The following is a 71,752-nucleotide window of genomic DNA, read 5'->3' on the forward strand; positions in this document are numbered from 1 at the left end:
CCCATCCCTCCACACTGCCCAGGGGGCCCATATGCTTCCCCCATCTCTCATTTTGAAGACTCTTCTAAAACAAGAGAGTGGGCAGGTGGGCTCTCTGGAAAGCCGGCCAGGCCCAAATGCCCTGCTTTGAGGGGCCCTTCCTCAAAATGGGACTGTCTGGGTAGGGTGGCGATGAAGGCTGCCTTTGCTGCCACAGCATGGACAAGCTCCAGGGCCACCTTACCCAGAACACCTTGCTTTACGGAAGGCCCCTCAAAGCATGGCGTAGAGGGGGAGGCCGGTGGCAGGAAGAGTAAAGAAGAGGAGGAGGGGGTGGCTGGAGAAAAAGAGGTCGGGTCAAGGCTGGTGGGTGGCGGGGGAGGCCGAGGTCTGGAGGTTGGGAGAAGAGGGCCATGGCCTGGAGGTTGGGGAGAAGAGTGGGGGGCAGCAGTGGTGACAGGTCCACCGGGCCACCAAATTCCTACCTTGCCTATGGTGCAAAAATACCTTGAGGCAGACCTGTCCCCACCTGAGAAATGTCTCCCTCTGTTTCTCTTTCCTGTTTGAGACAGCCATCCCATTCCCATGCATTCCCCTTGGTAAAAACCCACTCTGTTCAAGGGCCAGGGGAGGACAGTTTTCACGTTGTAGGAACAGTGTTTTCCCCAAAGAAAGAGGGCTCAAACCTGCCGCACTTGGACTTGTATTTAATCCATAAAATGTGCCGAGAAATTGAGATTAGGCAAACCATGTGAAGCCCAGAAATGGACTGAGATCTTTTACAAAAACTTTTCAGGCCTTTAATAGTGTATCCATCGAAGTAGTGAATGTGAAAAAAGATGGGAGATGCTTACAGAGAAGGGTTACAGGAGAGGTTACGAGAGAGGACAGATTTCGACAGAATCCTCTTGCTGGATTCCTTCCACCTTCCTCTTCGCCAGTGTCATATATCCATTCCCAGTGAAATTCCAGAAGTCCCTGTCTGGTCTTGATCAGGTTTTCTTCCTTGACTTGACTAACAAGCTCCATGAAAGGCAAAGCAATTAAGGCTCCAGTCAGACTGGGTGTAGCTCCTTCTATCATCCTTCCTAATTAATTAACTAATTAGGATTTTACAGCTGTGCCAATCTGTTCCTCCAGGCACATTAGGAAAAAACCTAAACCTAAACCTCAAAAACGTTAGTGATGATTGACCTCTCCTACTGACCTCTCCTAAAAGGACACCTTTCGCACTGCTGCCCACAGACTAACCCAATTAGTCTCCAGTGAGGTTGTTCACATGATCTCTGCCATGAGTCATGGGGCTCCCCGCTGCACCCCACAGATGCACACTCTTGTTATCCACACATTTAGATGGCATGGACAAGGCCTCCCCATAAGTGCCGGTGAACACGGGTAGGGTGCCTCTCCCTCTCGCTGGGGAGAAACGCTCTACCCTGATGCATGGAGAGCCCTTTCCCACGGGGTGCAAGGGCTTGTGTGAATGGCAGGGAAGAGTTTCTCCACAGGTGTGGGACTAGCCCACAGGGGCCAGCATGCCCGTCGTGTGTTCTTTCAACACCTGGTTGAGGGGCGGTTTTGTGACAAACACTAATCACAGAAGGTGAAGCTACCTGGCTCTCTATTAGCAACATCTTTCCCCCATTCCCCCACTTTTTATGAAGAAATAATTCTGCGAACGTAAAACCCAGTTGGTCCTGTTGTGATACTGGTCTTGTCTGGGCTTTTCTTAAGGGAGCCAGTTTATCGCCCTGGCTAGATCTACACCAAGCAGGATTTCACACTTTGAAAACGGTTTGAAAACTGTATGCGGAGTGTGTCCTGGGCCTCAACAGTCGTCACTACTGTTATAAACCATTGTAAAGCAGGAGTGTAGCAACATTTTGTCTTTTTTTAGTGGGGAAGGGGGAAGAAGTAGTTCCTCAGGTGAAGCTTTTCCAAGCCCTGGATGCTTAACGTTTATCAAAGGACGCCAAAAACATGCCCAGATCTCCTCGGAGGTTTGCTGGGTACTTTGTTTCCAATGTGCTGCCTGTGGCCTGGTTCAGACAACACGCTAAACCATGCTAGTTAACCACAAAATGGTTAACAGAATGCATTGACCTTAATGCATTCCATTAACCATTTTGTGGTTAAGCAGCATGGTCTGGTGTGTTGTCTGAACCAGGCCTGTGCGTCTGTCTGGGTTAAGAGGTGTGGGGCTTGCTTGTGACATGGAGAGGGGTGGAGCCCTTTCCCCAAATTTGTAGTTATCATTGATGCTCTTACTGATCTCAGAGGCATTATTCCTTTAAGGACACACGTTCTAGGGCTGGTCTCTGGCACAGCCTTGGCTTCATCACACTCTCCGAAAGCTGTGTGTGCCGATGCACTTTGAGTGGTCTCTTTTTCTTCATTGTGTTCTTTCTATACTGTTTAAACTAAGACCAGTCAGATTCAAAATGTCTGGGACATTTTCCCCTGTCCCTGGATGGGGATGCCGCATTCCTTCTCTTGGAGCGGATCTACACTGCGTACTGAAGGCGCTTGCGTGCGCTTGCAGTGCGCCCCCAAAGCGATTGTGTAGATCCTGGAAGGAAGAGGCGGAGGAATAGGCGGCTGGGGAATCCGGCCGCGTCCTTGCCGCCGCCGCTGCCCACCTCCCTGCCGGCCTCCTGCTGCCGGCAAAAGAGCCACTCGGTGGAAGAAGATGGGGCGGAGAGTGGAAGAAGCTTTCCACCCCAGGTGGCTCTTTCGCCGGCAGCAGGAGGCCGGCGGGGAGGTGGGCGGCGGTGGCAAGGATGCGGCCGGATTCCCCACGACCTCCTCCTCCACCTCTTCCTTCCAGGATCTACACAATCGCTTTGGGGGCGCGCTGCAGGCGCACGCAAACACCTTCAGTATGCAGTGTAGATCCGCTCCAGGATTTAGTTTCCTGATGCTGTCCCTGCTGGATTCCTGCTCAACCATCACTCTGTAGGCCTTCTTCTTCAGTAATGGAGGCAGCAGCTGTGTTTATGCTTTATCCATTGCTGCAGAAAGCAAAAAGCAGGATGCCGGGAAATTGCTATAAACGCCAGGCAAACACGCAACATAATGCATTGCAGGATAAATGAGGGAAGGGAGCTGAAAAGAAAGTTGTTTTCCTGGTGCAAAAGGGAACCTGAAACAGCACCTTTCTTAACTCGTCTAAGTAACCAACCACACTGAAGAATATAATTCAGGCGAAATACCAACCATAGCAGCATAGTGCCAGCCACTGAAACGGCTCCTGCATGCCAGGCTTGGTTTGATTGATGGCCGCTGGAAGACAAGGTTGTCATAAGCTCTTAGCATGAGAACCTTTGGGATTTTAATGACTCGAATCACCTTTGGATCCTGCTATGACATAGAGCTCCCAATTTACTGAGTCCACAAACAGCTGTTCCTTCCAGTCTCTTCTTGGCTGGGACAGCCTGACTGTGCAGAACCTCAACAGACAGCAATTAAAGTATAACAGTGTTATATTTTTCACCGTTCCTCCCACATGTAGCCCTGACACCTCATGTTTGTGCAAAGGGAAGCAACCCGGCAGCTGGTATTAAAACAAATTGGCTTCTTTGAAAGGATGTGTGTGTGTGTATAAACAGCGATGCAGCTGAGGATGTCCTGTGGCAAATCCTGAAGATAAAGATCAGGTGCCAGCCCAGCTGAGGGAACTGCCAAGCTGGAGGCTCCTGCCAAGATTGGCACCGGGAGGAGGCGTGTGCGTGCCTATGGAAGGGGCAAACAGGCTGTCAGAAGGAAAACAGGCGGACCGACACGCGGAGGCCTCCTCGCTTTGCAAATCCAGTCCCCAGTAGCTAATTGGCTAATATTCAGTTTCACTCTGTTTCACTCAGCTGCGTACTCACAGATGTACCTAGTGGATTGTGGCAGGAAGGGGCCTGCCTGACGTGAGGACAGATGCTCCTGGCTGAGCAGATGGGCAACCCGTCACATGTAACATGCCACATAGGTATGTTTTTTTCCTTGACTTAAAAATAATGTGGGGCATGTGATATGGATCAGGGGGGATCTACACTACTGCTTTAAAGCGCTTTATAACAGTTTTGACAACTGTTGGGGCCCAGGACACACTGCATATACAGGCTTCAAAACGTTTTCAAAGTGCTTTAAAGCGCTTTAAAAGCAGTAGTGTAGATCCCCTGGACTGCATCACATGAGGAGGAGAGGTTTAATTCTTCCCTCTCCAGGGGCGGATCTGTACTTGCCTGTAAAAAGAAACTAGGAAGAGACGGAGCCGCCGCCGCCGCCACCCAGCTCTCCCCGGCCGGCTCAGAGAGTTCTGTTTGAAGAAGGCGGGGGTAGAGAGCTTCTTCTGCTGTCCACCCAACCTTCTTCCGCCGAGCTCTCCATCCCGGTCGAGGAGCCAGCCGGGGAGAGCTGGGCGGTGTTGGCGGCGTCTCCGTCTCTTCCTAGTTTCTTTTTACAGAAAAGTACAGACTATCGTTTCTGGGGTGCCCTAGAGTCGCATAAATGCGCTCTGGGGCCGACGTGCGGATCCGCCCCAGATGAATCCCCCTGAAAATGGCCCACCCCACACGGCAGTTCAAAACACACACACAACTCTTGCTAACTGCCTCAATGGAAAGAGGTGTGGGGAGGGGGCATTTTGAACCTCCCCTCCCCACGTATTGTGCTCCCAATCCGTGTCACGTGCGCCCACTTATCTTCAAGGGTTTGGGAGAAATAACACACCAGATTGGGGGAGGGGGGAGTTATCATCAATTCTTAACATTTTATTTCTTTACTGGGTTAAACAAGGAGCAGAGAAAACCCCCGATCCAAAATACAACAGAACTGAAAGCATTACAGGTACAGTCAGAGACTATTGAAACACAGAGAGTAGTAGGATAATAGTTTAATACAACTGAATTATAGCGTGGTTTTGTTGTTGTTGTGGTTGTTGTTGTTTTTCCCCCTCTCTGTTTTTTTTTTTTTTTTTTGTCAAACCGTCTTGGAAAATAAATGTAATAGGAACTAGTGCAAAAAAGTTCTAAACATGAAGCACAGTGTATAAAATGGCATAAGAAAACTGCCCCCCCCCCTCTAAGGACACAGTCACTTTCTTATGACAGAGGGGAGAGTGAGAGAGAAACCAGAGAAGGGGAGAGAAAATGGGAGGGGAAGGTGAGCGGGAGGAGAAAGCTGGAAAGAAAGAGAAACGGGAAAGAGAAAGAAAAAGAAACGGGAGGAGAAAGCTGGAAAGAAAGAGAAACGGGAAAGAGAAAGAAAAAGAAACGGGAGGAGAAAGCTGGAAAGAAAGAGAAACGGGAAAGAGAAAGAAAAAGAAACGGGAGGAGAAAGCTGGAAAGAAAGAGAAACAAGGCCCGGGGTGGGTAGTCTAGAAAGAAGATTTAAAAGGTTGACTTCAGCAATATGTCTTTTAGTTTGGAAACCTCACCACCACCACCACCACCTACTATAAAAAGGTCTGAGCTCAGTGACCACCACCATTGCACAAGCACTTGAGAAGGGTTCAGTAGCAACGAGCCTCTATCCTGGTCCTCCAAATCAGAGCTTCCCTCTGCCCCAGCCAGGATTTCTGCCCTTGCCGGTTCCACATGGTGGAGCTACTAAGGACAAAGCATAGGTGCAAGAGGGAGGAGGGTGTCTTTGTTTGGATGGAGGTGCGTCCGTCCCGTTTGCGCCACAAAGGCCCTCAAAGGATCTTAACAGGAGATAATGAAAAGCATCAAAAAGCAACCTTTTAAATGAACTCATCCACACGGTTCGACGATGAGAGGAGCCTCTCCCACTCTGCCTTGCCACTCCCACCTCCCCCACCCCGCAAGTGCGCTCCACTTGTTTGGTTCCCTTGAATCAGCAGGGTGTTGAGAACCTCTTCAAGAGGCAGGGCAAATGCCAATTATTTTCTGGGACTATTAGAAATGGGGTGTCACTGCTCAGCAATGAATGTGACATCTAGTTTGGCTCCACATTTTTTGATTGCACGGGATTAGGAAAAGCTAGAAAACGCAACATGGTTTGGGATTTGGGGCGCCGTCTGGTCCTTCTCAGAAGGTAATATCATTTTAGCTCCACAGTTCTGACCATAAAATGAACAGACGCAACTTCTCTCCTCTAGTTCCATCTTGCTGGTTTATGCTGGTTTTTAGATGTTTGATGTTACATTATCTTTTACAGTAGATAAAATAAAACAAGTCTGAAAAATGTCATACTGCAACTGCAGGACTTGTGATTATACATTACATGGGTATGCTCAATTTGTGCAATTGCACATACTTCAATATCTTCGATACACTGCTGGGAAATTTTCTCAGAAGGGGAAAAATAAACGTTGAAATGTGAAGTAGAGGGGCTGGAGCTGCTGCTAAAAGAAACCAGCCAGGCTGTGATGGCACAAGTGCAGGTTTAACGGTGAAGGTATTTCACCGGTCCATATGACTTTGGAGGAAGCCAAGGAAGGCCATGCCAGACGTCCCTCCAGACGGGGATATCCATATCCAGACGAGGATATCCATATCCATGCGGGGATATGACTTTGGAGGAAGCCAAGGAAGGCCATGCCAGAAGTCCCTCCAGACCAGATTCCCATCCGCCTGAGCTAATATAGCCAATGTTGAGGGATGATGGGGGTTGTAGGCCAAAACACCTGAAGGGCCACAAGAGGCCCACCAGACCATTGGCACAAAGTGTTTCTCGCTCTTATGAAGCACAAACTGCTCCCCTGGAAGCCCACACTGATGACTTTCCAGCACCAGGCAAAGACCTTTTAATTTCCTCTGGCTTTTTCACTCTTGTTAGATGGTTTTCTTCAGATGCGTTTTGATAGAGTTGCTCTTTTAAGCTTATTTTAATTGTATTAGTTATTTAATGATGTTTTACAATACGTTACTGTAAGCTGCCCTGAAGTGTGCTAAGGGTGGGGTGTAAATCTAAAATATGAGATGGATGGATGGATGGAAACTGGAATTGAAGCTCTGAATAGGGGAAAGAACAGGTCCTAGGATGTTCTACACACGGAGCGGCTATCAATAGCATTACAAAGACCTTCTCTGGATGCGCTGGAAGATCAGCCCCCGCCATGGATGGGCTGGTGTGGCTAGCAGCAGCCCTACCAAGGAACATCCTTTGCAGCCATTTCACGTGTGGTTCCAAATGTGGCTTGTTTAAATCTGGGGGTGGGGGTGAATTCTCAGTGCAAAAAGGGTGTGTGGGTGAAGGGAGCAGAATCTCTCTCCCCTCGCCTACTTACCTCTGCACAATTTGCCCCTCCCCCCATGTGCCAGCCTCACTTGAGCCCTGAGCAGAAAGACAGCGGGGCGGGGTGGGGTGGGGGGCACAGACTGCAGGGGAATCAGGGGAGGGGAGAGGTTTAGCGCTCTACACCTTAGAGCCTACACTACTCTAAAAAACGGACCCCCACTTGATCCATGATTGTGGCAGCCCCAGACTTAAAGGCCTGCCCTGGCAATGGGAAGGGAGGCAGCCGTTTGTTCATGGTGACTGGGGTGGAAGCAGCAGCAGCAAGAGATGCTAACACAGAGCAGACTCCTTTCCATTGCTTCAGGAGGCTGAGGCTGCTGAGGGAGGGGAGGGGAGCCAGCTCTTGGCATTACCTGCAAGAAAAGTGTCTTGAAGATGTTGATCAAAGATTGCCACCTTTCACCAATATATCAGACTCCAACAAACCAATATCACTTTCTGTCTGCCAAGTCAGAAAGCTTTCTCCAGAAGAGACCCATCAGGAGACCACTGATATTTCAAGAAAGAGGCTTCAAGAATTGTGAGCATCCAGGACTGAAAGATCAACAAAGCTATCCTTTGCATCTTGCGTTCAAATAAGCCTCATTAAGTCCAATGGGACTTACTTCAAGGTAAGCATGCCCAGGGCTGCAGCCCAAGTCTGTCTTGAGGGCCTTGTGCCATTTGGTCAAAAGCCACGTATAGCCAGTGGTAGCCAAAGTGGTGCCCCTGGACACCTTTACTGGTGCCCTACACCTCCCGCTTTGAAAAAATAACAGTTTCTTAATGGCAGCTGGGATCTTTTCAAAGCCAAGTGAAAGCCTCCAAGAACTGCCCTCTTCATTTCCTATGAATACCTCTGGGCTGCATGGGGACTAGCCTTTGTGGCGAACCACCCCTCTGATGGCAGCCATTTTGTGGTGGTGCCCAGGACAGTTTTCAAGTTGCCTACAGAGATTGCCTACCTCTGGCATAATGATCCCATGAGCAGATACAATGCAGGCCAGGATGAGAAATGGAACACCCCATTCAGGACTCTGTGAATAAAGCACATGCATCCCAGCATACTCTGAGCACCACAGTATTTTAAGATGTCCATCTACTCATGAGTAAGACTGGCCAATCATCTCAAATCAGGCAGTCTCCTCAAGATACAATTTTTTTTGTCTAATTCTATATGCTCTTTGGAACCTGTGGATCCTGTCTCAACCCTGCACAAGGCAGGATAATCCAGACACACACCCACCCTACACACACAATCAGGGATATGGCAGCTGGCATGGGCATTGCCACATCTCCACACCGGGTATCTTTGTGTGTCACAAACAGAAGGATCCTGTGAGGAGTTTCATGAACAGAAGGCAGAGCAATGGAGCTACTTATTCTCTCTCAGGAAGAATGGTCATGAACAGTAAAGACCACTTGGCTCTCTGTACTGCGTTCTCCGGCCGGCCACATGCCTCCCACTGACAAAGACCCTGTGGTGCACATCTCCATCTCCCCCAGTGTGGCAGAAGCATAGCAGGTCCCGCCTCTGCTCACCAGCCTGTATTCTTAGTATGTGGCCTTGGGAATGTTTGGCTGCAGTTCATCACAGAAAAGAAAGCGATGGCACTTTGATTTCAAATCCGAAGCACAGGCACGTGGTGGTTCTTAGTTAGGCAACGTAGCTCGAGCAAATGTCCACCTCTAATGGCACACGGTGGGGTGGGGTGGCAGGGTATGCCCTTTTGTGCCCTCCCTCTGCAGGCAGGATAGAAATGGAACTTTCAACAAACATCTAATTACTGCAGCCTCCATGTGTTCTCTTTGCTCAAGCCAACTGACAAGATCTCTTTCAGAAGATTTAGCAAGACAAAGGCTCTCTATATGAAAAAGAAAGCTAGAATCAAATGAATTTTACCCGAGTACCTAGACTCCATTCCATGTCTATGGAATTTCACACCATCTCTGGTCCAATGCTATATCCAGACCTACAAAAGCCCAGGGAGGATCACCGTCATCATCAACAAGAAGTACAACCATTTCTTGAGTTAGCAACACCACAGTAGCAATATCTGCTGCATTTAGATTTTGCTCTACGGCACTTCAGCAAACATTCCAAGTTCAAAATTTCAGGCCAGTGTCAGATACATTTGCATTCTTGCTCTTTTATTATTTGCCCTCAACTCAGGGCTCATTTCCAAGTTTGCTGTTTTATGAAAAGTTAACGCAGTATATAGATCTTGATGCTGATGCCGGGCTTCTTGTAGCTTAGATGGGCAGTTTCTCCTGAATGGGCAGGTGATCAAAGGAACTTCATGTACACAAAAACAGATGCCCAGTCTGGGACCACAAAACACAGAAATTAAAGGTGAACACATTATGCATCGTCAGTCTTTTCATACATACAAACTCTAGGCAATCACCATGAACAAGAATGCAAGTGGAACTGTCATTATTTTCTTTTGTGGGACCATCCCACATGTTGCTTTAGTATCAGAAATCAGCTGCATCCTTGAAACAGGTGCTTCACATGAGATGTCTCATTTAAAAAAAAAAAAAGGAATCAAGACCTGCTTTTTATTTTGGTCCCTCTGTGCTCTGCCACCTTATCATGCCTGATGCTGAATATGGTTTCAAAAACTAAACTATGTTTGCTAAGCTGTTGCAAATATCAAATGGACCAAACTGTAGACCATACATGATAGTGATTTCTGGTACTACAGGAACCATGCCCCAGTGGAAGGGGACAAAACAGGTGAAAGAGTGGGCATGTGGAAGGGCCCAGTTCTAGTCCCTGAACTCTCTCAGCAGGGCTGGGAGTAGCCCTTGCCTGAGGCCCTGGTAGGCTAAGCACTGCCAGTGGTCTGACTCACCCCTTCCTTATCACCAGAAGCAGCGATATTGCTCCTTTAAAAAAAGAGTATTGGTGTTTTAAAAATAATAATAAAAAATAATAAAAAAGAGAGGGTAGGGAACGGGGGGGGGGGGGGGAATCTGCCCATGGTGAAGTCATGGAGTGTCAGCATGATCAGTGTCCCAAGATGAAGAGAGGGATGAGGCATCTGCAACCATTCAGATTATGCTCTAGCAAGTTACGTGGTTACAGGTTGGACCTGGAGCTGCCCTTACAAATGCTGAGAGTAATAAAGAGAGAAATGCTGCATCCCCCATTTCTGAAAATATAAAATCCATCTGTTACTCAGAACTGTCTCCATCCTGCTGCTGATTATACTACGTGCGGTTCCCTCCTGCCCCGCTTCATCTTGATACTCTGATCATGTAGACACCATGACTTCACCATCAAATCAGATTTTCTTTTCCTTCCCTATTTCACGCCCCCATCGTAACCCCAACCTACTTCTGATAACATCTTGCCTGATGAAGAGCTCTCAAAAGCTTGTACATTTTCTATAACTTTTTGGTTGGTCTAATAAAGATACTACACTAATATGGGTGTTGGCATCCATATTAGTGCAATCTCCAATAATAATAAAAAAAGAGTATTGGGCGAGAGGCTTATATGTGAAGGTGTAGCTGACTTGGGTCCAAATACATGTTCTTTTTGTCAAGGAGTAATTCTAACTCACTTTGTGTATTCAAGACTTTGGTAACCAATTGGGAATGATAAGTTGTAAACATCTTCCAAAGGTTTCTGAGGTTCCGTTCACAGAATCACACAACATTCAATTGCCTCTTTGGTCTGGAACTGGCCACAGAGGCCAGAAACCATAGCTTTCTCATGACTTGTTGGTACATTTATTTATTAATTGGGGTGAACCTGTTGGTACATCCCAATTCTAACCAAAGAGGAAGTAAAGCTATTGAAGGGTGTTTTGATGATTTCAAATATAGCCTAACATAAATCAAGGAACATTATGATCTTATGTTAAAAAGATGACTCCCCTCCTTTAAGAGTTTGGGTCAAGATCTGGCAGAAGCCCAGCTGTGTCATCATATTTACATAGTGGCCAAGTGCCAGGGATCAAATTTTTACTTCCCTTGAAGTGTGTATTCAAAGTAGTCAGCTTATATCAATAATTCATTCCCTTTTGCAATAAGGAAAAGCAAATGTTTGCAGTTTACTCTCCTTTCTCTTAAAAGCCTGTCTTGTTTCTGACCCTCCAGAAAGACTCAAGTTCCATTTCCAGCTTATTTCACGATGCTGTATCAGCACCACCAGCCTGGGTTGGCTCTGCTCTGGGTTGGCCTAAGGTCCTCCTTGGAATTCTGGCTCTCCTTCCTGCCAGAATCTGGTGTTACTCACGTTGCTGATAGTTTAGGCCTACTTCCTTTTCCTCAGTTCCAGTTGGAATTCAAATACCATTCTTGCTCCTAAAAATGGGTTCACATTTGAATTGTGAAAGAGTGAGAGTTAACCGCCTCTCAAAGGAGCCCATCCCTGCGTTTCCGCTTCCTGATTGGAAGCAGGCAAGCCCAAAGCAGGGATTCATTCAGTGATGCAACAGGCAACCTCCTCTGAAGAAGTCCTTAGATGCCTGCTGCATCTTTGTATTGGGGGCAATGGGTTGGTCCAATTGCAGCCGGTGCACACACCTAGGGGACCATAACAAAGATGGCCAAGAGGTAGGAAAAAGGATGAGGGGCGAGATGCAGCAGGATGCCTGCTCTGCCAGGCTCACAGCCAGCTACACAGTTTGGTAATCTTAAAAATCGATCTCCGGGGTCAGCAAGGGTTCTGATTTGGCTTGCCAGGCACATGGGGACTGGGCCGATCCATGTGGGTGTCGGCACAGATGATACAGTGCAAACAACAGATTGGGAAGGGATTGTTGAGCCACATTCTGTACCAATTTTGTGTGTGGAACAGCTTTCCACACTTTTGATCTAACCCAAACACTGCAACCAACAATGCAGGCAACTTTTTCTGGACAAAGCCTTAACCCCATTAAAGATACCAGCAGCCTATAGCAGATATTGCTTGCAAGAGTAAGTAACCATTCAGGAAGATAGAATAAACATTACAGCCCTCTATGGGGGTGGGGGAATCGCAATATAGACCCTGCAAGAGGAAATGCAACGTGGCTTAGAGTGAGTGTGAGCACCCACATTTCTGTTCTCTGTGAACTCAACTATCAGGAAGGGATCTGAGAGCTGAAAGGGAATGGACCTGAGCCAATTAATGTGACTCGGGAGAACCGGATCCACCAGGTGCCCTCAGATGGCCTGCTTGTCACCTCCTCTCTTACGGAGCACACGGTGGCCAGGCATGCCTGGGAGGGGGCATAATTGCACCCTGGAGCTGGCTGAGGGGACAGGCACTCACCTTTGTGCAACACACACCATCTCTCCAGCTACCCCTCCTCTTGACCCCCACTCTTGGGGGAGCTGCTTTGGATGGAAGTGGGGGCTGTGGCCAAGCCCTTTCTTTGGAGAGGGTCTCCCTGGCATCTTCATGGGAAGGGGTTACGGGCTCCCCAGGGCCTGTAGCCTTGTCCCCCAGAGCATGCTTGGCCAATGTGCCGGCCACTTCCAGGTGGGTCAGCTCCCTGCCAGGGTCACATTCACCCTGTGTGTGCGTTCGGGGGCGGGGATGACGGCACACAACTGATAACGTGGGAGATTACGGAGAGGCTCTGGACCACAGCTTCCACACAAAACCACTGTTCTCCATTTTCTTTGGGAGAGTCCCTGACAATCCAGTGACACCCAGTTGTCAAGGGCTACTTGATGGGTGTATCGGCAAGAGCAGTTCTCATCCCTGGAAGTCGTCTTTGTCTTCTCTTCTCCTTCTGTGGGGGGGCCTGCAGCTCAGAAGCAGAGGCCTTTTCAGCATGCGGAAGGCCCCAGGCTCAGGCCCCGGCAGCCCCTCCCGTTACAGAATGACCTTCAGTCACAAGTGCTGGGAGAGACCAGGCCCCTCGCTGCCAGAGCGCCAGTCCGTGTTGACAAACAGATGGACAAACAGCGCGCGCGCACACACACACACACACACTCTATGATGTCTTGGTGTTCCTGCCTTTGAGGGCTGCCTCGTGGATCAGGTGAGTCGATGCCACCCCACCCCACCCCAGAAAACACAGTGCTGAATATGCACAAAGCGAGCTGTGCCCCTACTCTGAGCTGGACCTAACTGAAAGAGGTGCAAAGATCTTAAAAATCTCAGTGGCCTAGTGAGGGGATTAGGACTATGCATGACTGGAAACAAACACACGCCCCTCCACGCAGAAAGAAATGCCGGAACTGTGGAATCAGTGCATAGGTGGATATAGACACAATCAGTGTTTTAAAAAAACCCTTTTAAGGGTGGGAAATCTCTTTAATAGAGTAGAAGCAATAGTACATGAGCTGGAATGAGGGACACTCTGGGATGTTAGTTCAGAGGAGTATGAGAAATTCCTGGCGAAGATTAGTACCTCTTCAGTGAAGAACTCTGGGGCAAACTAGACATGATGTTAAATACATCTTTGCATTTAATGTACACATTTTTAAAAGAACAAATAGCAGCCACGATGTGTGAGTGATAAGTATCGGGACTGCAGAGGAGAAGGAGTTTAAACATCTCCTTTGCTGCAGGCCTAATAAAAACCACTCCTTTGTGAGCTGCTATTTGCACTGGGAAGAAATCACTCTTGATGGCCACAAATAAATTCAAAAGTGGAGCACTAACCAGGGACAGAACCTAGAGTGAGAAGCAGAACCGAACCAGCTATTTGCACTATATTCTGGGACACGTTATGCCGAAAACAAATGGATGATGCAGACAGACCTTCAGGAATGAAGCCCTTCTGGGAGCAAGGGAATCCAGATTGCAAGTGCCGGGGGACAGACCCACCGTGGATCTGGGCTTAAGCCAGAAGACGGGCAGAGCGGCTCAGACGTTATCTGCTAGTGTTGGAAGGAGGAGAGGGGAGGTCTGAACCTTTAGTGGAGGGGGAGGATCGTCATGAGGATGGCTTGGGTTTGACTGAGAGGGGGACAGGGGAAAGTATCTCTGTCATTGCTGTTGCCCCTAGGGCAAGTTACCCAATATGGGGTAGAGATCATTGTTACCCCATAACATCAGACGTGAGTGACACGTGGGAGCAGGAGAAGCAGCACTCCCAAATGGACTCCCTGGGCATTTGCCTTTCCCAGAAGGCAGCCAGCCAGCCGGCCTCCCCAGAACCTCCGCTCCTGCCCCTTCTGGCCACCTCCTGCCCTCAGGCCTCCACGAGGCTGAGAGCCAACAGCTGAAGGCCTGTTGCTGACTGAACCCTTCCCGAGGCTGAGGTCCCACAGCCCTGTGCATGTTAGAGGCTCTTCATCACAGGGCAGCCCCTGCGATGAGCTGCTCCGGGGGTGGGTATCTGTGCGTCACCCCCAGGCTGTGCCTCCCCTTGGAGGTTTGGCATGTGCCCCCGCCCCGCCTTGATGGGGAAAGAGCAGGCCTCCTGCCTGCAGGTTTCCTTTCCCCGCTGGGTCACTCGTCTCTTGCCATGTTCTCCTCCACGGTTGGCAGGGCCTCCAAGCTCATCCCCCCACTGGCAGCGGCAGCCCCACTGCTGTGCACGCTTGAGAAGGACACCATGGTGTGCAGAAGCATAAGGACCAGGACACAGAGTCTGATTTTGCTGTTGCTGAGACGAGACCCTGCGGAGACTGGCAGCAAGGATGGGTGGGGGTGGGGGTACTGGTGGTGATGGTAGTAGAGGTTATAGTGGTGGTGGTGGTGGTAGTGCTGCTGCTGCTGCTGTTGCTGGTGACGGGGGCTGTCATGGCGTTGGCTATGGAATGACTCTGATTCCGTGGATTTGGTGGATGCATTGGAGTTGCTGTCTGGTTGGTGATCGCAGGAGTCCCACTGCACGTCGCAACACTTGGCTTCCTGGTTGGGCAATTGGTTCTCTAGCAGTCCTGGCAAAACACAACAGCAAAGTGCCAGCATCAGAGAAGGTGCAGCAGACTCGAGGAAAACGACAGATCTTCTACGAGCGACCAGAAAACACTCCCTCAGTAGGAAAATCTAGGGTTAAAGTCCTAGCTCTTGAGGTTGAGAAGATGCCGTTGAAAGGCCAGGGGCAGAAGGCGGCCAGCAACCCTGGGACTTCGGCTCTGCCACTGCTGGCCTTACTCCCCTCATGCTACTCCTGCTGCTCAGATGTCCGCACTGGTGGTGAGCAGCGCAGGGATCCTCGCCAGGCTCCTGGGTAGCACTCAATAAAATCGTCATGATGCTCGGAGAAAGCTAGTAGGGATGGACAGACGAATCTGTTCATTCTGGTTCCTCTACATTTCTTGTTTTTTCCAATATTAAATTTGGTTCATCCTGAACTTTAAGGTTGTTGTTTTTAAAACAACAACAACAACATTCACATGAAAATTTGTACAGATTCTGTGTGCATTTCTCCTAATACATGCAATTTTGTACACAATCTGGCATAATATACAAATTTTTGCAAGCAATTTTCCTAACCCAACACCTTTTTGAATGTTACATTCTCTAATATACATATTTGTGTGTGTAGTTTCCCCTCAGATGCCGTATGCATTTTTTGCTGGGAGAACTCCGTCGCAGAATTTGGAGAAGTGTAAATTTTGAAGGATAACTGAGTTTCGCTCTGCATATTGATTTGAAAGTGCCAAGTGATGCAAGTTTGCATTAAAATCACTTTCTCGCCCGTCCCTAGAAGATAGGGGAGGGGAACAAAGGAATGAATGGAATATAACTCTTAATAAATTAAACTGTGGCATGGCCAATGTGTGCAAAATAGGGCTGACCCTGTTTAAAGAGTGGGGCGGTCTCAGTTTCATCCGTTCTCTCAACAAAGTGTTTGCCTCTCTAAGCCCTAGTCTTGGTTTACGCCCATGCCTTCTGTTTGATATCACTGATCAGGCTCCTTTACAATTGGACACCCCTGAAGGGAAACTAAAAAGTTGGCCAAATTTGTCCGTTTATAAATTTATCCTCATCTCTTTGGGCATTTTTCTTGCTAAGCAACACAATTCTAACACGCCTGTTCCACACCAATTTGAGAATTTCAAAAACCTCTTCTCTACTTCTGATGCTCCCTGGAAGCCAACATCCCCAACTTCTCCCCTTCTTCACTCTCTACTCAAGACTTTGGGCCCTCCTTCAGAGATTAAAATGAAACTGCCTGCTCCTCTCTCTCTCTCCCTTTCTACACCCACGGGCGTAGAGGGCCGGAGAGGGGGCGATCCTGGACTTACCTACTTCTGGGATCGTCGCCCTGTGTCTACATGGCCGTGCAACATCCTGGATGGGAGAAGGGACGTCGCGCATGTTGTGGGCGCCATTTTGTTTTTAAAGGAAAAGGAGCCGGAGTGCACTCACACTCCAGCGAAAAATAGGGTAAAAACAAAAAAAGAGAAGCAGCCCCACCCCCGCTCCCCACCCCACCCTCGATGGCCCTGGACTCCCCCTGTCCTGGTTCCTTCCCTCTGATGACCCCCTGCTACTCGCAGGGAGGAGGGAAGAAGCCGGGATGGGTGGCCACACACCTCCCACGGTCTTGGGATGATCCTGAGACCATGGGAGGAATCGGGTTTTCCCAGGGAGTACTTATCCCTGGGAAAACCCGTGCTTGTCCCCCACTCACCCCTGGGAGTCCCTGTGCTTCATCTGGACACACAGGGACTCGGCCGTGACTAGCCCAGATTTTCAGGCTGGTGTAGAAACAGCCTCTCTCTCTCTCTCTCTCTCTCTCTCTCTCTCTGTGCCTTTCTCTCCTGCCCATTCCCCACCTTCCAGCTCTCCATCCTGCTATACTTCCCTGCATTATACTGAGTCAGACCCCTGGCCCATCTTCGCAGGGGATTTTCGGAGAAGCCCTACCTGGAGATGCTGGGACAAGCAGAGCACATGCTCTAGCACTAAGCTGTCCACCCAAACAGCAACCTGTTCTCCTCTTCCGTTTCCTTCTCTACTGCTTTCACACATGCCACTGTTTTGCCCTCTCTGAAAAACACACACCCAACTCTTGACCCATCCTCCACCTCTAACTACTGCTCAATTTCTCTTCCATTTTTGCCTCCAAATGCCTTGAGCATGCTGCTTATTCCCACTGCCACAGCTGCCTCTCCTCTCTTGAGCCCATATGGCAGCCTTCCCCAACCAGGTGTGCTCCAGATGTTTTGGACGATGGTTAGGAATGCTGGGAATTGTACTCATCATATCCCATATCATCTACATGCTGAGGACACCCACATCTAGCTCTCAGCAACACCAGGATTCCCCCTCCTCATCCCATACCACATCACCCACTCTGTCTGATATTTCTGTTTGGGTGTTTTATCTTGGTGGCAATGTGTCGCCTTTTATACTCTGCTTATTCACTGACATCACCAGCCATCCTGTTGATCATGGTTGAAACCTTGGCTTGTTATGCGATGCCTCCTTTGCTCCCCATATTCATCACATCACCAGGTCACATGGGCTTCTCCGTGTACAACATTGCAGGAATACATCAAGGGATGTATGAGAATTCCATTTAGGGGGTGAAAACTCAAAGGGTTTTTTCCAGTTTCCCCTCACTGGTGTTGCCTCAAATCTGTAGCAAGTTGATCCAATATGCAGAATCTGTTTTTTCTTTTCTTTTCTTATGGTATCAACTTGCATTTTTTTATTGTGGGTTTTGAAATTTGCACAAATACTGTTTCTTAAATAAATAAATAAATAAATAAATAAATAAATAAATAAATAACCCTGTCTTTCCTATGTGTGCAAGAAAGCAGATTCAACTGTCCAGTATATGTAGTCTTGCCTTGTCAATTTCCTTGTACGTTTCAGCTGTCACAGGAAGCACTGAAGAGGAGTAGGTAACAGGGCAAGACTTCATATAGGCTAATTTGTGCAAAGTCATAAAGGGCCTGGGGGGGGCGATAATAGTAGCCCAAAGGTGCAGCCCATTTGTGCTATGAAGTGCTTCACTATTTCCCACTTGCCAAGGTAACCCTCTTGCTATGAAGCGTTGAGCTGACACATATCAGTCTCCTCCTCCCTTTCAACACTTCCCCGAGTCTTCAGCAAGTTCAGAAAGGGGAGTTATTCCTTCTCCATCCTTTTGCAGCTCCTCCCTGGAGGAGTTACTGCTGTGGCACAAATTCCGGGGCTAGGAAGGAAATGGGAGGGGCAATCTGCCAATTTAGAGGCTGGAAAGGAGCGCACGTAACACATTATCTGGGTAGAGGCTAAATCAGCTTCCTGCCTCTGGCAACCGACCCTGCCCCTCACCATTCACAATTTTGCCTGCCCCCACCTGCATGGACCCATCCTAGCTCTTGCTTCCTGGCCATTCTGTGTGATAGAAAGTTGGGGGTTGGCTTTTAGGTCGAGAGAAGGGGTTTTCACATGCAGAAGCTGTATACGCCTGAACACCAGATGCTGAATGCAAACAATGTAATCTCAAAGCCTGTAGGGGAGGGGTCTTCACAGCGCTGGGTTAGTGCTGCCTCCCTCAAAACCCCCACACTTTTCCTCCCCTGGGGTGGCATCGGATAATCTCGACACCGAGGAGGGAGTGCGGGGTTTCTGGGCAGCCACCCAGGGACCAGAGCTGCCCCCGCCCTCTTCCCGGTGGAAGGTGTCCAATCACAGGTCACCTTCCACCAGGCACCACCCAGCCACACCTCCGTGGTGACTCCAGAGCGAGGCTTTGAGGCTGCCTCGGCGGCATCTTGCGCATCCTCACCCGCCCCAGCCCCGGGGTAAACCCCTGACTCTTTTCCTCTGCAGCTTTGGCGGAAAGCCCCAGAGCGGGTGCACAATTGCACGATATCATATGATTGAGGCCGCACCACTGCGCACCCCAGCCTGGGGCTTTCTGAGCGTCTAGAGAGCCCCTCGGCGTGGCCTTCCCTTGTTGCACCTAGCTGGGCCGCTCTTGGACACCGTGTTCATCCTGGCCAGGTAAGCCTCGGTCTGGCCCAGCAAGGCCAATGCTCAGTTCTCCTGGGACACTGCCCCCCCCTTACCCGTACAGATGAAGCCGGGCAACCCTCCATAGATCAGTTCATCGTTGTCAGGCAACACAAAGGGGCACCTCGTCTGCACCTCCAGGCAGTATTGCTTGCATGGAATCCGGCGTTGGCACTGTAGTTGTGTCACATTGAAATACTCAGAGCACAGCCAAGCCTTGTAGACAGCCTACAGGAGAGGAACAAGAGGCCAGAAGAAGCAATGGTCATTAGCAAATACCCCAAAGGAATCGGAACCGTTCATTCTCTGTAGACGCAATCTCAGTTGTGCTCTGCCTTGCATACCTTGGAAATCGAAATAAATAAGAAATGAGTACATATGCAGCCAATGATCTTGACTCCAGTTTCATCGGCATCACTGCCGATGAGGTGCCAGGCTTTGAGATACGGTGAGGGCTTGAGTGCACAGTTCTGAACGAAGACAAGCTGGCCCTGACACTCTGCTCATCGCAGAAATTGTGCTTATTTAAATGTTTGCACAACTGGGGCCAGGAAACTTACAGGTTTCCTTCCCACATGGTTCTGCCTGCCAACAGCTTTTCCAGAGAGGCTTTGCCTTATGTCTCACCACCATCAGAGGTTCAGGTGGTGGGAACACAGAGGGCCTTTTCAGTTGTAGCGCCCAAGCTGTGGAATGGAAAAGCCAGCGGATCCTCTCCTTAAAGGCATCTGGATGCCAAGTGAAGCCACATCTGTTCCACGTGACCGTTGACCTGGCTGGCTTATTAACTATTAGGTCCTTGGCTTTTCCAAATTGGTTTTCCTTTTTCTGTTCTCTTGTTTGTGTTTCTGGTGCTTTAATGTTTTATCTTTGTTTTTAAATGGTCCTGTTCTTCTGGGAAATGAGAAAAAAGGTGGGATGCATACATACGGACATACATGCATACAGATGGGGAAGAACCAAGCACAGGGCAGCTCCTTGAAGTCTCCCCGTTCACCCTGCCCCCAGTAACCCCTGGCAGGCCTCCCTTTGCCCCTCCCCCCTGTGCCTTCCCAGTTGCAAGGGCTTATGCTTAATGGCTCAATAGAATCGCAAAATACACGGAGCATTTTTCCCGCAACCTCCCCCCCCTCTCAGAGAGGTCAGAATTGCCTTCATGCTCTTTCCTTATGAGCAGATCTTTTTACGCTCCCATCCATTTTAGTGTCTCCAGGGTGTGTGTGAATACTCTGAAGGGCGAAACGCAGAGGTAACATTAACCTTTCTACAATTTAATCCTAAAAGAGTTTATTTTGAATTAAGTCCCAATGCAGAAGACAGAAATTCAGCAGGTACAGTTTGCTCACTCCTGTATGGCAAAGATGGCCAGGCCAAAGGTCCTTCTCCTGTTCAACTTTCCTAAAGCCCTCAAGTCCTGCTGTCCTCTTTTGCATCTAAAGCAGAGTGCTGTGCTTAACAGGGGTGTTTAAAGCTGTGGGCAACAATGAAAAATCACAAACAGGCCTGGAGAAATGTGGTTTTATGCTTGCTTTCTAACCCACGGATCTCTTTTATTAAGGATAGTTGCAGGATCTCTTTCTCTTTTTTAATTCTGCACTGCTCACTGATGAATAGACCCCTAATCACTGCCTTTAAAATTTCCCAGATTATTGCCAGGGTATGAGCTCCAGTGCCATTAATTGCAAGAAATTCTGGGATTTCTTTTTTCATTTTGTCTAATGTTAGCTTGTTTTGAGCCAGCCAAGGGTCCAGTCTCCAAGCTGGAGGCTGTGAAGGCCTACTTCCCCAAGGTAGGGATGGTTGGACTAAAGCATGATCCGAGATGCCTCATGTCCCGGTCTCAGAGAAATGAACTAAGGATGTCCACCCCTCTGAGACCAGAAGATAGTCCAGTTTCGAAGAGACCCGATGATGAGGTGAAAAATATGAATAATCACGCTCATGTGGATGAACTGTCCACCATGTGTCATATAAAGAAAACTTTCTAAGAAACTTATAAAATGGGGTTTTAAAAGGGTGTGGTGTGAGTTAGTCTTTGGCCAGCCCTTGTATTTTTACTCTGTTTATGGGTTCTTCAGATAACATTGTGACTCTCCAGTTTCACTTCTATTTGACAAGGTGGTTTGTGGGTTTTTTTGCACAGGGAAGATGGGATTCTATGTCTGAAAGTAAAAGAAAATGCTGTTTCCACTTGTCTATTGGTGCTATTCCAGTATACCACAGTGCCATCTACAGCTTATGTAGTGAAAATGCACAAAAAGAAATGCTCCTTGGATAGTGCTTGGATCTCAATTTTGTGACAAATCTGAAAGTAGAAGTAGTGGATTGACAGCCTTGTGTAGAAAAGCCCCTAAACTCACAGGCAGTAAGAACTTTAGAAATTCCTCCAGAACTTCAACAGCTTTCAACCCACCATCAACCTGAGCCATTTCATACAGCACGTTCACTTTCTGGACATCACTGTGCAGCTTACACCAACCTGGGTCTGATGGGAGTTGAAGTCAAAAACATCTGGGGCTACCAGTTGGGGAAGGCTAGGCTACACAGTACACAGAGAAGCATCACCTTCTCTGGGAAACCAATCGACTGCTCTATGCTTTCATTTCCCACCCCGAACACATTGGGCCTGTTCAGAAGACACCTCAAACCCTGCTGATAAAGGCTTTTGGTTAAGCAGCAGGGTTTAAGGTGTCTTGTGCGACGTGTTTTGCTAAACCCTGCTCACTCACTAACCTCAGTCGGACCATCCACAGCAGGTTAGCGGATCTAACAGTGACTTAAAATGTTGTGTGCAACAGCACGGATTGTGGTTAGTGCTAATACCAGAGAACCACAGTTTCGCTAACCACACAGCCTGAAGTGTCATCTGAACAGGCTCATAGTCTACAGCCAAGCCCAGAATGTGTTCTGACCCACTGGATAGAAATTCACAGTATTAGGATTTATTCCAGGCATTTTTTAGACCACAGTACCCAGCCAATAAAGCAAATCAACAAGTACAACCCAAGAATATTCCACAGCAGGACAGACTCAGAAGAGGATGTGACAGAGCACCACTTGTTGCCTGCTGTGGCCTGCTTCAAACCACTCCAATGTACCATGTGGTCAGTGTGACAGAGCACATGCTTTGTGTAGCAGGTCCCGGGTTCAATCCCAGGCTTCTCCAGGTAGGGCGAGGAAAGAATCCCGCCTGACACCTGGAGAGCCATGGCTGCCAGTCAGTGTTGACAGTATTGGGCTGGAGGGACCAGTGGTCTGAGTCCAGTGTAAGGCAGCTTCCGACGTTCCTGTTGTTCATCAGTTGTCAACATCCTCTCCTTGGCCTTTGGTGGTAGGCGTATTCTTGTTTATGGGCATACCCTAAAACAGTAACTCATCACCAGCAGCAACAGACCACTTAACGGAGACGCAAACCAGCACAGTGACCCAGATGCCAACTCTGCACCCCATCATCCTGGCAACAAAACCACAGGACTAAATAGTGTCCGCACAATGCCGAGAGTTCATTTCAGGCCTGATCAACAAAGAGGAGTAGCTGCTGAGGGCCCAGTGGCTCAGAAGGGCCCATCTCTACTCTGAGCCTGCTGCTGCCGTTGCTGCTGGCCCTCCTCCTCCTCCTCCTCCTCCTCGCCCACCCAGCCAAAGGGGAGGCCTGAAGAGAGGACCAGGGCTCTTGGGAGGAAATGTCCATTTATTAGAATGTAAGCCTCTGCGGCAGGGTTTTGCTGTTTTATTGTTTTACTCTGTACAGCACCATGTACATTGATGGTGCTAAATAAATAAATAAATAAATAAAGTAACTCTGAAGGTGCCCCAGCAGCAGGAACTTCAAACAGAAAAGAACTCTCTGTATGTGGATTACGATGGGCAACCGAGAGAGAAAGAAGGGGGGAAATAACGCCACTGTATCCCATTTGAATAATCAAGTCGTTCCGGCTTGATACCGTGAAAAGATGTATTCTCAGATGCTCCATTAGAGGGCACAGACACCATGCCGGATCATGTGCAAATGGCATCTGTGGAACTTTTCCATCCTATGAGCCATGAGGTGGGGAGAGCAAAGGAAGAAATGCAGAAGCACAAACAGGGAAGGAGAAAAATCCCCCCTACACACAAACACACATTTAAGCAGGGCTAATTGCCAGACGAGCACCCTTTGCTTTGCTTATGGTTGCATTTTACCACTTGCAGCAGCCTCCAAATTGTCTCTCTGAGGAAAAGCGTGCCACCCCAAGAGAGCCTCTTCTGTAATTCACAGAGGGACCGTAGTGCAGACAGGGACTGACCTTGGGGTGCCCCCCCCCCCATGACCAGACAGGGAGCAGCAGCTGATGAGGACATCAGGTCAGCACATGCAAACTCCATTGTATTCCTTTACTCATGATGGTGCTATGATTTAAGTGAATTTAAAATGCAAAACTGCACCTGGTCAGATTATCATCATCATCATTATCATCATTTGGGGTTGCAGATGGCATCCATCTGAGAGTTCTTAAAGAAAGTTTTGGAGTTGTTTTATTAAAAAAAATGTTAGCAAACATGTGGACAGCTACTCTTGGGACAGGGTTAGAGACTAGATAAACCTCTGCGGCATGTCTACACGGTTTGCCCCAGGGTGGCTTCGCAGCAGCGGCACGTCATCCTCGTGATGCAGCCGCCATTGCTCAGCCATCTGGGGACAAACCCTGGAAACTCCGCTCCAGAAAAGTTGGGCGCTTACCCTGACTTTTTTGGCAGCAGAGCCCATGGCGTCCCCTGATTGGTCGCCATGGGCAGTCCTGCGCCTGTAAAAGTAAAAAAAAGTAAAAATAAAAATAAAAACCGGGGGAGGGGGAGGAGAGGAATGGGGTTGTTCCTTTCCCCTTTTTAATTTTTTTTTTTTTAAATTAAAAAGGAGGAAGATACAGATAATAAAAAAAGAAATGGAGAGAGGGAGGAACAGGCGGCCAGAGGAAGGAGAGGAGAGGTGGTTCGCCCTGAGTCCCTGCCCCCTGATCCTCCATCTGGCTGCCCATTCCTCCCTCCCATTTCTTTTATTTTTATTACCTGTATCTGCGCAGCTGCAGAGATACAGATAATTTTTGTGAACTGCCCAGAGAGCTTCAGCTCTCTGGTATAAAAATGTAATAAATAAATAAATAAATAAATAAATAATAAAAAGGGGGGAAGAATGGTCCCGCTCCTCTCCCCCAGTTTTTTTTTTTTAATTTTGAAAACTGGGAAAGTTCGCCCATGCATTCCTTCCCCTGCAGATGTTGGGAAGGGAGACAAGTGCAGCCGCAAGGTGCCTTGTGGGGCCAAAGCGGTGCAGTAAAGACGGGGGCCTAGGAGATGTTTAGAAGAGCTGCTAGGAATAATAATTATTATTATTATTATTATTTCTTATCCACCTCTCCATTTTTATCGAGGTGGGGAATAACAATAAACGATAAAATACATAATACTCAATTAAAACATAATATATATTGTTAAAAACATCCTAAAAAAATCCTAAAAACATTTTTAAAACAGCAGTTGTGTGACCCCTTTCTAAGCCTGGAATTAACTCCAACTTATAAAATGTGACCCCAATTTGCACCATCCACGTCCCTCTTTCTTTCTTCCTCCCCTAGTTGCCCCTGTTCCCTGCACTTGACTCCTCAACAGGAAAAAAAACGGGGGGGGGGGGGAGAAAGTGGTAGTATTGCTCGCGTAGCACCCCTTAGACTGGAATGTGAGCCACACAACGCAACAGAGACTAGGGCTGTGTGGAGGAGGTGCTGTTTGCCAGACCGTGAGTCTATGGAGGTGAGAAAATTGATCCTCTTTTACACAGCTATTGGCCTCCTTATAGGATACATCTGGCTCTGTAGGTCTATGGAAACTAAATTGATTGGATGCTTCTCCTAATGCCCCCCAACACTATGCAACTGTGACCACTCAATGGGTCTACTCATTCAAATAAATATGTTTACAGAGAAATAGAGGTTTCCTCCCTTGCTGAGCATCAGCCTTTTATCAACATAAGGGAATTTCCACTGACCGCCCCCCTCCCCCAGTATTACAGAGATTCTCACACCACTGCTTCTCCCCATGGATGCAGAGCATTCTGGGATATGCTGTAGCAGCGAGCAGCATGATTATACAGCCTTCCCAGGCCAAGTGTCTGCTGGCAAATAAGAGCCTTTTTCTTCTTTTTAAGGTCACATGTCTAATGTGAGCTGTCTTCAAGAATGCCTCTGCGGTTGTAGGGCCAAAGTAAGCAGACCATTTGCGGTCTTTGGGCTTCTCCACATGACCACAGTACCGCTGTGTCTATGTACTGTTCAAGCACGGGGTCTTTATTTGGTTTTTTTTTATCTCACTAAATTTTGCTTAATATCATTTGGTGGAGGGGTGGAGCATCCAGTAAAAATAGTTCATGTTGCGAGACAAAGCCACTGTGCGCGCCGTCGTCCCGTCCCCTCTCCCGCCCCTCACGGATCACTGGTCGCTTCACGGTCTCCCCCTGCAGGGGGAAGCAGAGCATGCTCCGTTCACCATTACTGGGGTTGACAGAGTCACGCAGGGCGGTTGGGCTGGATGATGCTTGCTGCAACATGTGCTGCAAATTGCCACTCCCCAGAGACATGCCACTCACTCACGTTACCCTGAGTAGCGCTGGAACACAACACCTAACCCATAGCCATGGCTGCACAGTTATGGTGCCGTCTTCTTTGCCTGCTGGAAGGTGGACCTGCTAGCGGGTCGTTGGAGCTCCTTATGAGGACCACCACACTGCCCAGCTATGCCATCTTTCTCCGGCTCTCCCATGAACTGTGCTGGGAGGAAGCTCCCACACTCCAGGGCAGGGCAGGTCCAAGTCCAGGTGCATTGAACATGCCTTCTACTGTGCCTTGGAGCCATTTGAAGGGAAGCCACACTCCTCCTACCAAACCACAGGCAGGCTTCCCCTTGAACACAGTGGAATTCCTTCTTCCCCAAATGAAAAATATTAAGACAATAGAGACAGTTTGATATCAGGGGCAGAAGGCAGGGACAGTCACTGGTATAAAACTGTTCCTACTGCCTCACTATTTTGCTTTTCAACGGTCTGAATAAACCCCACGGCCATTGCAGGCAGGCAGAGGGGCAGCGGGCAGACAACCAGCAATATCCGCATTCTCAGCCCATGGCGCTCTGCCATCCTGCTGGCAAACAGTAACAAATAACAACAAATTGTATTGCAGTCAATAGACCATTCCAGCAAAAGTTACACACAAAAGTAACAAATAAGGAGGCAGAAGAACGCCCGTGCAGCGGGGTGACACTCCCACCCCGTCAATGTCAGTGCCGCCATAATCTAAATCGCACCTTCGAACAGCACCGAATTTCAGCATCACACAATGACACGAGCTGGCGCTACTATGCCACAAACACAAACGTTACTGCATCTTCCCCGTTACAAGACAGTATGGGAGAAGCAGAGGGAAGTATGGGACAACCGTTTGTCTGAGTTATGACTAATATCTGCTTGCTTGATTCATGCATACCCAGAACTGTCAGCAACAGGGGTTCCAGGGCACTTCCTGCAGGCCTCCCTACAGAAAAGGAAACTCTTCCCTGGCAGGTCAAAAAAGGCACTCATCTAAGCTACCCCTTTCCTTCAAAAGCCCCCTCCATAGAATGCATACAGCTACACAGAATAAAAGACACTAAAACACAAACTCTACGTGAAGCCTTTCTCAACAGCAGATTGTCATGCAATGTTCTGTGATGCCGTATTACCATTCTTAACCCTTTACACATTTAAATGCACACTTAAATAAAGTAAAGGATCCAATTAATCCATATTGATACTTAGGAGAAGAGTAAACACCTGGCTGATTATGGCAGTGCCCAACAACCCCATGAGAAAAGAATGCAGAAAGTAAAGAATATTGTTTTGGCACCAACTTTTCTGCTTTACCTTTTAGTATTAATGGATCCCTTTTGAACTCATTCAACCCAGAAGCAAAGATAAGAGCAAATTCAACTGGCATGGACCACATTTGGGAACGAGGCAGGGGAGAACGACTGTCAAAATGGATTTTGAGTGACATGTTTTTCACCAAGTGAATGAAGTTTAGTTTGAATGGACGTAGACGTTCTTTAGATTAGCAGACAAGAACACCAATACAGCCCGCCTGGATCTAGAGTTGCACCCTTTGCTCTGGAACTTTACAAAAGTTTATTACACACCAGAATTCAGTAGGGATCCCTTCGCCAATCCCTGTAATTCTAGGCCAGAGAAAGCATCCGCTGTTCAATTTCTACCTCACAGGCCACCAGCAGTGTAACTGGGCTGCTGGGGAAGAAAAGTGGCAGCTCTAACCAGACGTGGGTGGTTCTAGAGATTGTAGAGAACATCAAGAACTCGGCACTGATGAAGTGCTTCAGGGTACCTGAAAATGGGGTTGTTGCGAGACTGACAGACCCCCTGCCCCCATCCAGACCCAGTCGGGCCTGCTTGGCATGAACACAGACCTGCACCTGAGTGATTCTGAGGGCCCGCAAGCACTCGGGCACGGGTCCAACCTGGGGAAGCCCACTTTCCGGAGGCTCCAGAAAGTGCAGCACTTCCCTGGGCAGCCACGCTTAGCGTGACTGGGAAGTGCACTTTCCCACCCACCTCCTTGCTCCAACTGGGACCTCTGAGGCCCTCTCAATGCAAGGCTACCTGCAGAGGCTCAGGGGGGGGGGAGCACTTGCGGAGTGGACATAGGAGGTGTCCGTAAAATCCCCGCTGAAAAGGAGGTGCCCAACCCCTCGGGCGGCTATTTCAGAAACACACCAAATTGGATTAAACCCTCTAATGCAGACTGCCAGCTTTCCTCCTTTCCACTGAAAGCAGTTTCACAAGTGCGTGGAAGTAACTGAGCAGCTCTCTGCTCTTTCTAAACAACAACTGGCAATAAACATGTGTATTAAACTAACTAATTAACACTGAATCAATTACACGATAATCTTATCTGGATAAATAAGGGAATACCTGGCTGTCTTGTATTTGCTTCCCCCAAGCAATTCCACGAACTGCCACGGGAGATCCAAACATTCTTATTACTTGGGTATAAAGTGTAATAGAGCATTTACACACAATGCAGCATCTTGTTTTAATGGAGAGGAAGTGGTGCAGATAAGGGAAGGAAGCATGAGGAAGGAGCGAAAGACGGCAGAGGCAGTGGGATATTGCCAGAAAGAGGAGCAAAGAGGCAGAAGGGCCAGGCAGGCAGAGAGAGGGGAGGGGAGGGGAGACGAAAGCGAGGAGGGGAAGGGCCGGAGCAGGCCACGGGCTGGGAAGGAGAGGGTGAGGGCTGGGTGGGTGAAGAAGTGAGGTGGAGGAAAAGAGACGCAGGGGATGGTGACAGCCCTCTCAGGTGGCACGAGGACAGGGTTATGGACTGTTGGCTGCCGTGCAGGAGATGACTGGCAGCTCTGGAGGCTGTGGGGCAAAGAAGGAAGCCTACAAGGCTGGACTTCAAACATCCGAATGGAGCTGAAGAGCCACTTGCTGGCTGCAAGTCACTAGCTGTCTACTTGAAGGAGGAATCCACAAATACACAAATCTCTCCCATGCTCCAAATGTAGAAACATTGCTTCCTGCTTCTTTGTGGCCCCATGCAGGGCCCTTTCCAACATGAAGATGTCCACCCCCTCCACCACGTGCACATTTCTGCAGCTCTTGAATACACAGCATCTCTGCTCATGGCACATAGCGCCTCCACTCATCTCTGCAATCCTAGTAATCCTGAGAAAATTAATTCACAGGGTGCTCTTGAAAGATTCCCAGATCCTCACTCAAGATGCTACCTCCTCTGTCTGGGGGCCATGCTGAGTTCTTGAGGCACAATGTAGACACCCCCTTTCTGGTTCACCCCTCCCTGCCTTTCCTACAGAGGGCATGTCCAGAGATGACCATATCCCTCTGGTTCTCACCATAGATAGAATCATAGCATCATAGAATAGTAGAGTTGGAAGGGGCCTATAAGGCCATCGAGTCCAATGCTCAATGCAGGAATCCACCCTAAAGCATCCCTGACAGATGGCTGTCCAGCTGCCTCTTGAAGGCCTCTAGTGTGGGAGAGCCCACAACCTCCCTAGGGAACTGGTTCCATTGTCACACTGCTCTAACAGTCATTCCACCAGGTTTACCTGACACCCACTATATGATGTTTACCTCTACTACCAAGCACCCCAACTCCCCAATGATAGCTTAGGGGCTTGTAGCATGAGAACAGAAACACTCGGACAGGGTGATTCTCTCCAGGTGCCTCCCTGGCCATTTAGCTTCTTTGATTGGTTGTAATGATCTACTGCAGGGGTGGGAAACTACAATGGACTACAATTCCCATAATCTCTGAATATGCACCATGCTGGTGTTATACGAATTTCCACTGTTTACCTGTATTGTAGGTTGCCAAGCAACGCCTAACAGGAAATCAAAGCTACTAACCAAAGATGCCACCTAGAAAGGAATTGTAGGGCCATCCCTGTCCGGAGAAAGCGATGGCCCTGCCTTGGAAGCTAAGCAATCCCCTGACTTCTGAGAACGTAGTCACCTCAATCGACAGGAAGGACCACTTGCCTCCAGAAAAGGTCTCCTTGGGAGAAAGTGACTCCTCGGGAGTAAGGCTCTGGAAGGGGAGCTCTGATGACAGCCGTTGAGCTCTGGGTAGAGTCCAGCAGGCTTTGGGCTTGAAAGTCTTTGCTAGAAACCTAGCGAGAACTGGAACAACATTGTCCATTCAGCCCCTGCGCCATGTGCCTTTGCCTGCTGACCTGTGCCCTGTGATTGATGCTCTGCTTCCTGACCTTTTGGTCTGCCTAGTGACCCGGCTTCTGGACTGTGTAACGTATCCAATTGATTTATCGTGTTTGACCTCTTGCCTGTTATCGTGATCACTCCTGTTGTTGCCTGATCCTCTTGTCTGACTGTGTGCCTGTGCTCTGACCTCTGCCTGGATTTAATCCACTTCTGCTGTAGCCTGGATCCCACTGGCTAATCCCCTGTAGGCTTGGCTGTTTGCAGAGTCCACTGCATTTAGAGCTTGCTACAGCCAAAGCAGGAAAAACTCCAAAATCTGAATCTTTGCTGAAAACAAGTTGCGATGCAGGACTGCAAAGCGATGAGATATACTACCCTCTGCAACTACGAGCCCTTCTACATGAAGCATTCATTGTCCACTCATGCATGTGCTTTACACAATGTCATCCTCCTCCGGGTCCTCTCCTGCGCTTTACAACAGGAGACATTTTGTGAATCATGGCATGAACCACAGTACCCCCTAGTAGCTCTGTAATGGAACATATAGAAAGGCAGAGAAAGAAAACCTGGGCCGGAGGGGGGGGGAACCACGTGTAAAGGAGCCAATCTTAATCCTGCGAAGAATCGAGAAACACTGAAGCCTTGGTAAAGTGGCGGGTTAAAAGCCTCATGAAGAAAAGCCCTATGTATGGAAGAGGTTAATTTCCTAAGTGAATTGTCTAAAGAAACCAGTGAAATTGAGTAATGGCGAGATATTGACATGCTTAGTTCCCAAAGCCAGGAGCAAGCCAACCTAGCCTGGGGCTTCTCAGTAGCAAAGCTAATTTGGAATCTCCCCTGAATGCTGAGAACATCCCTTCCACCACCACCTCCTCCTCCCACTCCACTCATCAAGCAACTGCACAGGCTCCAGCAGCTGCAGGAGAAGAAGAGGTCAGGAGGAATCCAACATCCCCGTTGTTTCCATGACAACTAGCAAGTAGCAAGAGACACTCAGGGCAGCAACTCTTTGAATCTCCTCCTTACAAAGGCTGCAATGAAATATTGGGGGGTTGCCCCACCCTTTCAGACAGCGGAAGGCGAATCCCTGCATTTGGTGAAGAACATGAGACGGAGTGCTGTGTGCTGATGTCCCCACTCCACTGGGTGGCATCGGATTCCTTAGGTGGGCATTCCATTCTCTCAGGACTCCGTCAGTGTGCACTGCTGCAGCAAGAACTGGCATGCTTACCAGCTGTGCTGTGAAAAATGTATTCTGAACCTATAGGGGCAGGTATCCATGCCTGAAAAATAAGGCAGACACCCCCACCCCCACCCAGGTGGTACAGAATGGCTGGGAGCTAAAGGAGCACTTTGCATACAAGCTTACAAATACTTTCTTAACACATTCCTTATCCTTTGAGATGTTGTGACCTTGTGCCAGATCCGTAGGCTGAGCAAAATTAGAGATGGTTCCATCCATTTCAATGCAGCTGCCCCAGATGACACCGTTTGGGAGTCTGGCTTTGAATTCTACTTTCCAAGAATGGTTGACAGCCTGGCATTTTGCTTCGTAAGTACAGTGGAAACAACTTTAATGGTTGCTACATCCGTTTCTAACATCATTTGCATTACTCATCTTTTTCCATGGAATAAATCATAGATAGCTTCTAATTAAGTATTCCAAGGAGCAAAATTTCCTCTTTCTGTGGGTGACTGTGGTGGTGCTGTGTGTGTCAGGATGAAGCTTGTTCTGTGGAAAGAAGGGTCCTGGCCTGGTGGCCCCCAACTGGTGAGCTCTGTGGCAGCAGCTGCACCCCTGGCAAATCATTTCTAGTTAATCGAACACAAGAAGAAAGCCTTTCCAAATCCAAGATGATTAACACATCTTGCTCTCTCAAGTGTCTCATAAATATTTGTAGCATACATATTTGTAGGTTTTGGGGTTGTTGTTTTTTAGATTAATATATGCGATATCGTTCCTGGGTTTCAGATAAACACTCATTTTCCTCTGTTGCAATCTGATGCTGGTGGGCTGCATTCATGCGCAATACAAGCACATGAATCTGTGGCATGAAAGTCAAGGGAAGTAGTACCTGGCCTGCACATGCTCTGAAGTTGAGATGCTAGAGCCAGTTCTTAGTGGGAGATACTTGACTGACAGTCAAGGATTGAGAATTAACCCGGAATACTTCCTTAGGAAACATGTATCACTGCCATGGAACAGTTGAATATCTGGCAACACTTTCCCCCTTTTCCTTCATCAGAAACACGGAGTCCTGTCTGCCTCAGAGCACGAAAGGGACTATTTTAATTTGCCCTCCCTGCAATATACTCTGCTGAAGCTTTGCAGTGTGTGTGTGTGTGCGCGCATGCATGTGCATTTCTTGTTCCTTCCACAAGCTCTCCAGTTTCTTCAGCACAGTATCTAAAGCATGATCAGATATGGTGGAACACCCAAGAGTTGCAAGAAATAGCAAGCAGCCAAATGTGCTTGCTCTTCACTTTCCCAGTGGGTAGCAAAGCAGAGAGGGAACACGTGTGCTGCACCATTTAGGTTTCCAGTATGACCCCCACCCCCACCCCCACCCTCACCCGCAGCTAGAGCAGCGGAACATAAACCAGCAACCTTTGAAGCCAGGACTTGCTTGTTTGATTCAACATTAGCACTTGTCATTTGAAGTTCTTTGAGGCAGGGTCTGCAAGTGTCTCTTCAATGATGGATTTTTATACATGCACACCCTCTCTGCTCCTACGCATCTCCTGGGTGTTGCTTTAAACATTGCGCAAGGGAGCATCTTTCGTATCACCACAGAAAGAGCAGAAAAAGTCCGCAAGCTGACAGAAGCCCTCTTCTTCTGGGCCATGGTCTCATCATAGTTCCTACGACCAGTTCAGCCCATCTGATGTGCACCACTAGCAGCTGCTTCAAGGGCATCCATCTCTGTGGGTTGGCATGTGCTTCTCTGACACCTGCCTGCTACATGCTCCAGCAGCCACCTGGCAGCTTGGGTAGGAGCTGGGCTGCTTCCAGCAAAGATGGATGGATGCTCTTTTCCCAATGTGTTTCATTCACCTGTTAAGCAATTCAGAATTGAACATGGCTAAGACTCAGCACCTCCATCAGGTCCTGCAAGAAACAGGGAGTGCCCGCCATCAACCTCTTAGGTAGGTAGGTAGGTAGGCAGGCAGGCAGGCAGTAAGGCTCACCTGGACTGGCTGAGCCAGGTACAATTGACAGCAACCTGCTAGCCCATTGTCCTCACTTGCTGCTGCCACACTCAAGAGTTCTAGCTTGGGTCCTAACTACTTTAAAGAAGCTTCAGCTTGCCTTTATCCAGGCATTCTCTCATTTCAGCTTCTTTCCACATGCCAGTCCCCTTTTCTTTACTGGTCCAGGGATGGGAAGTACTGGATAGACAAATAGGCATTGAGGGACAGGGCACTGGAGGCTTGTGGTGTTTCTTTTATGAAGGTTTATTTACACTCTCTTCAGGCCTACAACCACCCAGCTCCAAGCAAGCCCTGCTTCCCCTCAGCTGCCCAGTTTGTTTCAAATTCAGCCCTCCTCCAGATTCATTTCCTCCTGCCCCCTCAGGCCTTGTAAGACAAAAGGTTGCCCATTTGAGAATTACTCTGTGTGTGTGTGTGTGTGTGAGAGAGAGAGAGAGAGAGAGAGAGACAGACAGACAGAGAGAGGAAAGAATCTTCAATCTCTTTTACTCAGACACTGAGTTATAAAGGGTCCTGAGCCCAAACACCATTCATTCAGCTAATAATGTTCCTTACTAAACGTTGCTTCAAACAAAGCTATCCAAAGCACTGAACTCAGGCTAATGATAAGTCGCATGCAACAAGAATGTTTAGAGGAAGTGCAAGTATGAGAAAATGAAATATTGGCTTTGATGGTGTAGTGGCTAGAGTGTCAGACTGGGAGTCAGGAGATCCGGGTTCTAGTCCCCACTTGGCCATGGAAACCCACTGGGTGACTTTGGGCCAGTCACAGACTCTCAGCCCAAACCACCTCACAGGGTTGTTGTTGTGAGGATAAAGTGGAGAGGAGGATTATGTACACCACCTTGGGTTCCTTGCAGGAAAAAAGGCGGGATATAAATGTAATAATAATAATGAGACTGGAAGTCTAGGAGTGAGTCTTCGGAGACCCAGGCCTGTTCTACACCAAGCAGGATATAACACTTTATAACACTTTGAAAACGTTTTGAAAACTGTATATGGAGTCTGTCAGTGGGCCCCAACGGTTGTCAATACTGTTATAAACCATTTTAAAGCAGTAGTGTGGATCCTGCCCCAAATGGAGGGAGTTTTGAGAGAAAAATCAAAATGGAGTTTGTGTTGTACTTAGAAGAAATTTAATATGGATGTATTGCATTGTAAGAGAAATTCAAAATGGAGTTCTGTGCTGAACTATGTATGCGGAATCATAATGGAACTCTGTGTAGAACAGTGTATACTTGAGAGAAAGAAAGAAAGAAAGAAAGAAAGAGTCAGTCAGTCACGATCAGTAACTTGTTATCAAGAAGTAACAGAACACAGGCTTCTAATCCTGAAGGCTGAGTTCATGACATGCACATTTTGACATATACATTGAGATTGTTTTTCAACTAATAGATGACTTTGCTAATTTTGTAATATGGTAATAAGTCCCTGTTTTACTGGTTCGAGATATCAATAAAAGCTAAAGGTTTTGTAATGACCACCACCTCACTTTCCCAAGGGGTGATCTTGATAGGCTGGAGTGCTGGGCTGAAAACAACAAAATGAAATTCAATAGGGATAAATGCCAAGTTGTCCACCTTGGAAAAATAAACCAAATGCACAGTTACAAGATGGGGGATACTTGGCTCAGCAATACTACAAGTGAGAAGGATCTTGGAATTGTTGTAGATCACAAGCTGAATATGAGCCAACAGTGTGATGTGGCTGCAAAAAAAGCAAATGCTATTTGGGGCTGCATTAATAGAAGTATAGCTTCCAAATTGCAAGGTACTGGTTCCCTTCTATTTGGCCCTGGTTAGGCCTCATCTTGAGTATTGCATCCAATTCTGGGCTCCTCACTTCAAGAAGGATGCAGATAAGCTGGAGGGTATTCAGAGGAGGACAACGAGAATTAGGGGACTGGAAACAAAGCTCTATGAGGAGAGACTGAAAGAACTGGGTGTGTTTAGCCTGGAGAAGAGAAGACTGAGGGGAGACATGAAAGCACTCTTCAAATACTTAAAAGGTTGTCACACAGAGGAAGGCTAGGATCTCTTCTTGAACATCCCACAGTGCAGGACACAGAATAATGGGCTCAAGTTACAGGAAGCCAGATTCTAGCTGGACATCAGGAAAAAACCTCCTGACTGTTCGAGCAGTATGACAATGGAACCAATGACCTAGGGAGGTAGTAGGCTTTCCAACACTAGAGGCCTTCAGGATGCAGCTGGGCAGACGTCTGTCAGGCATGCTTTAAGGTGGAGTCCTGCATTGAGCTGGGGAGTTGGACTTGATAGCCTCATAGGCCCCTTCCAACTCTACCATTCTATGATTCTGTTATGGTCCCTACATACGTGGGAATAAAACAGACCCTGTGTGAATTGGGGAGTTTTGTATTCATTCCTCCACAAGGGGGAACTAAAATTATGAATGGTTTGGAGCAACTCCCTTTTGAGGGAAGGTTACTACAACATCTGGGACTCCTTAGTTTAGAAAAAAAAGTGAATAAGAAGAGACGTGATTAATATGGAATAAGTGGATAAGGAGACATTTTTCTTCCTTTCTCATAATACTAGATCCCAAAGGGGCATCCCCTGAAGCTGATTGGTGGGAGATTCAGGACAGATAAATTTATTTATTGCATTTTTATACCACCCAATAGCTGGAGCTCTCAGAAGGAAAGGAAGAGGCAGCTGGACAACCACCTGTCAGGGATGCTTTAGGGTGGATTCCTGCATTGAGCAGGAGGTTGGACTCAATGGCCTTGTAGGCCCCTTCCAACTCTGCTATTCTATGATTCTTCACATAGCACAGAGTTAAATTATGGAATTCACTGCCACAGGATGTAGCGAAAGCCACCAATTTGGGTGTTTTAGACAAATTTATGGAGAACAAGGCTGTCAATAACTACTAGTTCTGGTGACAACATGCGATCTTCAGTATCAGAGACAGTATGTCTCTCAGTACCAGGTGCTGTGGAACATGGATGGATGGGAGGGTGGATGGATGGATGGGAGGGTGGATGGATGGATGGATGGGAGGATGGATAGATGGGAGGATGGAACATGGATGGATGGGAGGGTGCTGCTCCGCTCATGTCCTGCTTGTGGGTTTCCAGCCACTGTGTGAACAGAATACTGGTTTAGATGGACTCTTGGTCTGATCCAGCCTCAGGGCTTTTCTTATGTTCTTGAGAGGCATCATGGAGAGAGAGAGAGAGAGAGAGAGAGAGAGAGAGAGAGAGAGAGAAACAAATAAGAACAAGAGTGGGGGAAAGAGATGTGCAAACACAGAACAGCTGTCTTAAGGATGTCATATTGGATATTTTAAGACATTGTTGTCCTTATCACAATATTGACAGCTTTAAATAAGTTGTTCTATTCCTTCTTGGAAACATGGATGATCATTCTTGCAATGATGTCTGCTGATAGTCTTTGGCAGGGGAGGAGAAATGGGTATCCCACATCAGGGACTAGGTTTTCAATGGAGCCTGGACTACTCACTTTACTACTCACAACAGCCACTTTATACATCAACATAATACAACATTTGCATGGCTTGAGTACTGAAGTGCAGGAATATTCTTTTGACTATTCTTTCCATCTAATTGGTATTTATTCATTACAGTTCTACACCGCCCCATAGCCGAAGCTTTCTGAGAGGTTTGCAAAGATTAAAAACAATATGCAAATTAAAAAACATAAAAACCACACAACAAACAGTACACGCAGAGACAACATATATCTGAAAACAATTTTGAGCCATCAGCCAAACCATAAAACAAATCCGTGATTGATCAAAACTCATCACATGCTGCCAAATGACTGGGAAAACAGAAAAGTCTTGATTGGGTGCTGAAAAGATAGTAATGTCGGCACCAGGGAGATTGTTCCATAATTGGAGGCCACCACAGAGAAGGCCCTCTCTCTTGTTGTAGTCCTCCGAGCTTCCCTTGGAGTAGGCACCCGGAGGGTGACCTTAGATTTCGAACGTCGTGTTATTGGTAGGTTCATGTTGGGAGAGGTGTTCCATCAGGTATTGTGGCCCCAAGCCGTGTAAGGCTTTATAGGTTAAAACCAGCACCTTGAATTGGGCTCGAAAACATACAGACAGACAGTGCAAGCGGGCCAGAGTGGGTCTTATATGCTTGAACCTTCTAGTTCAGGTTATCAATCTGGCTGCTGCATTTTGCACAAGCTGCAGCTTCTGAACCGTCTTCAAAGGCAGCCCCACATAGAGCACATTGCAGTAATCTAACATGGAGGTTACCAGAGCATAGGCAACTGAAGCTAGGTTATCCCTGTCCAGATAGGGGTGTAGCTGGGCCACCAACTGAAGCTGGTAGAAGGCACTCCGTGCCACCGAGGCCACCTGAGCCTCAAGGGACAGAGATGGTTCTAGGAGAACCCCCAAGCTACGAACCTGCTCCTTCAGGGGGAGTGCAACCCCATCCAGAATAGGTTGAACACCCTCCATCCAGTCAGAAGAACCACCCACTAGCAGCATTTCAGCCTTTTCTGGATTGAGCTTCAGTTTATTAGTCCTCATCCAGTCCATTGTCACAGCCAGGCACCAGTTCAGCACCAGTTCAGCACGACAATGGAATCAGTTCCCTAGGGAGGTTGTGGGCTCTCCCACACTAGAGGCCTTCAAGAGGCAGCTGGACAAGCATCTGTCAGGGCTGCTTTAGGGTGGATTCCTGCATTGAGCAGGGGGTTGGACTCGATGGCCTTGTAGGCCTCTTCCAACTCTGCTATTCTATGATTCTATGATCCACAGCCTCACCTGTTGAAGATGAGAAGTAGAGCTGCATGTCAATAGCATACTGATGACAATGCGGATGACGGCACTCAATTGTTGCATGGGGGAGAAGATTGACCCCTGTGGAAGCCCATACTGGAGAATCCACGGAGCCGAGCAATGTTGCCCCAGTATCACCTTCTGGAGCCAACCAGCCAGGTAGGAGCAGAACCACTGTAATGCAGTACCTCCCACTCCCAACTCAGAAAGTCTTCCCAGAAGGATATCATGGTCGATGGTATCGAAAATCGCTGAGAGATCAAGGAGAATCAACAGAGTCACACTCCCCCTGATTTTCTCCCGACATAGGTCATTATACAGGGAGACCAAGGCTGTTTCCGTTCCAAAACCAGGCCTGAAAACCAACTGAAATGGATCTAGATAATTGGTCTCATCCAAGGGTATCTGGAGCTGGCCTGCAACCACCGCTCACTGGCTTATATCTATTAGGATTTTCCAGGTCCAGGGAGGATTTCTTCAGGAGTGGTCTCACTGCCATCTCTTTCAGGCGGCTTGGGATCAACTCCCTCTCAAAGAGAGGCACAGATCACTTTCCTGGCCCAAACAGCTGTTCCCTCCCTGCTAATTTTTATCAGTCATATTTTCCCCGAACTACACGTTTTTGCGTGGTTGCATCTTTTGTGTATATTTAAAAACAGACAAAAGTAGCCATACTGGTCCATGAGAAAAATAACGAAAATCCACATTTGGGCAATACCTTTATTAGGGCCACCCAAAATACCACGAGATTGTGCAAGCTTTCAAGTTCTCTAGAATGCCTCATTGAGCTAAGCGGTAGAAATAGCAGGGCTTGGGGAAAGAAACAGTCTCCAAATTTGACCAGGTGTCATGGCCATGAGGTCAGCACCTTAGTTAGACCCAGTCTCGACAAGGAGATTTGTAGTCTGAATGAATGAGTCCAAGGCTCTCCAACATGGTGCCCATGAGGCCCTCCAATGGCACCCACAAAGGGGACCCCAGCGTGGTCCCCACAGGCACTCCCCCTTTCAAATATACATTCATGGATTTGTCTACACCCACAGCAATGAATACATATGAAATGCTTATATATATATTTTAAGTACAACTTCCTCACACTTATACCCAGCCTTGCTCTTTCTCTCTGCCCGACCCCTTTCCTTGCTCTTTCTCTCCACTGACTGTCCCCGGCCTTCTTCTTCTTCTTCTTCTTCTCCTCTCTCTCTCTCTCTCTCTCTCTTCCTAGCCCCTAGCCCTGCACTTCCTCTCTTATGTATCCCTTTATCATGCTGCTTCTCTAGACTCCCAGCCTCTAGACTCACTGTTCTCCCCCATCTCTTTACCTCGCTGTTTCTCCCCTTCTTAGCTTCTAGCCTCATCCTTTCTCCTCCCTCCACCCCTTTGCCATGCTGTTTCCCCCTCCCTCCCAGCCTCTAGCCTTGCACTTTCTCTCCCACCATCTCTATTGACTAGCCAGGCCCCCAACGCAGCCATTATGTGACTAGCCACATCCTCCAAGGGAGCCATTTTGTAGTGGTGTCCACAGTGGTTTCTCAAATTCCCAAATTTTCCAGAAAGGTTGGGGACCGCAGATTAGTCAATGGTAGAGATGGAACCAGAGGAAGATTGTCTACCACCTGAAGAGAGACTTTGCACTGAGGGTTCCACATCCTCCAACCACTAGGTAATACTTACAATTTGGCCTCTATTGCTTTTTCTACCTAGTGTACCGCCTAAAATTAATCTCTGGCTTTGTTAATATATGGACTGTTATGTTTCTCTGCACTTCTGTTTTATGTTGTCTCAGGAACCTGTGTGCTTCACCAAAGGCAAGAGTGAGATTAGTTGAAGCTGGCCTTAGTATTCCCAGAAATGGAGATCAGCCATTGCTTCTCCTTCCCAAAATGCATTGCTGGGTGTGATCTGATACTTACCATTGAGTAATTCATCCAGACTACAAATCTCCCTTTTGAAATCTCTGTTGTTTCTCAACAGCTAGACGTCGTTTCCAAACATTGTCTCACCACTTACAATAGAAATCTTCCATTTCCCCCCGGGCTGCCTTTGCCCCTATAATGGCCCTTTGCCACCGGCCAATACAATGACAGACATGATTAATATGGGATGGAGATGGGGGTTCTGCTCAGCTTGCAATCCACCCCTAGACTCTGATCTCCAGACAAGGCACAATTAACACAGAGACCTTCACAGTAGGGGTTGTCATTGCAATACATGAGAGAACCCTGGCTCAGAGGAGCTGCATGGCACGCAATCTCCTCAGTGTCAAGGCCTGCACTCAGAAGGAGGCCTCCTGAAAGAACGAAAACCTGCACATTCTTACAAAGCTACACACACACATACATACACACACACACACACTCAATATGTCCCAACAAGCCCCTCTAGACCTTAATAAATTGCTCTGCTGCTATAATCAACCTCACAGCTCCACTGGCATTGCCCTAAACCACCAATACACCAGGAGACTGGTAACAACCCTGGATTACGCTGCAGAGTTACCATCTGTACTGTAGATATAACGATGAACTTTATGTATGGTTTACAAACTCAGAAAAAAAATATTTTGTTAAGACCCGAGTCCTATTTTGAACTCCTGTCTTTGCTGTTACCTTTTCTTTTTGGGTAGACACTACTGTCCAATCCACTACTGTATGCTAAAGTCCTGGATTTCTGAATTTATTTTTTGAGGCTGCAATCTCCTCCCACCAGGGAAGACCCCCCCCCCCCACACACACCTACACACAGGCTTTAAAATGAACCAGGAAGTTCTTTCTCCAGACAGTGGGTGTGTCAGATGTTGCCATGATTTCATTAATTGGCTAAAAACTATGGAAGGATGGAGCAGACTGCTTGGCTTACAAAACAAATGGGCAGAGTAGAGGCTGTGCATTTTGCCTCATATCTCAGGTTTCACAATGGCCAGAAATACCCTTTTTTAAAAAGAAAAGAAAAGAAAGAAAGCTGGGTATCTAGAGATGATGGCTCATACAGGGGGATACAACTGCTGCCCCCCCCTTTCCCCTTCCTGTGAACACCCATGTTAGCTAACCTTCACAGTTTGGTACCATCTGCACTGTTGATAAGGGTTCCCTCCACTGCTTCATCTGCATCAGGCTGCATATCCCTGCAGCCTGGATGTGGCCCTCAGTCACTACTGGGATTGCCCGTGGCACCATGGGGACCCCACCCACTTTCTCCTACAGCCAAGCTAGACTGTGGGGTGGGGGGCATGGGGACATTGTCCTAGCACTGCTATTTGCGGTTCTGGTGCTACTAAGGGTGGAGAAATCTCTTTCATAGCTTGGGCCTGGTCACTCCAGGCCTCAGATCTTACAGTCACTTCACACTCTCATACACACAGGATGCGTCTCTTACCTCCCGGCTTGTGCAAGTGAGCCTCCTCAGCCTAGAAGTGGCCCAGCTGTCTTACACAAAGAAGCCCCTAACGGCCAGGCAGTGAACATATGTTTCCTTGATTCAGATTGATGATTTAAAACAGAGATTTTAACATCATCTAACTTGATCAATTTAAAATTATTTTCACCAAACTATGAACAGCAAGAACCTTGCAAGAACCTTGCATTTTTAAATAATCTAGACTAAAGGAGAAAGTAAAGGTATGTTTTGAGTGCAGACAAGACCAGTTCCAAGTCTACTTTCAAGAGCAGGCTTCAAAATGCAGCTTGACGCCTGCGCTTGAAAAGCAAACTTTTGAAACAGATGTATTTTTTTATCCTATTCTTCTGAAATCAGACCAACTTATTGCCCTTAACATTTAGATTCTCTGCCAAATTTCGAATATATGATTTTGTATATGGAGGGTTTACCTTTTGCCTACTGCAAAGGCCGAAACAATAAACATTAGCTTTGGGACAAAGGGGCATTTGTTCCTTTGTTCCAGGGTGGGAAACAAATGCATGTAGAAGCCCTTTGCCCTTCTGAGACTGGAAACAAATGTTTTTGTAAGCCCCATTGAAAACCTAACTGCTGAAATGCAAAATACAAATACGTTAATTAAAAATAAATAAATGGGAAGCCCTTGCTGACATCGTATGATGCGGTTAGGCCCCTGGGTGACTGCCCTGGAGAATACTGAAGTTGGCTATCTCTATGTGAACCTGCTTGCTTTTCTTTTCTTTTTAAGGTTTTCCCTTATTGTAGGGATGGGCCCATGTGGACCTCACTGGGGAAAGTGTTCCACAGCATGGAGAACAGCCTCCTCCTTTCCTTTACAGATCACACCTCCTGAAAAGCACAGGCAGATCAAGAAGGAATCTAGACGTCGTACTGAAGGCGCCTGCGTGCGCTTCCAGTCCGCCCTCAAAACAATGGTATAGACGGAGAAAGAAGAGACGGAGGAAGAGGCGGAGGAGGCGGCAGCTGGGGAACCGACCGCGTCCTTGCCGCCGCCGCCTCCCCGCCGGCCTCCTGCTGCTGGGGTAAGAGCCACCCGGATCGGAGAGCTCGGCTTCCGCTTCCGCTGAGCTCTCCGACCTGGGTGGCTCTTAGCCCGGCAGCAGGAGGCCGGCGGGGAGGCGGCGGCGGCAAGGACGCGGCCGGTTCCCCAGCCGCCTCCTCCTCCGCCTCTTCCTTCTCCGTCTACACCATCGTTTTGAGGGCGGACTGGAGGCGCACGCAGGCGCCTTCAGTACGACGTGTAGATTCCCTCCAACACCACCCTAATCACACTAGCTCTGAAAAGGAGTCTTACTGGAATCAGTGCAGTGGTTACAGAAGGGTAGGAGAGAAGGGTAAGCACCTCAAATCAAAGTATGGCAGATGAGAGCTCTTATACAAATATATGTGGCACACCTTGCAAACAAAACCTAGTTTTCCTGGGATTGCCCTCTTAGAACAAAGGCCTCACAGTGAAGACATGACAGTTGAATATGACTCCATGGAATAATCTCAGAGGTGGGTGGGGAAATGACACGTTCTCAACCATCTGCACCATTCTAGAGGAATAAATGCGGTCTTTCAAAGCACACAACAATCACCATTCGTGCCACTGCTGTGACCCTTGAGATGCCTTCAGACCTTGCAAGCAAGAGCGAAGGGCCTTTGCTTGCATTTCTAGAGGCTTGTGGTGGCCCACGAAACCCAATCCCTGACGCTCCTGTGGGATGCCACTCTCAGTTGCCACAGGCTGATGAAGCTGGCATGGGTGGAGCTTTTCCTGGTCTGAAGGCAGGTGACACGGACCCAATGCTGAAAGTAGCTATGGAAGACAGCTGGATGTGAGACTTCTTGCAACCAGACAGGAGCTACTCTGAGCCCCCCAAAGGAAGAGCAGGAAAGAATATAGAGGGCAGCACTAACACTGGGTGTCTTTCAGGGTGGAAGAGCAATGCCTGCCTCTCCCTCCAAAGCAGCTCTGAGAGAAGGTAAGGAGGGCTGTTCGCAAACCATTCAGATTAAAATATAGAACAGTATGGATGGATGGATGCATGCACGCAAACTTGGAAGTAATACAACAGTAAACCAAGTTGTATGTGTGAAAGCCCTGAAAATGGCAACTGTAACTTCCCAGCTGTCCTGAAGATGTGTGTTGCCCCACCCCAGTGAGCAGTAGCCAATGGTGTGGATCATTGCCAATGGTGTGAAGCAAGATAAAATGCATACATATCCGTCAAGCAGGGCTGGGAGGCTGGGCAGACCACATGAGCTGATACCTCCATTCTGTGCTCATCCACAAACTGTCTCTGTACCTATAGTTGGGTAGAAGCACTTCTATAACCACGTCAAAACCTAGTGGGAGCTGGGAGGGTTACTGGTGTTTGGTAGGAGTTACCTCCTTTTCAGGCTTTCTGCCCTTTTGGGTGAACCATCTTACAGCTCCAGGCACCCACCCACCTCTGGCATGCCCTTCATCTCTTCACGAGGCCAGTTCAAGCGTGCCTGGAAGCTCTGCCCAGGAAGCCCTGACCCTTATTCGGAAGTGTGTGTGTGTGTGTGTGTGTGCAAGGAAAGGCACTCTCTGCACATGTTCATGACTCTGCTGGCCTATCATTGCAGCAAGAGTTGCTTAACCAACCAGTTATTTCCTCACATTGGACAGCCTCAACGACCTGTCATATACATTTTCATTTGGAAGTAAGCCCCTCCGTGAATATTACAAATTGAACGTGCTCAGGGTTACAGCTAAGAAGGGAGAATCCATAAAGATCTGACTCAAGGTTAAACTGCACAATAACTTAAATATGCAACATGCTCTCTTTGTTTTTTTAACTTACAAGTAAGCACATGGGTAGGGATGGATGCATCTGTGAGTTTCTCCCCCCCGCAACTCCCGGCTTTAAGTTCAGCTTGTCACACACTTTGAGAATTTTTTTAAAAAAGTTTGCATGAAAATTCACAATCACTTTTGTGCAACTTTCTCCTAATACATACATTTTTGCCAAATATAAACATTTTAAGCAAGAGATTTTACTAATGCGATGCATATTTAATATGATTTTTATATGCATTTTTGATTAGAGATCTCCACTGCAAAATTCTTAGCAGTGTGAATTTTGAAGAATAACTGAGTTTTCAGTTCACATAGTGCTTTGATAGTGCAAAATTAGGTGAAGTGATGAACTTCTCCTTCCACATGGGTCCCCAATCCAGATCAGGACCACTGTAAATGAGTAGGGAAGTTTAACTCCCTCACCACAGTCGCTTGTTTTCCAAAAGTCCCCCCCCTCCACCACATATGGCAGCTAAAAAAAAGAAAAAAAAAGTCTCTATTGGGACCCGTGGAGACTTTTTTCTCTTTTTTAGCTGCTTTCCAGAGGGGTGAATTTTGGAAAAGTGGTTGTGAGAAGTTTAAATCTCCCCTCCCTGCATGCAGTGGTCCTGATCCAGGTCACAGCCTTATGCACTTACTTGTGAGTAAAAAACACACCACAAACAGAGAATCAGCAGCATGCTACAGCGTTAATGTATCACACAGTTTGACCCTAACAGCACCACTGAACATCCAAAGTCAGAAAGCACAACAGGCTGCTTCTACTACGGTACTTTCAGGTTTGAACATCATGGGGATAAGAAGAAAAGCAAGATCAGATACTAGCCTAAAACACACTACTCATATATTGACTGGGGTTTAAGAAAAAAACTAGACCGCCCCTTCTCAGAGCTCCATCACGTGGGGTGGGCATGGGGGAATCACGCTTGCCTACTGTCACTTCTCCACCCCCACTTTTGTTGCTCAATACTTCCTCCTTCTCTCAGGGAGAGGGAAGAGGAAGTAAACAAATGTGCACTGCCTCTCCTGCACACAGCAGGAGATAGCAGCAACTTCCGCCTTTAAAAATAATATGGACTTAAGCATGTGTGTGTGTGTGTGTGTGTGTGTGTTGTGGCACAAAGAAGGCTAGAAGGGATGGGAGGTAGACAACGTTGTGAGAAGGACCCGCGAAAATCTGAGTGCCCAGGAACAAGCATGTAATAAAACACTTGTCTGATGACACCCTGGGATCACGCCCACTCAAGGCATGTAGGCAGGCCACTCAACCATGGTGGGGTACCTGCTGGGCCTCAGTGTAGTTGTGCCTCTGGGTGTGGCTAGACAAGGGCGCTTCCAGAGGGGCGATGGTCCAGACAACATTGCCTCCTACTCATAGGCCTCCTGCATTTGCCCACAATTTCCTCCACCTTTTTATTTAATGCCCCCAAAACCCCATTAACAACAAAAAGACAGAACTGCTATACAGTGCCTGTGGATCATTAGCATTAGGGACCTTTCTCTGGAAGCACCCCTAAACTACAAAGTGCAGCTGTCATCCCCCCTCCTCAGGAATCTTCGGAAGTGTATAGTTTGGTGAATTACTGAGAATTTTGCTTTAAGAGATCCCTACTCCCCACCCCCCAGAACTGCAATTCCCAGGGTTCCCTAGATGGAATGAATTACTACAGCCCCATCTCGTAGTTCTCCTCATGTGCAAGCTCAACACACGAAGAGAGGGTTGCGGGGGCAAGTGCACTAACTCTTCCGCTCCCTTATCTCTACAAGTGAACGGTGCCAGTCTGCATGCAGGTGAGCCTTCTCTGTCTGTGGAGGCTCTCCCAGGATTTTAGAGCCCTGAAAAAAATCAGGATTTTAAGATCTTGGGGAGAAAGACCCTCCTCTGCAGAAGGCTGCCCCCCCACCAATGCCCCTGCCATGGGTACAGAACAGTGAAAGGAGAGCCAGAAATACCACATGCCTCCTCTTGTCTAAAACTTACACTTGAGGAGAACAGCTGAATAGGGCTTATTAAACCATTGAAAGTCTGTGCTGTAGATATACTGCAAAGAGCCCATTAGTTTGAGAGCACTCTGGAACTCATGGCTAGTTACAACTTACCAGAAAAAATAAATTTGTGTAGTAATTAGAGTCTCCTTCTAGGATTGGGAAGACCTAGATTCAAATCCCTACCCAACCATGACGTTCACTAGGTGACTTTGATGGTCACTATCTCAGCCTAACCTATCCTCACTGGGTTGTTCTGGGGATAAAGTGGGGTCAGGGTACAAGTGGAGAATAAACATGTTTGCTGCCCTTTGGGACAAAGGTGGGATATAAATGTCATAAATAAAACTGCTAAATATTCTTTCTCAATTTGCAGTTATTACTGCTGGGGAATGAATGAAGAGGACGCTTCCCCAAGAAAGCATGATTGCATAAGGAGCGTCGTCTTTGCCTATATGGTAACTGACCATATGGGAAGTCTATCCCCGTCCACCAGGAAGCAGTGACATGGTGGGGCTCACAGGGTTGAAGAGCTGGGACTTTTTTATTAGCAGGAACAATGGAACTATCTCCCACTCTCGTCACACTTACGCTAGTACGTACTGCTGCTCTATGGAGGCAAAAGCACGTATAGATATACACAGAAAAGGGCTGTCATTTGGGGGTAGAGGCCCTGTTTTGCACACAGAAGGTCCAAGGTTCCATCCTCGGCATCTCCAGGTAAGGCTGGGAAAACTCTTGCCAGAAACTCTGGAGCGCCATTGCTGCCAGTCAGTGCCAACCATACTGGGCTAGATGGACTGAGAGTCTGATTCAGTATAAGGCAGCTTCCACTGGTCATAAAATGGACAATTGTATACCACTTGCCAGGAAGAGAATACTCCATGAAGTTACAATGGAAGGTTATTCCCTCTCGCCCAAGTGAATGAATCTTGCCGCTGTCATATGCGGTTCCTAGGACAGTGTCTGGATACAGTGATGGGCTGGCTGGGGGCCAATAAATGGGCTGGATGAGGGCCAATCCCTGTAAGATGGAGTTCCTGTGTGTGAGTGGCTGATGCCTCGGTCTGGGAATTAGGTCATTTGCCTATTCTGGTTGGGGTTGCATTCTCTCTGAAGGATCTCCTAAGTATTCTGGGGGTCCTCATAGAACCTCACTATCAGTAACCTCACATCTCCACCCTTGTCATGTGCTCTTTGTAAGGCTGCCTCACACAAAAGACAAGTTTGTTGTGTGATACATCTAGCTGCTGCTGCTGTTGAAAGAACAGAATTGCTTGCCAATTCACTATTGGGCCAGGTTTAAGATGTTGGCATTAATCTATAAGGCCCTAAATACTTGAGACAGGGATACCTGCGAGGATGTCTACTTTACCCATGTTGGTCTACCCAGCCACTGCGATTGCCACGGGAGGCCCTATTGGTGATGCCACATCCTATAGACGTCCAAGAAGAGGGCCTTTTCCATGGTGGCACCCTCTCTGGAATACCCTCTCCCCAGAAATAAAACATGCGTCAACTCTGTTGCAGTTTAGACACATGTTAAAAATGTTTTTATTCAACTCACCATTTACTGGTTTATGCTGTCATTACTTTTAGTTTATGACTTACTCATTATGTTATATACTTGTGTTTTGTTTTAGCTGTAACATATATTTATGTTGTAGTTTTATGGTTGTACACCACCTGGATGTATGGTGTACACACATACATGACAGGTAGTGCAGAAATATTTTAAATGAATATGGCAACACACTTTCATCAACCGCATTCTCATAGGAGACTGCATTTTCTCAGCTGTTATCTTGTACCAGGACTGGAAAATCTCAGGCACCCTAGATTTCCCCCCACCCTTATAACGGGTACTTCCTCCTAAATGTGATCTAAATGTGGACCAGAAATGTGGATCCCCCTGGAGCACCGTGCCATCGGCAAAGGTCCCACCTATATGTTATGTTATAAGTGCAGTGTGGAGCATCATCCCACATTTTAAAATTTAATAGTAAGCCTGGTGGGAGCAATTTGCATCACGACCAAAGTGCCCTGGGAGTAAACGTAACATTCCCCTTCCCATCTACAATCCTGATGAAAATCACCCCTGCACCAATAGGAGTTTTTTTTCTAACACAACATGCTGTGCAGGGAGACAATTTTGGTCAGGATGGCAGCTGGTGAGGGAAGAGTTAAAAAACGCAAGGGAGATAACTCTACACAGTAACTATTTAATAAAGGCTTCATGCTACTGTTCCTGCTTGGATTTTCCACTGTGGCTTTTTCAAGTTACTTACAGAGGAAAAGTGCAGTGAAAAATGGCCACTGCAGAGCCCCTTTGTAACACGGGAATGGTTCAGACATTACTGTTAAGGCCTGACTCACAACTATCCTTGCAGTGTGGTTGTGGCTTCCCCGTGGTCCTCCTCTCCCCATACAACAGCACTAAGACCAGCAGCTATGTGAGGGGATCACAGGATCCATTCCCAGGACCAAACACCAGGCTCCCAGGTAATGTGGCACGAATGATAACTTAGCACCCCCATCCCACACGTTTCCCAGCTGGAGATGTTTAGTTGATGCCAGGTGCTTGGCCTCAGAGAAGCATCCGCCATACTGCAGTGGTGCACACGGGCTGAATCTCAGGTTCCTTTGAACTTCTCCACACTTGAACCCTCTCACGCTCAAGCATGACCACTGCCACAAAACAAAGAGGCATGAATGCAGCTATGTTTGTAACTGCTTCCCTTTATACATTCCTAACAGATATGGCCACGCTTCAGACTTAAGTTGCTTACTCAGTCATTTCCTCGGCCCGGGGAACTTTAGGAGCTGCAATTTGGGAGGGGGGAAGTGTGAGAGATCTATCACCTCCAATTGTAATGGCCAGGATTCTTGGGGGGAACCAACAATGAGAGTAGCAGACAACTGACAGAGATCTGCAGTGTAGGAAAGGGCCTTGAGCACAGGCATGTAAGGGCACACCGGGAGAGCAAGTGGCCCCAAGAAGACTGGCAGATGCTGAGCCTGCCCACATGTCTCCAACGCAGCTGGAGCTGAGCCTGCACGGGCCTCCTTGGCGATCGGTCTCAAGGCTGATTCTCAGACACTTGGACTGTGGTGAGTTGCTTATATTTTCCAGTCCAGAACCTGTTTGACCCGCGTGTTGGTGAAGCTGCCCTGCAAGGCTTTCTTCACCACCAGCTCTGACTGGGCACCCACTGCAAATCTGCCCCAATGCACTGAGCAATCGAGGGCTGCCAGCATCCGAGAAGGTGAGCCCTTGGATGGCTTGTGGCATGCCCTGTTTCTCTCACCTGCCTTGCTACCTTTGGAGCCCCCTGCCAGGGGGCAGAGGAGCAATACCTGCTGTTTGAGCCAAGCGCAGACTTCCCGGGAGCCCTGGGCCTGATCACCTGTGGCTATCAAAGCTCAGGCAGGGATAAAGGCAGCAGTGGCTGCTTTTCGGTTCTCACTCCCCTGCTAGAAATGACTACCACAGGCGTCCGTGGGCAAGTAGGCTAGCAAAAACGGTTTGGGGCTCTAACCCTTCATGCGCCTCCTGTCCAAAGGCAGTTAAGCAAGCGAACAGCCCCTCCGGGCCTTGCCAGAAGCAGCAGGCCCCAGGCCGGCCTGGAGGGGGGCCCCTCCGCCCGCCCCTTCCTACCTTGCAGTCTCTTATGCAGGAGCGCACGGAGTAGTCTTCGGCTTGCAAGTATTTCTCCAGCAAGAGGTCGAACTCCTCATATTTTTCCTGAGCGTGTTGGTCCAACCTCTGATAGGCCTCCAGGCAGCTGCTACAGGCCTCCCCTTGCTGGGCCCCGGCCGCAGCGGCGAAGAAGTCCACCAGGAGGTTCTGGAGGCTGCAGTCCAAGCTCTCCGGGCCGGCCATGCCCAGCAGCAGGTCCCAGACCGTGTAAGCCTCACAAAAGGAGAGGCTGAAGTTCCGAAAGTGCTGCTCCAGGAAGGCCAGCTGGGGCGAGGCGGCGGCGGCGGCGGCGGGGGGCGGCCTGCGAGGCACGGCGGGGAAGGCGGCCGGCGGGCCTTGCAGGAGGCGCCGCGTGGTGCAAGCGGCGCTCAGGTCGGGGCAGTGGCGCTGGGCCGGCGCGCTCCCGTTGGGCGTCCCGGCGGCGTCGGCGTCGGCGGCGTCCAAGGCCTCGGCGTGCCAGGGCGCCGGCACGGCGGCGCTCCTCGCCTTGGGCCGGAGCCGGGCCCCGGCGGCGGCGCACAGCCACAGATGGTCGGAGAGCAGCGCGCTGAAGAAGAGCAGCGAGGCCAGCGACAGGCGCCATTTCTGGGCCCGCGCCGAGTCGGCGCACGGCTTGTCGGGCTGGCTCGGGGGGGCGCGGCGGCGGCGGCGGCTTCTCCCGGCGGCGGCGGCGTCACCTTCTCGTGGACGCATCCAGGCGCCGCCGGTCATATTTCTCGGGGGCGGCGCGGAGGGGAGAGGGCGCGCGCGGCGGCGGCGGCGGCGGGGGGCGGCGGCGGCGGCGCGGGGCGGCTGGGCGCCTGGGCCAACCCCCTCCCCAGCAATGTCACCTACCTCCGCCGCCGCCGCCGCCGCCGCCTGGCCGGCATGGGGGCGCGGGCAGGGGCAGCAGCGGCATCGCTCGCCTGGCGGCCGGCGACGAGGCCCAGGCCGAGCCTGGCCCGCCGCCGCCGCCGCCGCCTCCACCGCCGGCCCCCGCGCGGATGCCCCCAGCCTCCCGCCGCCGGGCTGCTAAGGGCTCCCGCCGGGCAGGGCATGGTGCTGCGCCGCCGCGATGGCTCTTACCATGGCCGGCCCAGGCGAGGCGAGGCCGCGCCGCGCCGGCATCACCCGCCGGCCGCTCGGCCTGCTGCCTTCTCCCAGACGGCGGCGGCGGCGGCGGCGTCCCTCCTCTTCCTCGTCCTCCTCCGTCCGGCGCTCCGTCCGTCACCGCTTGGCCCTCCTCATCGTCAGCCCCGACGGGCCGGCCCCGCTCGTTCCCGATCGGCGCCCGCCTGCCTGCCTGCCTGCCTGCCTGCCTGCCCGCCCGCCCGCCTGCCTCGGCACTCGCGGCAGCCGCGCGCCCCTCGGCCCGCCCTCACTGGCCTTTCCGCTTGCGCTTCAGGTGGGCCACGTCTTGGCCGCTCCGGAGCCTCCTGGCGCGGCGGCTCTGCCTGCCCATCGCCCCCCAGCCGCGCTGCCTCCCGCCTTCAATCTGTCGCCATCTTCAGCTGTGCGGAGAACACCTTGAGAAATTGATCGCGGAGGGAGGGAGGGGAGGGGGCACGGGAAGGAGGGAGGGAGGGAGGGAGGACGGGGGAGGCGCGTGCGCGCTCCTCCCCGTGGCCGTGCGGCGGCAGGAACGGCGCTCGCCGCCCCCCGCGCCCGTCTCCCCCGGATCCATCCCGGGCCCCACGGGGAGCTCTCCGACGCCTTCGCTCGGGCTCCGCACCGCCGCCTCCCCTCCCGCCCGTTCTCGCGCCTGCCCTCCCGCAAGGAGCCCGGCCGTGGTGCTGAAGGACAGCTCCGGGCCTCCGCGGGCGGCTGCCTGGGCTCGGCTGCTGCTGCTGCTGCCGCGCGGTGCCCTGCGCCGTCGGTGGCCCGCGTTCGAGCGGCGGCGGGGGGCGGGGGGCGAGCGACCGGGCGGCAGCGGGCCAGGGCGCTTCGCGGGAGACAGAGGCGCGGCGGCGCGTGCCGGGCGGGCCCGGGGCTCTCCGCGCCCCTGCCCCCCGGGCCCGCCCCCAGGCCGTGCGCCCTCCACGACTCCCGCCTGGCTGGAGCCCCGGCTGGGGGCGCGTGGGCGTCCGAGGGGGTCCCTCTCGGGCAGGGGGCGGCCGTGGGGAGCGCTGGGCAGGCGGTGGCGGGTGGTGGAGCCGGCCCGGCCCGGCCCCGGAGACACGGGGTGGGGGTGGGCGTGGGAGACACGCGCACCTCGGGCTCGCTTTCCGCCTCCCTGCTCCCCAGGACTCCTGCCAGGAGGAAACGCGGGAGCGTCAAGTCCGCCGCCGGCCCTGGAGGCAGCTGCCGGGGCTTCTCCTGTTCGGGAACTGCGCTTGGATGGAGGTTTGTGCAGACTTGAAGAAACGCGGTGGGGTGCGGGGGGGGGGGGGTGTGAGCCGCATTTTAGGGCTAATGTATATTTGTTCTTCTTTAGGTATGTAAAACATCCCTCACCTGGGAGGCTAAGGGCAAAGAATCACTTACCAATTTCAGAAATGGTTTGTCAACAATACATACAATAAAGGAGCAGAGGAGAAAAGATGACGCGTTCAAATAACCATTTTTTAAAAACAAATAAAACCGAAGCAATTAAAAACCCTTCCTAAGACCATGGCAGTTTTGACCACTGAAGGTCTCCATTGAGGCAGTCCCAGAAAAGGCCTGGGCCTGATTCCAACTAGGTGTGTTTCTGTGGATGTTGGGGCACACAGAAGGGTCTCTGGGACAGGCTATAGAGTCAATTATTTCCATGCACTCTAAAATGGCAGCATTATGTAGAGCACATTGCAGCAACCCAGCTGTGATGTAACTGAGGCATGTGGCCCTTGGCAAAGTCTGCTGTTGCCAGGAATAGGCATAGTTGCCACATCAGCTTAAGCTGGGCAGGTTCACTCATAGAACAGATACCCGAAAACCAGGGTCAAAGCTTGGTCTGAAGTATGGACCTGTGTTTTGAAGAGGAGTACTATACTATCCAATACTGGGTCAGCTCTTCTTCTGTCTTGTCTGGTTTAGGCTTCATTTGTGTGCCCTCATCCAATCTATTACCGTCTCCTGTTCAAGAGCACTACAGTCCCCTGGAATGAGATAAAGTTGGGTGACATGAAGATGTTGAAATCCCCAGGTGACTTGTCCCAGAATACGATAGGCTAAAGTGCTGAACAGGAGTTCCCCAGCACCACTTTTTGTAACTGTCCCACCAGGAAGGAGGAGAGACACCATTGCCACCGTCCCATCCTGGCAGGCTGGTCCACAGGAATACTATGGTCGAGGGTATCAAAAGCTGCCGAGATGTCCAGCAGAACTAATTCCACTTGGCCTGTTTCTGTCCAAAAACTAGGTTTAAAGCAAATTTGAAATGAATCTAGATAATCGTGTCACCTAGAAAACCTAGAGCAGAGCATCTTTGTCTAAAAAATGAATGTTAGAGGCAGGCTGGAAATTTATTTTTTAATGTATGTATTTCGAGTATTTATAGACCACCTTTCACATAGCTTAAAACAATTTAAGGAACGGCACTCAGGAAGAGGTAAGATTTTAAGGCCTGTTTGAAAGCCTGCACTGCAAGGGACAATCATAAGGTAGCTCCATAACCATGGGGCCACCACCACGAAGGCACTGTGTCCTCTGGCTGCCAACGTAATCAATCTTACTAGCAGGCCTGCGACCAGGGCCTCTAAACCTGATTTTAATGGACGGACAGAATCATATGGGTGAAAGCAGACCTTCAGATAAACTGGGTCCAAGCCATTTCGGGCTTTAAAGGCTAGTTTAAATTAGGCTACTTTAAATTAGGCCTGTCAATGTACTGACAGCTGATGTAACTGTTTTTAAAAGTGGTATTATACATTCTGACTTTCTAGCCCTACCAACATCAGCTGAAGTTTCTGAACCATCTTCAAAGGCAATCCCTCATAAAGGACATTACAACAGTGCATCTTGGAGGTATTTAGAATTTGGGTAAGTGACACTGGGTCCAAAAATCAATCCAAATAAGGCTGCAGCTGGTATATCAGCTTTACCTGGTACAAGGTGCTCCTGGCTACTTCCACTGTCTGCCCCTCTCCACGTGGTGTTGAGTGAGGGGCACCCTCCAGCTGCAGACTCAATGCAACCATATCTTGGACTGGTTACAGTTTTCCTTCCAGATTATCCAATACATTCATTTCATCTCAATTACTTTTCAAATTCTTCACCCTCAAACATTACAATATCGCTCCCAGTTTCCACAGCCTCCCTGGAATTCAGCAAAGAGGTTCATCTGCATAAAGAACATGGGGTTTGTTTGACAAAATAGAACACACTACTCAAAGACTCTGAGGTGGAATGGAACTGCCCCAATGCTTTCTCTAATATAATGGGGGGGGGGAGGGTGTCCATGTCCAGTAGAGGTTTCTTTACTTCCTCTTTCAAACTCGCTGGGATCCCTCACATAAGGCATTTAGTACCCACATGGCCAATCCTTCCAACTCTCCAAGACTTTTGTCCACATCCTCAGTCTGCACAAAGTGAAACAGTTTAAATCCATGGCCTGCTCAAGATCACGCTGATACCTAAAGTGCAAGATCCACCCCAGCCCTTTCCCACTAGTGAACAATGTGGCACAAACCATGTGGACATTCTCTTGTGCCTATTCCTTTCTCAGGAATTAGAGGGCTTCTCTTTGGATTCTCCAGCTGGTGCTTGTCTCCCTGCTATTTCCCCCCTATTCTGTTGAACTGCACAATCTATATATGTCTACTCAGCAGTAAGTCCCATTGAGTCCAATGGAACCTATTCCCTAATAAATTTGTATGGGTGGTTCTACTGGGTGGTTCTGCCCATGTTTGTCTCCAGCATTTCTCTGAGTGGTTCAGCCAGTTTTCTCCACACCAAGCAGAGCATAGAATCATAGAATAGCAGAGTTGGAAGGGGCCTACAAGGCCATCGAGTCCAACCCCCTGCTCAATGCAGGAATCCACCCTAAAGCATCCCTGACAGATGCTTGTCCAGCTGCCTCTTGAAGGCCTCTAGTGTGGGAGAGCCCACAACCTCCCTAGGTAACTGATTCCATTGTCGTACTGCTCTAACAGTCAGGAAGTTTTTCCTGATGTCCAGCCGGAATCTGGCTTCCTTTAACTTAAGCCCATTATTCCGTGTCCTGCACTCTAGGAGGATCGAGAAGAGATCCTGGCCCTCCTCTGGGTGACAACCTTTTAAGTATTTGAAGAGTGCTATCATGTCTCCCTTCAATCTTCTCTTCTTCAGGCTAAACATGCCCAGTTCTTTCAGTCTCTCTTCATAGGGCTTTGTTTCCAGACCCCTGATCATCCTGGTTGCCCTCCTCTGAACACACAGAAGCTCTTGTCCCTTACGTAGAAAGTTTGGTTTGGTTTATTGAACTTAAATTCTTTGTCACGTACTGGATTCTATCAGTCTTGTCATAAGTACCTCTAAGGTGGAAGATAAAAAATAAGAAAGGTGAATGAGCAGAAGTAGACAATAAAAGTGAGAATTGTCTTTGATATCTTGATCTAATATCAAGTCTGCTTGATATTAGATCAGGTGCACCTGGTTTTTGACTGTCATTTCCCTGAGACAGTGTTGAAGCCCACAGAGGCTAGAAACAGACAGCTGTTTTTAAGAGGGCTTGTCTTCAGTGTATCCACACACTTACACTTTGTCTCACTGGTCAATCAAGTCTTGTGGATTTTTGAAGCACAACCCTGCAAAATGTCTTCACTAGAGCCAATAGTGGGATGTGTGTCGCCATCAAGGCAATGATGGTTCTCTTGTACCAGCTCTTGAGAAAAAAGATAATCTGTCTGGGCATATTGGATAAAATCCAACCTAAATCCTACTTTGAGTAGACCCATTGAAATTAATGGGATTTATGTTAGTCATGACAAACTTAAGTACCATTTATTTCAGTGGGTCTGCTTTCAGTAGGACTTATGTTGGATTGTGTGAAACATGTATTTTATTGTCCTTGGTTTCAACCATCTGTATATCTTTAGGTGCCTTTGGGGTTTGTTCAAAGGCACAAACCATGGACCCTGTTCACCATTTGCAAGCAGTGCCTCCACTGAAGTGTCTCATTCAAAAACTGAAACTACCAATGCATTGCAGAAGACTCAGGTGAAAGGATTTTTGATACTTCTCAGCTGCTTTCACTCCCTTTGCTATTTTGAGATGGAGCAACTAAGACCATCCATCTCCTTTGTCGCATTCTGCTATCCAGGGATCTATTTGTAATAATGATGAAAGTCCGATTCTGAAAAGTATATATACCTGGAATTAACGCAGTTCCCAGGACTGAGGAGGCTGCCAATGGACCTGTAGCCCTGTGGGACAGCACTTGTTTGCTACACATGAGGTTCCAAGGCTGAAAACTGGTTGTGGCTTCCCAAGGCAAATGCCCCCCCCCCAAAAAAGCCAAGGGCAAAGGTGTTTTATGCCATAAAAAACTCCATCAAGTTTTGGACCCTCAGATCCTTCTTCAGGGTAATTTGTTAGAATGCAATGGGTGTCATTTAGTCTATATCCCCAGACTCTATGCTTTGGCTGGAAGGAGCACTCCACCCCCAGGCAGATCCAAGTACCACTGAGGCAGCCAGTGGCAAAGCCCATCAGAAGGAGTGACACCCTGGAACTCATCGCCTCCTTGGCCTCCACCAGACCCAGGACGCCTTTCATTTGGGCCGGTCCCCTTCATGCCATCCAGACATGCCCCCTCTTGAGATGTGTCTTCTGCAGAGTTTATTATTATCATGCCACCCAATAGACAAAGCTCTCTGGACAGGTTACAGCCTTCTCACATTTTGCAAGACACAAGTTAAGGGGATCTTTACACTTGAGGTGCAGCATGCCCATGTATTCTTTTCATCTACTGAATGTTCTCTCTCTCTCTCTCTCTCTCTCTCTCAGTTCAAAAGTAGCAGTATTGGATTTAGACAAAGAAACATTTGAAGCAAAGATCAAGGGGAAGGAGCCCCAGATGCGTTCATTCACCTACAAGCATGAAACAGCGAAAACAAATAAAGATGTATTGCTTGTCTGTGAAAAGACAGGAGGAGGCCCTAGTCCCAATAAGGAGAGGAGAATGGGATCCAGTGGCTTTGGCCAATGGGGACCCCAAGGGCTCTTGGAGCAGCTACGGAGCAGCTAGGAGAGAAGAGCTCATAGTGGAAGGGCTACAGAGCTGAGCGACATAGTCCCGTTCTCAGAGATGGGAAAGTCAATAGAGAGAGAAAGGCTAAAACGTGCTTGCTGAGCATTATTATCCAGCCTGTCTCCTGGGAGTCCAGCACTGCTGGGGAGAGGAAGTTAAAATTAAAATGACCCCATACCTCTAAAAGGTTGAAACTTATAGAAATTCCAGGTGTATAGAAGCAAGAGCCTGGGATCTCTCCTTTAATCTTCCCCCCTCAATTACTTGGGAGGATGGATCACAAAGGGACTCAATATACTGGCTCTCTGGAAAAGCTTTTTTTTTTTAGCTGTGCATTACAGAGCTGTTACTGTTACACCTTGGCTTAAGAATCCATTTTGTTCTGGAAGCAGCAGCATGGAAAGTTGCCAGGAATAACAATAAAACCCTGGATGTTTGCCGCATAGCCACAGTGATTATGTCTGTGCCTCCTTCCTTGATTAAAGGGGATGGCTCCTGGTAGCTATGGAAACATGCAAATGCCATGCCACTGAACTGGCAGCCAACCTATGAGGGTACATTTAAATGGCCAGTCCAGAACCTTGGCAGGAAATTTGGTCCAATCCAGAAACACTTCCTCTCTCTAGACAGGTCAACAGGTTTGAGAACATAAGAAGAGCCATGCTGGATCAGACCAAGGGTCCATCTCATCCAGCTTTTCATGCAGTGGCCAACTGTGGGAAGTCCACATGTGGACATGTGTCAGCATCATCCCAGTTGCATTCCCCAGCAACTGGTATACATAGAGATATTGTTTTTGATACCGGAAATAGCATGTACCCATCCTAGTAGCCACTGATAATCTTATTCCCCAATACAAATCCTTAGAAGGATCCCAATGTTTAGATCTTTCCATTGCAAGAATTTATCATTTATTCCTACTCCTTCTTTCTGTTCTTTAACCTGTTACCTCTCCTCTTAGTTCATGACTTCTGTGTTTGCTCAGGAGTGTTTCATGAGGGACTTTGGCAAAAGCCTTTTGGAAGTCCAACAAGACAGTTTCTACTAGATAACTCCTGTCAACATGAATAATGACACTCTCAAAGAGTCCTTTTTCAGCAGGACTTATGTTTAAGTTAAGCTAACTGGCCCTTTTTTACAACTGGTGTTACACTGGGCATTCTCCAGCGCTCTGGTAAAGAGGCTGACCTTGGGGAATGTCACATAGTTTTGTTAAAAGATTAGGAGTTCTTCAAGAACTCTAGTATGTGCTTGAATCAGGACCCAGTGATTTGTTAGTTTTCAATTTGTCAATGAGGTTGAGAACTTCATCTTTTGTCACTACTGTTTGCCTTAATTCCTCAGATTCCCTTCCAGACAACAACAGTTCAGGAACAGCTTTCTGCCCTACATTTATTATTTATTTATTCAAAACATTTGTATCCCGCCCTATATCATTAAGATCTCAGGGCTGTGACTTCCCCAGTGAAGACCAATGAAAAGAATTCATTCAGCTCCTTTGCAATCTTTTAATCCCTTTTTAGCACTCCTTTAACTCTGTTCTCATACAGCAGTCCAACTGCCTCCCAAGCGGATGTCCTATTTAATAAATTCTTCATTGTTAGCCTTGGTGCTGTTAGTGCTATGTTCCTCAACATGCTTTTTTGCATCTCTTATTGTCTGCTTGCATCGCCTTTGTGCAAGTTTGTGTTCCTTTTCCTTCTCCTCATTTGGGCAAGAATTCCATTTTCTGAAGGAACCACACTTTTCTCTAACACTTAACACTGCTCGTTAACCATGCTGGTGACCTCTTGGACTTGGTGCTACCTTGCCTGACCTAGCTGAATTTCTCTTAGTGTGCATCTCCCTTGAACACATCCCTGAATTCCCTTTGCATCCTTTCTTGACTTCTGCTTCCAGCTTCATCTGAATTTTCCATCACTCCACTATCCACTGTCAATATGTTATGACACAGTGCCTTTGTCAGTTTCATAGCCTGGACTGCCTTTAGGCCTAGCAGTGGTGCGGATTTCTGGTCATCTGCAACCACAAGCTCTAGCCTTTGGGTCCGAGATTTTGAGTTTGCATTTTCCTGCCAGTTTTGATGTTGTGTCTCTCCCAATGGAATATTGGGGTTCACTAGGTGGGTGGTGATTATGTTGCAACTGGCAACGGTTTGTCTCTCAGGCACATGGTTGCATAGAATTGTTTATGTTGTGCTGTTGGCTTTTCCTGCAGCGGTTTACTGCTTGATCTGCTACCCTCAGAATGTCTTCACGTTCACTGGCACTGTCCATATTTGCAGTGTGCTCTCTAGCTTTGGTCATTTCTTGGTGGGAGATGGGTGGATAGACAATCGGATGCATAGTTGTGCCATTCCTTCCATGAGCTGGGCAGCCCTCTTTTTGCCTAGTGTGTTTCCCTGCACAATACTTGGATTTCTCTATGGTGTCCACTGTTGTCCCTACATCAGGTTTCTTCCTCTCTTTCTTCTGTACAATATGGACTGGTTCAAGGGCCTGTCTCTCCAGGGCTCTAATCCTGTCTTTGGATACGTCTGCTTGCCCTGAAAATCTTCAAGCCTTTCTCTAAGTCAAGACTTCCTCCCTCAGCAATCTCTCTCATACTCAAGTGTCCTGTATTCCACACACAATCCAGTCCCTTGTTACGGAGTCTTTGATATCACCAAAGTTGCAATTGGCCACTAACACCTTTAACTGATGCAATATTCCTCAATGCCTTCCCATATCACTTGGTTCTCTGTGAAAAACTGATACCTTTCCACTGCGTCATCCTTTCTGGGGCTGCAGTGGGCATAAAAACTGCCTATTATTGTCGCCAAAGTATGCAATGCTTGGGCAATGTTTGCACACAATGTCTCCCTTATGTGTTTCATCTCTACAGGCTCCTCTTTATCTGCCATTGCAACGTCCACATAAAGATTGAACTCCTCCTTCCCGGTTTTCCATGCCTGGGCTAAGTTCTGAGCATGCAGCTTTAATGTGCTTGGTGGCTTCAGGCCCTCCATTTTCACCCTCTCTGTCTTTCTCTCTGGCCTAATCTACACCAAGCAGGATATAACACTATGAAAGTGGTATGAAAGCGGTATATGGTATGTGTCAATGGCCCCAACAGTTGTCTGTGCACTTCAACACCGTTATAAAGCAGTAGTGTGGCTCCTGCCTCTGATATACCGCTTCCATATTGCTTTCATAGTGCAATATCCTGCTTGGTGTAGATGAGGCCTCTGTTTCCCCGCCCCCTCCTCCTCCTCCTCCTCCTCCTTCATCTAGGGCCGGATCTACACTACTGCTTTAAAGTGGTTTAAAGCACTTTATAACAGTTTTGACAACTGTATATGGAGTGTGTCCTGGGCCCCAACAGTTGTCAAAACTATTATAAAGCACTTTAAAGTAGTAGTGTAGATCCTGCCTAGGACTCAATCAGTGCTGCCACCATGTGTCAAAGCTGGTGGATTGCACCCCCAGTTTCAAGCAGATTTTGAGCATCATCACAAAGGGAGAAATTGCATTTCCTTACCGTTTGCTTCTCAGCCCATGTGTTTGTCCCTCATTACTTCCTCTTTCAAAAGAGGAAGTAAACAATGTGCACGCGGCCCATTCAGTGGGCCATTTTGATCTCGCTGCTTCTCCTGCACAGCAGGGGATAGCGGCAAATTCCATCTCAAAAAATAAGTCAGACTTACTGGGGGGTTTGTTTCTTTTTTGGCATGTGAAGAAGGCTAGAAGGGGCGGGAGGCACGTGGGAGGCAGACAACATTGTGAGAGAGACCTGTGAAAATCCGAGTGCCCAGCAACGAGCGTGCAATAAAACAGTCATCTGATGGAGCTCTCTGTTTTACGAACAAACTTGCAAGCTTTATTTAAATAAAGGCTTCTACATCTCTCAGGCTGTGGCCTTTCCCTCCTCCAGCCAGAATCATTCCTCCCAAGAACCACAACTCACTCATGGTTAACCTAATAGTTCCTTATATTGTTGCAAAAGCTGTGAGTTGCAGGGGTATTGTCTCATGCAAATATAAATACACTAGAAGGTATATTTTCCCTAGAGATGTGCTACGCTTCTAATCGGAACAGCGAATTAGAAGCGGAGCGGGGTGCTTCGCCTCCCCTTAAAGTGGAGGCGAAGAGGATTGGGGGCCAGCGGAGCGTTGTGAAGAGGATCGAGGTGAAGGCGGATCCTTCGCCTCGATCCGGAGCTCTGCAAGAAAGGTAAGTGGTGTTTACCAGGCCCTGCCGCTGTCGCTGTCGCCCATGCGGCGACAGTGGCAGGGCCCGGTAAAAAAACCCTCCCTCCTCTCCCTTACCTGCATCCGTCCGCAGTCCCTCGGCTTCTTCAATTGAGCACTTGCGGACCAGACTTCCTGGTTGAGCCACGGGCTCAATTGAAGAAGCCGAGGGACCGCGGACGGATGCAGGTAAGGCCCCCCTCCCCCTTGGTCCCTTACCGGGCTCTGCAGGTAAGGGAGAGGAGGGAGGGGGGCCTTACCTGGCACCACTCCCCTCCACTGTGGAGAGCCGGAGCTCCGTGGCGAAGAGGAGTGGACTATGGGCGGAGCAGAGCGGGCCTGATCCGAAATCTTTGGATCGGCCCGCGGGGCGGATCGGGGGGTCTGTGCACACCCCTAATTTCCCCCTCCTTCAATGGCAGCCTTGTAGGACAGAAAAACGACGGGTTGTAGGAATGGCCACAGAAAAAGGGAGTTGGTGTGGATAAAACAGATTGGGAGCAGTTTTTCTCCCTCTCTCATAATACTAGAACATGGAGTCATCCATTGAAGCTGAAGGGAGGGAGATTCAGGACAGAGGAAAGGAAGGATTTCTTCACATAGTGCAGAGTTAACCTATGGGATTTGCTACTACAAGAAGTAATGATGGCAACCAACGTGGACGGCTTTAAAAGGGGATTGGATAAATTCAAGGAGGAGAAGCCTATCAATGGCTACTAGTCGAAATAGCTATATATTTAGATTCAGAGGCAGTATGCTTATGCACACCAGTTGCTGGGGAACATGGGCAGGAGGGTGCTGTTGCACTCAGGTCATGCCTCTGGGTTTCTATATACCATTTGCTGGGGAATACCAGCCGGAAGGTGTTATATAGGGCGGGATCTGGGCCATGATGGTCCTTGGGGCTAGCAGATTGTAGCGGGCTCCTTACTCTTCCTCCAAGATAGAATTCAGACACATTTGCGCATGCACACATATGCAGAAATATTTTTGATTGATAGTAATGCCCAGCTCATGGAAGGAATGGCACAACTATGCATCCGATTGTCTATCTACCCATCCCCCACCAAAAAATGACCAAAGCTAGAGAGCACACTGCAAATATGGACAGTGCCAGTGAACGTGAAGATATTCTGAGGGTAGCAGATCAAGCAGTAAACACACTGTAGGAAAAGCCAACAGCACAACATAAACAATTCTATGCAACCATGTGCCTGAGAGACAAGGGAAGGAGGCTGGGGCAAAATTGCCCATCTAGCAGAAATGCAGGGCAGCTGGAGTATGGAGGGAACAATCACCTCTGCTCTCTTCCTAGCTCTGCAATCGATACTCGGCAGCTTCCAAGTTCTGAGGCTGCTGACTCTCCAAATAGGATTGAACACCAAAAGGCGTTTTACTTAATGGCCAATCACAAAAACTAATTCTGTTATATTATGGAATGCTACTGTACCTTAACCCCAGTCCTTAGATGTGACTTACATTTGACTACATCTGCATATAGTTAGGATACAATTCAGTAAATTAGGAAGTTCAAAGCTTGAATCTTTCCTTTGCCATTAACTTTAAAAAATACTTAAAAGTAACTCTCTCTCTCTCTCTCTTTCTTTCTCTCTCTTTCTCTCTCTCCCTCCTCTTTTGCTCATTCTGCAATACGGGGGTGGGGTGGGGGAGGGAATATTAGCCTGAGGGCAATCTACATGAGCAATTTGGTGTGAAGGGAGAGCAGTTTGGGAACCTTTGCAACACATGATATCATTGCCATTTCACAGCCAACCAGCTGCTTCCCTCTTGAAAAGCTGCAGTTTCTGGAAGTCCTTTTACTCCCATCTTTTTAAAATTATTATTACTTAAAATGGCTCCCAGGCGGTTCCCTTGCAGTATGCCCTGTACCTACCGATTAAATCCTGGCCATGCCTCTGTGACCTGGCTGTGACATGATGTGGTCAAGGAATGGCGAGGGGGGGCATCCCTCCATTCACTCTTTTTCACCATGGGCACTACTGTCACCAGCGAGAGTAACTAGTCTGCCATTCATAAAAGCAGGCTAGCTACTCTTTCTTTTTCGAGCAGTAAGTACCCGCACAGTGTCAAAAAGAAGTAAAATTGTTATCGTGCATTTATGAATGGGAATGGCAGGCTAGTTACTCTTGCTGCCTTTCCTATTATTTGGTTGATAGGAGTAGTGGGGAGGGGGGTGCACTGAAAAGGGAAGGAAAGGGGGGCAGTCAGCTGTGGTATTTCACAGCTGTGAGACACAGGCAACTGCACAGTTGCTCGAGACACCTAACGAATTCGCATTAACGCAGTTGCAAGACACCTACAACTTCACAGTAAAGATACACTTACAACTAAGGAATGCCCAGACGGGAAGGGAGCAGCCAGCCACGGTATTTCACAGTTGTAAGACATTTATAACTACACAGTCGCACAAGACACTTACAACTAGGGAATACTCAGAAGGGAAGGGAAAAGGACAGCTAGTACAGCAAGGGAGTGTGGATGGGGCTAGGATCAAGCTTCCCCAATCACAAAATCATGCTGAAGGGTCACCCCTTCAGAGGAAAGCAGCAGTTCACTTTTCCCATTCATGGATAGCAGCTGCTGATTCATTCATTCATTGATTCATTGATTCGTTCATTCATGTCTCCCCGTCAGAATAGTCCGCTGTGTGTGTATGATTTCACTGTGTGTTTGGGGAGGAGGAGAAAGAGTCTGAGGGTCAGGGAAGTGGAGGCCTCAGCAGCAACAGCAGTAGCCCTCGCTACTGACCCCAGATCATAGGAAGAGATGTGGAGCAAGCGTCTCTCATTGGCAGAGCAGCATCTGTGGTTGTATAGTGAAATATACATAAAGACAGAGAAAGGACACACACACACACACACCCGGCAGAAAAAAGCATGCATAAAGGAGCCAATCTTAATCCTGCAAAGAAATGAATGATAATTAATAGATTATTTTCTATTGATATCTGGTATGTCTTTGGAAATGGCTAGATTCTTTGCCACTGTGATTTCCTTGTGACAGGGAGTTCCACAGTTCAGCTTCCCTCATATGAAGTACAGACATTGGTTCTTGAAGAATCATGACTCAGCCTCCCCATTTTAGGCAGGATGCGTTGATCCAGCAGCTCTAAGTGGAGAAGACTTTTATTCTCTTCCCACCCCACTTGCCTGTCAAAGTATTCTTACTTGTCTCTGGTTGATTCTTGTCTTGTCACACTTCACTTGTTCCCTTTCAACTTATTTGTAAATGATCTGGAATTATGGGTGAGCAATGAAGTGGCCATGTTTGCCCTGTCCTGGACGGGGTTGCACTCTCCCTAAAGGATCGGGTCTGTAGTTTGGGGGTGTTCTTGGATCCAGAACTGTCACTTGAGGCACAGGTGAACTCAGTGGCAAAGAGCACCTTTTATCAGCTTAGGTTGATATACCAACTACGCCCTTATCTGGACAGAGATAGCCTAGCTACAGTGATCCATGCTCTGATAACCTCTCGCTTGGATTACTGCAATGCGTTATACGTGGGGCTGCCTTTGAAAACGGTCCGGAAGCTTCAGCTGGTACAAAACAGGGCAGCCCGTTTACTAACAGGGACTGGCTGGCGAGATCACATTATGCCAGTCCTTTTCCAGCTTCATTGGCTGCCAGTCCAGGTCCGGGCCCGATTCAAAGTGCTGGTATTGACATTTAAAGCCCTAAACAGTTTGGGGCCAGGTTATTTGAAGGAACGCCTCCTCCCATATGTACCTGCCCGGACCTTAAGATCATCTACAGGAGCTCTTCTTCGTGAGCCACTGCCAAAGGAAGTGAGGCAGGTGGCTACTAGAAGGAGGGCTTTCTCCACTGTGGCACCCCGGTTGTGGAATGAGCTCCCCAGAGAGGTCCGCCTGGCACCTACACTGTACTGCTTTCATCGCCAGCTGAAGACCTTTTTATTCTCTCAGTATTTTAACACTTAATTTTAACTTAAATTTAAATTTTACTGTTCTAACTCTGTATTTTAATCTTATATCAATTTTGCTGCGTGGTTTTATCCTGGTTGTGCTTTTTATACTGTATTTTGTAATTGTGCTTTTAACCTGTTGGTTGTTTTATTGTGGTTTTAATTTTTGTGAACCGCCCAGAGAGCTTCGGCTGTTGGGCGGTATAAAAATGTAATAAATAAATAAATAAATAAATAAATAAATAAATAAATAAATAAATAAATGTCTGCTGATGAAACCACATTATTTAATGTGTCTAGGGTGGTTAAAACAAGAAGGGATTGTGAGGAACTCCAAAAGGATCTCTCCAAACTTGGAGAATGAGCATCAAAATGACGAATGGGATTCAATGTAAGCAAGTACAAAGTGATGCACACCGGGGCAAAAAAACCTCAACTTGAAGTATCACCTGATGGGATCTGAGCTGGTGGCGACCGACCAAAAAAGAGATCTTGGGGTTGTGGTGGACAGCTTGGTGAAAATATCAACCCAGTATGCGGCCACTGCAAAAAAGGCAAACTCCATGTTAGTCATAATTAGAAAGGGAACTGAGAATAAAAACTTCCATTATTATACTGCCTTTATACAGATCTATGGTGCAATCACATTTAGAACACTGTGTACAGTTCTGGTCACCACACCTAAAAAAAAAAAGATACTGTAGAGCTGGAAAAAGTGCAGTAAGGGGCAACTGAAATGATCAAGGGGCTGGAGCATCTCCCCTATGAGAGAAGATTAAAGCAAATGGGATTGTTTTGCTTGAAAAAATGGTGAGTATGGGTGTGGAGACATGATAGAGGTGTACTACATTTTGCCTGGTGTGGGGGAAGTGGATAGAGAGACATTTTTCTCTCATAATGCTAGAACCCGGGGTCATCCCATGAAGCTGATTAGTGGGAGATTCAGGACAGATAAAAGGAAGTACTTCACCCAACACATAGTTTAAAACTATGGAATTCATTCCCCCCAGATGTAGTGATGGCCACCAAGTTGGATGGCTTGAAAAGAGGAATACAAATTCATGAAGAAGTGGACTATCAATGGCTGCTTGTTTTACCTAGGATACGTAGCAGACCACCTTCCCTCATATATACCCAGGTGACATTTAAGATCTTCAGCGGAGATCTTGCTGGTTATTCCAAAATGAACGGAATGGCGTCATGAAGAACCTCGGTGGCAGGGCCTTCTCTGTAGTGGCACCCACCGACTCTCTCATGCAGTTTGGGAGGTGGAAAATGTAATACACTTCAACACCTCCTGAAAAAACAGCTTTTCACACAGGCGTTTCCTGGGCTGTAACTGCTGATGGGTTTATTTTGGTTTTACACAGTATTTGTGGTTTTGGGTTTTTTTTAGCTGTTGTATTTTGCAGTTTTAATTGTGAACTGTCCAGAGAGCCTTGGGAACATGGGCAGGAGGGTGCTGTTGTACTCACGTCCTGTTTGTGGGTTTCTTGTTGCTAGCTGGCTGGCCAATGTGTGAAGGAAGTGCTGGACTGAATGGACTTTGGTCTGATGTTCTTATACTCTCTCCCAATTGCCAGTTTCTTTCATGTCTCTGCTGCTTTTACCTCCAATTCTTCTTCTTATAGCAGCCCCCCCCCCCCCAGCCCAGGGCTTAACCTCCCCAACTCAGCCACCACCCCTCATGGGGGTCCCTGGAGCAATTCCCCACCCCCTCAAGTTATCCCTGTGGGTATTCCTGATTGGAAATGAGATGCAAATCCTTCTTGTCCATTCTGGGAGAGGCCTACCCCATTCAAGATGGTAGAAAATTGCCAGGGGTGTGTGTGTCGAACGTTTGAGCCTATACCATGGAATTTGTTTCTATAAGATGCAGAATGGCTACCAAATTAGAAAGCTTTAAAACAAAGATCAGAGATTTCCCCAAAGAATAAGGTTCTCAATAGCTACTAGTCATATTGTGTATGTTATCTCCGGTATGCCTCAGAATGCTAATTTCTGGGGGACACCATCAGGAGACATAGGTGTGTGCAGCACATTTCATTAGGTTGTGCACCCAGAGATTATTATTTTTAAAGGAGAACTTTTATTGAATACTCAGTCACAAAGGACATCATTTTTATTCATTTATTTATTAAACACTCTAGACATCGATGCCCTTGCCTCCGCGTTTGGCTTGCCTGAAGGGCCCAGCATTGGTGGGGCTTTGCGGTGGCATTGGCTGGAGGAGGGGCTTAGCGGGTGATATTCGCCTTTGGGGTCCCTCCTCTTGGCCTCATTGTAGTGTGGCTCCCAGCAGAGCGGTCCCTTTTCACTCCTGCTGCCGGGTACAACAGCACGCTGTCCAGGGTAGCAGCAGCAGAGCAGTCAGAGGGCCATTCTTGCTGTGTCTTGATCCCTACTGGATCCCTCTGGATCCCTACTCAACGCCCCCTCTCAATTCGTCGCTTACTGCTTGAGACATTGGGGTGTGGCTTGGCACACCTGCGACACCCCTTGTGCATGCCTGCGTCAGAAAGGCGTTGCTGTGCTCGTTTCCTGCTTGTGGGCTTCACGTTTGGGGCAGCTGCTTGGCCTCTGTCCAAACAGAACGATGGACTAGGTGGACCCTTGGTGAGATTCCAACATGATTCTTCTTATATGGGGTGAGAAACTCTTAGAGGTGGGGGACCAACAGATGACGCCCTGGCTTAATAAAAGAGAGTGAGGGAAAATAACCCAGATCTGATTTCTCTGGGTGAAGAGGCAAGCGTGGGATACTTAATCCGAAACCATAAGAAAAGGGCATCCGGGCTCTCGGAGGTCTTTGAGTTACTGCACTCCTGCCAGTGGCCACTAGAGGGCGTAAAAGGTCAAGAAAACCAAAACCAAAGAAGCCCTCAATGAAAGGAGTTGCTGCATTCCTGGGCTGGAGCCCTGCCCCTCCCCTCGCCCTGCCCCTCTTTCTGAGGGAGGCTGAGACCTCTGAAAGCTTCCAGGCTTTGGCTTTCTGAGGATCTCGGCTCCCCTCCTTGCTTGGGTGGCTGCCACCACAGGCCACCCAAGCAAGGAGAATGCCCAACAGTCTCCACCTGCAATCCCTGCCCAATCCTCCATGAAGTTAAATGGCCTTTCATCCCTTGACGTGCTTTGTGTGAGGTGCCCCCTCCATGCAATGCCTCTCCTCTATTAGTGGAGAACAGCTGCCATGGGCCTTCATGGTGCCGCTGCCCAGTGGTTAGATCAGAGGCATCCTTCTCCAACATGGTCCATTTGTTTGGAGGGGAAAGAGTGGAGGCAGTGTCAGTAATGACACAGTAATGACACAGTAATGACAGTGTCAGTGTCTTGAAGGCCCACACTAGAGGCCTTCAAGAGGCAGCTGGACAAGCATCTGTCGGGGATGCTTTAGGGTGGATCCCTGCATTGAGCAAAGGGTTGGACTCAATGGCCTTGTAGGCCCCTTCCAACTCTGCTATTCTATGATTCTATGATTCTATTTCTAATAACAATAATAGAAATCTTTCAGGTATTTCCAATAGTTCATGGCCCACAAGTGAAATTTTCTTCTCAGCGTTATCACAGTCCTGTGCTGTGTGATAGTATTACTACCATTGTGCGGCAGGTAGAGTATGGTGGAGGGACTTGGAGGGACCAGCCTTCGGAGGCCCACCTAGTTGCTGCTCAAGGCCCCTGCACTCTGCTAACGTAGCTCTGGCGGGCGGGGGTCACAATGAGTGACAAGGACTTGCTCATGGGGATGGCAGCTTTTGGCCTTGGGCACCAAACTCCAGCCCCTCTAGCTGAGCCTCCTCAAATGACTACCCAGAAAGCAGCTGCGAATGAAGGCATCAGGGCGGCAGGAAAGGGCAACTAAAATGACCCAGGGGCTGGAGCATCTCCCCTATGGGGGAAGATTACAATAGCTGGGATTGTTTAGCTTGGAAAAAAGGAGGCTCAGGGGAGACATGATAGGGAGACATTTTTCTCCCTCTCTCAAAATCCTAGAACCCAATGGAGTCATCATCCCATGAAACTGATTGGTGGGGGATTCAGCACAGATAAAAGGAAGGACTTCTTCACACAGCACATAAACAAACTATGGAATTCACTACCACAAGACATAGAGATGGCCACCAATTTGTATGGCTTTAAAAAGGGGGTTAAACAAATTCCTGGGGGAGAAGGCTATCAATGGTAGGGTGGCCACATGGAAAGGAGGACAGGGCTCCTGTATCTTTAACCGTTGTATCAAAAGGAGAATTTCAGCAGGTGTCATTTGTATGCATGCAGCACCTGGTGAAATTCCTTCTTCATCACAACAGTGAAAGCTGCAGGAGCTGTACTAGAGTGACCAGATACAAAAGAGGACAGGGCTCGGTGTAGACAATGCAGGTGTAGACAGAGGCAGCCATCCATATAGGTTAACTAGTCGGTTGTGTAAGGCACCAAGTTAAGTGGGGCACCAAATATGAGCTAAAAATACAAATTTGAAATAATTCTTAATTCTTTCAGTATTGGATGTAGTGGTAATGACAATTAAAGCAGAATACCATAATGGAGGATTTTGGATTCCTAATAATAAAAAATACAATTAAATTTTGGATGTATTTTTATTTAAAATCATGCTGAGATATCATTTAGCTGTCATGTACAAATCTATTCTGAAAATTTCATGTCTCTGTTTTATCTGATCTCAGAAGCATTGGCTGGACAGTCAAACTGAAGAATTATTCCGTTGTTTAAATAAATACACTTTAAAAAAAACATAAAATGGAAAATAGGGGCAAAATGTTCCCCAGTTTACCAAAACACCACAGCCTAGATCTTCCCTGGGGATCTGGAGATGGGGCATCAAGGGCCCCAGTTGCTGGCAGGTAATCTAGGGCCACTCCTGGGTATAGCATCCCTCATGGCTCCAGCTCTCTGTGAGGGACACAGAGGGACACAACTGTCTTGTCACAGAGCCTGCAAGGGTGCAAGGAGCTGGCCTGGAGCAAGCACATTGGCAACCCCATGGATGAAGAGCTGGAACAGCCTGGTCATGGGGTGAGCCTCTCTCCTGGTCAACACCAGTGTTGTAGAAGGGCCAGCACCTGTGGGACGGCAAGGGGAGGCACAGAGAGAATCATGATCCCTAGATAGCAACTGGAGCACAGAGTCCCTGAACCTGGGCCCAGTCTACGTGGCTGATTTAATGTGGAGTGAGGGCACGTTGGGGTCGTTTGTGATGGGTGACATTGTGGCCAATCAGCAGCAGCACAGCTTCCCTCTGGAAAAGCTGCATTGTTGGAAAGTTCTTCTAGTGCACCTTTTCCCCTTCAATGCAGTTCCCATGCGGTTCTGCAACCACACGGGAACTGCATTTAAGGAAAAAATGCATTAAATTTGGGCATGCCTCTGCAACCTGGCAGTGATGTGGTCGAGGGGTGGGGCCACCCCCTTTCCCCCCCCACTCCCTCTTTCATCCCATTTGCAGTAGGGTGCTTTTGGACACAGCCTTCTTTCCCACTTAGCACTCCTTTGCGCTGTTTCCTCTTTTCACTATAGCGCAGCAGCGCTGTTTCCCATTCACCCTTTCATTGACTAGGAGGGCAGGGAGCAGGGCTATAAAATCACTATTTCACACTCCTGCATTCAAGCAATTGTGAAATATCACACTGGTGTAATTGTCTTAATGGAGTTGTACTGGGGAAGTGAATCATTTTCTGCCCTTCTGATATCAGAGGGTTTTGCGTTCAGGCCCGCACAATCCTGTGACACAAACTTACACACCCACAAGAGCTTCCGCCGAGCTCTCCGACCTGGGTGGCTCTTAGCCCGGCAGCAGGAGGCCGGCAGGGAGGCGGCGGCGGCAAGAACACGGGCAGTTCCCCAGCCTCCTCCTCCTCTGCCTCTTCCTCCATCTCTTCTTTCTCGGTCTACAGTCGTTGTGGGGGCGCACTGGGGGCGCATATAAGCGCCCTCACAACGACGTGTAGATTCCCTCCATGTTGCATTATGCAACCACTCAACCAATGCAATACATGTGCCTCTTGCCCAAATATCTACCAGCCAAACCTGCAAAAACAACTATGCCTGCTCACCTGTTTCCCCATAGTACCCACGATTGCATTCAGCCACTTGTATCATGCAGCATCATTTGGGGATAGATGCACACAATGTGGTGTGGATGCTAGCTGCTGTGTCCCCATATTTAATTGTGTTGCTATGTCACTTCAATGCTCAAGGCCAGGAAGAATGTGTCTCCACAAGCAACTTTAACCGCAACAAGCTGTGCATTGGAGGCACATTGATTACCACACTAGCAGTAGTATTTCATCTGGGGCAAAGAGCCAGACGTCTGTTCACTATGTCCCTGTGTCACCTGATGCAAGCGTGCAGGTGGATGCTGGCAAGAGTGCAATGACATCTGTATGCAAGCAATTACACATCTAAAAGATGCATGCATTCTGTTTCTGGCTAAGAAATAATAGACTGCTGTTGTATGGTGGTTTGCACAAAGGAGTGATGGAAAGAGCAACCAGCCAGGTTTTAATCAATACTATAATGTGATGATACTGGAAAACATACTACACATGGACGAGGCTTCTGAAAGGTCGTCAATTGCCAGTGACCACCACTTCCCTGCTCCCAGACTTTGTAGCCTCTCTGGCCTTCTGAACTGAAGCTGGTGCCTGGTATTCCAGGGTGAGCCCGAGCAGATGTGTTCTCCAGCAACTGGTATCTA

General features: G+C 48.4%; 1 protein-coding gene across 1 annotated transcript; it reads right to left on the bottom strand.

The window, feature by feature from the left end:
• Positions 1 to 14,555: 14,555 nt before the first annotated feature.
• On the bottom strand, positions 14,556 to 51,182 carry NALF2 (NALCN channel auxiliary factor 2). Its single transcript, XM_063142093.1, has 5 exons — positions 51,103 to 51,182; positions 50,576 to 50,874; positions 49,700 to 50,418; positions 19,126 to 19,297; positions 14,556 to 15,048 (listed from the first exon to the last, which is right to left on the bottom strand). The coding sequence occupies exons 1-5, from the start codon at positions 51,180 to 51,182 to the stop codon at positions 14,615 to 14,617; spliced, it is 1,704 nt and encodes a 567-aa protein (XP_062998163.1). The 3' UTR covers positions 14,556 to 14,614.
• Between the last annotated feature and the right edge of the window lie 20,570 nt (positions 51,183 to 71,752).

The sequence above is a fragment of the Elgaria multicarinata genome, chromosome 15 (genome assembly GCF_023053635.1).
Source record: "Elgaria multicarinata webbii isolate HBS135686 ecotype San Diego chromosome 15, rElgMul1.1.pri, whole genome shotgun sequence".
Lineage (NCBI taxonomy): Eukaryota > Metazoa > Chordata > Lepidosauria > Squamata > Anguidae > Elgaria > Elgaria multicarinata.

What these genes read in the sequence shown, in the direction of transcription:
- NALF2 (XM_063142093.1), bottom strand. Translation starts at nt 51,182, where the DNA reads ATGGGCAGGCAGAGCCGCCGCGCCAGGAGGCTCCGGAGCGGCCAAGAC. An exon ending in AAGCGCAAGCGGAAAGGCCA is followed by an intron (nt 50,875 to 51,102) that starts GTGAGGGCGGGC and finishes GTCTGGGAGAAG; the next exon opens with GCAGCAGGCCGAGCGGCCGG. An exon ending in GCCCGGCTTCATCTGTACGG is followed by an intron (nt 15,049 to 19,125) that starts GTAAGGGGGGGG and finishes GTGTTTTGCCAG; the next exon opens with GACTGCTAGAGAACCAATTG.